The 72,089-nt window shown below is 36.0% G+C and overlaps 1 pseudogene; it reads left to right on the top strand.

Moving 5' to 3' along the window:
• The first annotated feature begins 35,267 nt into the window (after positions 1-35,267).
• Positions 35,268-36,925, top strand: LOC116882050 (annotated as a pseudogene).
• The last annotated feature ends 35,164 nt before the right edge of the window (positions 36,926-72,089 follow it).

Raw genomic sequence — 72,089 nt, 5'->3', positions numbered from 1 at the left:
CTCTGATATAAGAGCTATCACAAATAAAAAGTCATTCCCACTTTTGAGGTTAATAGTTGGATGGGCTCACACATCTATCTTAATATAACTACTTGTGGAGTTAAATCAATAGACAAAGATGCTGTATTGGCAGGGTTTCTGTGTTGCTAGGAAAATGGCCAGCATTACAATTGACCACATGTGTGTGCAGGATGGTATACACACACACACACACACACACACACACACACACCTTTTCCCAGGTTACAACTTCAAAATTTTGTAAAGTCAAAGTTCAAACTTATACATATGGACTATGTCAACAACATTCCTGAAGTATAATTTTAGGGAATATATGACTACTGTACATTTTTATATGGTACTTCTTTAAAGGGATTTTATTAAGCTGAAAACAGTCTCTGTTTGGATTCACTCCTTTTTACAAATAAGGGGAAAAGAAACTCCAAAAGTTCGAGTAAATTGCTCCAGATCACACAGAAACTGAGTTAATAAAATGAGTGTAAAACTCCAAGTAACCTCTTTCTACATGCAGTACTACACTGGAGCTTCTACTTAAAAGTCCTGATAGGCGATCAATTGTTTTTGTGGCTTTCCAGTGGCATATGAAGTGTTTCAATAAATGAAGTAATTCCAAAATATTCTGAAGGCAGCTCTCTAAAGTCAAGAGCAATATCTTGCATATCTCTGATTACTGAAATAAAAAAGAAAAAAAATGGTATTACTTCAAATTTTTGAGATGTCTCTTATTTTTAAGAATCATAGGTCATTCAAATAATTGGCCCAAACTGTGTTAATATTCTACAAGAGAAAATAACATTATTTTTGTTTAAATATTGCTTATGATAAGCATTATAGTCAGTTTAGGGAACATTTATCAAAACTTTGAGGCAAATTTTTATGCTTTGTGCATAATTTATAGTAAGATCAATCCCTATGCATCATATGTAAATATATATTATGTCCATTTAAGTTTCTTTAATTTTTAGAATTCTAAGGTCAACTAAAATAAATACTGATAAACTTCTTTGTGCTTCAGAATGTGAGGTTTTAGCTATGATTGAACTGATGTTGAGTTCTTGATCAGGAAGACAATCTTCACTTAAATAAGAATACAACACATACCACAAGGATCTATTTTCTAGTTGATTCCCCCTCTGTTTCCAAGAAACATTTGGCAATGAGCGAGAGACTGACTGCCTGGGCTTAATAATATAAATTTGTATTTATATTACATTTTAAAGGAATTTATATTCTATCATAAGTAGTTGGAGAGATCCTACAGTATTGCAAAAGGAGTAGGAAATAAGTAGCCTAAGCAATATTTTCTTTCATGTAAAACACAGGAGTGTGTGTGTGTGTGTGTGTGTGTGTAACAATGGTCAGTTCTGATTTTTAAATATATTAATGATTTTTGGAATTATTTTGTATTTTATACTTTCTTGTACTATAAGAAATAATAAATGTATATTAATTTTATGCTCAGAAAAAATTTTTTAAAGGTATATGGTTTTTATTTTATAAGCACAAAACTGGTTGTATATTCAACCAAAATAGTTTCTGAATTTGAGTTTTTCAAGAGAACTTAAACAGAAGTAAGAGTTATAAAAACAATTTCTATTTTTAATTTTGACCAAAATGATACTATCACACATTTCTTAACTTTCTTCTTCTTAGAAAAGCTTAACTGTCACTGGGAGAAAGTGATGTTCAATTCATTCTTTTTTTTTTTTTTTAAGATTTTATTTATTTATTTGACAGACAGAGATCATAAGCAGGCCAAGAGAAGAGGAAGCAGGCTCCCTGCTGGGCAGAGAGCCTGATGTGGGGCTCGATCCCAGGACTCTGGTCATGACCTAAGCTGAAGGCAGAGGCTTTAACCCACTGAGCCACCCAGGTGCCCCTGTTCAATTCATTCTTAAGGGGATAACATGGATTTTATTTCCAAGAATTTACAGAAACTGTCCTGAACAATGGAGATGGTAGTCCTCTACAGCTCCTTGTTTTGGTGACCAGGAGGGAACAAAGTAGCAGCACACTGAGTGACACTATTAATCAGAGTCAACTCTCTCCCTGAAGACAATGGGAAATTCCACCTCCACCCCAAAGGCTCCCCTCTGGGATGTATTTCCAGATACTAGGATCAACTCCCATTAAAAGGCTAAAAAAAAAAAAAAAAAGCTTATGTTCTTTTGTAACCCTGCTTGGCCCCAATATAAACTAGAGGGTGGGGAAATCTGACCAGAAAATGGTACTCTTAACTATAACACCATAGTGCAACTTGATCTCTTCTATAAAAGACAGGGGAAATGGACTGAAATCCCATATATTCAGGCCTTAATGGCCCTATACCAAACCCTGACCCACATTACTTTAGGGGATCCAAGAACATACCTCTTCTCACCTTCAACCCTTCAATCCACCATCAACTCAGCTGCCTCTGCCCTTCAAGTTCTGTTCTCTGCCACCATACCTGTGTTCTGTCAAGTTTTCTGTGTGGCCTTCCTTTGTCTCTGTTGTAAATAGGTTGCTGCCCAAATTACTTACATGTCTTGCTCTGTTTTTCCTGAGTCATCTCCTCTTTGTTTTCTTTCTCTTTTGTGCCTTAAGGAAATATGCCTTAAGAGAACTGGATGAATGTTGCCTGACTTTTGTTGGGAGCTTCTCTCTCATTGTTTCTGGGTTAATGGCTATGATAATTGGGCCAATTGTCTGTGGCTACCCTACCTCTAGACAGAAATTCTGAAGAGTATTCCCAAGCAGCTGCCAAAACTCTTGTTGTTTCAGGGAGGTTCCCTGACTTCTCTGGCCTGATATGGACTGCCTATTTTCACTTTTTGTTGTTGGAAAGAAAACATATATCCATTATTCTGTCTGAACTGATGAGTTTTAAGACCTGGAGTCCTCTCTGTCTGGGTTTCTGTCTATCTCCAGTCTTGTTGGGGTCACCTCCCCTCCTCTGCTTCTGCTTCCCCCTTCCTCCTGTTTTTTTCTGCACCACCCATGGACACAGCTCATATAGTCGGTTCCTCTACCATCCTCGGTGCCTCTGCACCATTGGCTCCTGTTCCTCTTACCTTCACTATCAAAGGAGCAAAGAGCACCCTAACCTGTTGGGTCACCTCCTTATGAGATTCAAGCTGAAGCACTTCCCAAATCAGTATGAAGCGACCCACAGGCTCCCTTGGACTTAAAAAAATCTACAAATTAAAAATTATGAAATATATTCATAAATTTCTAATCTAAAGAATTCTGGTTCACAACTGGTTACTACTGAGTTTTCACTGGAGAATAAGGTTTCTTTGAGTTAAAATTCTACTAAACGTAATTAAGGGTGATGGAAATAATGAAAGCAACTCTGTATATAAGGAGTAGAAGATGTATAAGAAAGGTAAAAGGAATGGGAATATATTTTTTTGTTGAGGAAAAAAAGAAATTAATTTTATTCTAAAATGAGGCTGGTTATTTAGAGAGAGAGGGCTTAAGATAAAATCTGAATGAAAAAGTCATAGAAGTCTTGTGAAGGAAAAACTTTGGAAAAGAATTTTATGTGTGGTCAGGACTAAGATTGAAATGAATGGATTTTAAAATTACACTAGCATACTAGTGAAATTCTGCTTTTCTCTCTGTTAAAAAGACAAAATTTTCTTGGATTGTTGGTCTGCTCTTGATAAGAAACTATAAACAGGTTTTTTTTTTCTTTATCTGCCCAGAAAACCAGTTTCTATATTTTGTCTTTGTCCAATCTTTGATTAAGTATATGAAATTCCTGAAGTTTTAATGTGTCCTGGTATAAAGGCATCACTAAATATTCTAATTATTGAAATGCTGTATGTCACAGAAATAACAAAATGTTCTTGTCAATTGTGTTACAATGAACTTTCATCAGATCTTAAACCATGTCCATTTTTTCCACTTTTGAGTCTTTTATCATTTATATTTATTGTTCTGATGCTCTTGCAAAATGTGTTTCATCATCAAGGAGATTCATGAAAAGAACTTTTGACAAATACAGTATATGCTATCTTTAAAATCATAAAATTAAACTGGGTAAGAATTTGTGGAAGAGCTGCATTCAAACAAACAAGAAATAATGACATGGGACTGAATGAATTGAGGAAGATGATTATAGTTTTTATGACTATTGTTTGAAACACTGCCAGTTGTCTAATGTTTGCTCTTCGAGATTTAAGGAAATTTTCTCTTAGGGTACCTATGACTTACAGAAATATGGTAAATTATACCTTTGTGAACAAATTGAAACATTTAAGTTTTTTCTCTACTTGAAATATTCAGAGTTCAGAAAGTCACAGTGAGTGTTTTTTCTTTCATGGCAATTATAATTATTTGCATAAGTTCAATAAGAATCAGTTCTCATTATGACAGGACACCACTGGAAACTTTGGTATGTTACCAAGGCTTTGACTGGAATGTCATATTTGAGAGACACATGAAGTGACTCAGATATGATTAGACACCTTTAAAGGATTAAGGTTGACTTTAAGGAGCCAATAAAGCCCCTTGGAAATGTTGGCCTCATACCTTGCTCCAAGAGTTTCCAGTAGTCTTCCCAGTTGAGTATAAAATGTTATTTCCTGGCAGGTACAGGCAGCCTTAGAATATTTTGGGGATCTCAAGAAGAAAAATTCACTTAAATCTACAAGTATTACAGGTGAGTCTGATGGCAAGTATTTGGCTTGGACTCTGGCCTCGAGAGGCTGTTAAAAGTTCAATCAGAAATTCCTTGTAAGAAGTTCAAGGAAAGCAGACTTTAAAGAATCTATAAGATCAATTACTATTTCTGCTGAGTTTATGTAAATAATTAGGTCAAGTTTCTTAACACCAGACTTGTTTTACAATCAAATTAGTCTCGATTTGGCTATCTTTGACAGAAATGAGGGTGATTTTAGGGAAAGATTATGTTTCAATAATACACCTTTGTGGATGTTAGATTCTAGTTCTGATTAGTCATCTTTGACTGTTTACTGTTGCCTATAAAACTGGGCTGGATCCTAAATTCTTCTGGTTTCCTCAGATACCTAGTTATGACTCTCCAACCTAAGGTTTCCAATTTTCTCCCAGTATCTTGACTTAAAAATCATTAAAAACTAAAACTACCCCCTTTCCTGAAGACCTACAAATTCAAGGTGGACAACTTGAGGTCAATTTCAGAGGAACTGCCACAAAACTCAAGTATAGACAATCTTAGTGCTTGTTGCTCTGTGGGCTACTCAAGCAAATCACCAGAGACATCTGAATTATAAGCTAGAACAACAACAACAACAACAATGATAAAAAAGCCCATCAGATTGCCACTGCCTGCTCTCATTCCATGTGAGGATGCTTCAAGCCTGACATCTAGAAACCATCTCAGGGTAGCACTCTGGACTCAGACACTAGGTTGTAATTTGCTCTAAACATTAACCTGTGTCTTCCTTTTGTTTCCATAGAAATGCCTCTTATTAATCACCTGAGTGCTTGTTAAACAAAACAGAGACTATATGATGCCTAATACCACCTTCTATACCCACATTAACTCCTCCTGGAAAGTAAAAACCTATATTGATAAAATCAGACAGCAAGCCATTTGGCTACAAGAGGCCCTTCACTACATCCTTCACTACATTCTTACAGAAATCAGGGTCTATACAGTGGCTAACACATCACTCTGTGTGTAGATCCATTCTTCCAGAGACGTCAAACAAAGCCTCCAGCCAGGGAAATCTCTGGGTGCTGGTCTGCACCAACCCTGACCAAAAAACAAAATGAAATAAAACAACACAATTGAAAGAAATGACTATCAACACCCAGTAGACCAAGACACAATTTCCAATAAAGATTCCATCTCCTTGTTAATAAATGTCAGTAAAAAGTGTAAACCCTAGCCCCAGGGATGTGTGTAGGTATTCCTTAGGCTCACAGGCCCTCACATCTTGAGAGTGTACTCTCACTTTAATAAACTCTTTTCAACCACCTTGTCTGGTCCATTCTTGAATTCTTTTTTTGCAAAGAGATTAATAGGCTCCAGCAATGTCCCTTGAGGGGCTGGGTGGAGGCCTCAGGGCCTGGAGATCTCCCCAGTCCTCCTGCAACAGTTGGTGTTTAGATTCTAACAATATTTTCATTTTTTTGCAGCACACTTTAAGTGGGAAAATGATGAACTAAATTGTATCTACAGGAGAACAAGAAACAGCTTGATGGTTTGTTCCTTTCTGGATAGACAACTGAAAAAAACGGGAACCTATAGATGTGAAGGCAACCTATGGCATCAGTCTTCAAATGCAGGAAGGACTATTACTGGAATAAATTGTAAGCCCAGGCACAGAGAAAGGAAACAGATTTCAGCTTAATTAAAGAAATGAGCTGCCTTAGTTACTAAATCCCTAGCATGAAGGCCATGTAAAAATGAAAGAGGACTTAGCTGTCTCTATTCGACCTCAAGCTTTCCAGTTGGGTTCTTCTTTCCAGCTTGTCTCTTGGCTGAGGGGGAAGACTTGAGGGCAGAGCATCCCATGACGGGAACTGAAATTACCCCCTGAAGAAATAAGCGCTGCCCTGAGCCTGCAAGACTCCACCCTAGATGGAGTCCAAGATGGTGATCAATTTCACCTTCACCACCTACCTGCATATACCCACCCATCTTTGGCCCACCTTTTTCCTTGTATAAACTTGGAAGAATTTTTGGCACTTGGAAGACAGGCTTTGGAACTTGGAAGACTGTCCTCCTGGTGTTGGCCCCACTGAAATAAATTACTTTCTTGTTTCATCACCATTTGTTTCCCTACCTTGGGATTCTGTCAGTCCCAAGGGGTTGAACCTGTTCTGTCTGGGACCCCTGCAACCAGGTGCTCTGGCACCTTTGTGCCCCAACTACAAAAAGAGCATGAATTTGGCTCAAGATTCAACCAATAGACTTAGCTAATATTTTTAACAGTCTCTGTTTCAGTCACTAAGCAACAGATCCTTCTTCTAGTGTTAAGACAAAGGCCATAGTGACACAATTCACTCACCAGCAAAGACTAAAACTCAGTTTTATAGTTTTTTTTTTCTAACCATTAAATTCTACGACCTGATTTTATACTCATAAAAAGTTGGAATATTTAATGCGTATTGTTTATTTGAGGGTGACCTATATTGGGGCATAATTTAAAAATTAATACCCATATGCAATTATACCTTACACACACACATGATGTCACCCGGCAAACTATGTGTAAATACAGATTTCTAAAGAAACTATCAAGTAGCAATTTGTGCACACACACACACATACACACACACTAGTATCACACACAAATTAGTGTAAGAAAATGTAGAATTTATAAAAATATATTCAAGTTCTAAATCAATGTAAATATACTTAACACTACTGAATTACATACTTAGAAATGATTAAAAAGGTAAATTTTATGTTATGTGCTTTTAACCAATATGAAAAAAAATTAAAAATTATATTCACAAATGTCATTTATTGTTGAGTTTTATTGATAATGCTGTTCAAATAAAAAAGAATCAAAGCAAAATGTCTAAAATAATATAAAATGTCTTGCATTTTACAGAAAATAAAAATATGGTATTTTAAAAATAAATACTCCCCAAAAAGTTCTATACTGAAAGGTTGATAAAGGCCACAGCAGTGATTAAAAAGAGTAGTTATTAAAGACTTCCAATAGCTTATCTTATTGTGTAAATTAAGTGGTTCCTGTCTGAGAGCTAATGAAAAAAGGAATTGCTTTGGAAGTTAATGCATTCTGGTGGTATGTATTAAAATAGTCAGGGACCACATGTTGATCAGAAATTACTAACAGGATGCCAGTGAATCATTCACATGGTCATCAACTGAGCCCTGGGCAGCAGCAAACAGCATGCCCTAATGAGGGCCTGACTCTTATCGTCTGAATGTCACAGGTGCCATCCTTTCCATGAAATGGCAGAAAGCTACATGAATATACCATATGTATTCTGCTGGAAAAAAAAAAAAAAAAAGAATACCAAACGGTGTCCTATTATTTTCTGTAAGTCAAGTAAGAGCTTAATATATAACTGCTTCCTGGGAAGAATTGTGATATGATGCTTAGTCGTCTAGAAATAATTTCTTCACTTTTTTCCAGACTTACGACTTGTTTACTTAATTTTGAAGTAAGGCTGAGCTGCCATTACCATCCCCTTGCATCAATCAATGGCAACAACTCTGCTTGTTACACTTAAAATATGATTTTATACTTATTTTGTGCCTGTATTTCTATGCATATTTAATCTGCCTTGCATTATTATTAGGAGTCAAATTGCATCCCCCAAAACATGCTGAATCCTCACCCCCAAATATATCAGAATGTGACATTATTTAGAAATGGGATCAACTGCAGATGTAATTAGCTGAGGTAAGGTAAGTTTGCATTGGTGGACAGTGGGCTCTTAAAGCAATGCAATCTGTGTCTTTATAAGAAGAAAGAAGAAACAGAGGGGAAGAACACCCTGTGGTGACAGAAGCAGAGACTGGAATGAGGCAGCTACAAACCACCAAATGTCAGGGACTGGCCGCCATCTTAGGAAGGCCATGAGAGGCAAGGAAAGAGTTTCTCCTACAGATTTCAGTGGGAGCCTGGCTTGGCTGTTTAGATATGTAGCCTCCAGAACTGGGAGAAAATAAATATTTCTTTCAGCTTAAGCCAGCCCAAAATTTGCGATACTTTGTTACAGCAGCCCTGAGAAAGGAACAATCACCTAAACCAAGTGAGCAGAGAAAGTAACTAAATTCTAAACAGTGAGAGAACACTTGTGTCTAATTATTTTCAGATAGTACAATTTTTTTTAAAAAGGTCATACTTCTCTCAAAATTATTTCTGAAGCTCATTTAAAAATGGTAATTAAAAGGTCTCTATTCCCTTTGATATCCAAATTATGTTTCATAACTTGCATAATCACTGAGTTACATTAACACTAATATAATATAAAATCAAAGCAAAAGCCCTAGCAAAGGAACTCAGGCTCCATAAATTTAACATTAGTTGATTATAAGAAAGAGTTACCATCACGATTTCACATATTCAGGTCATTTTTAAAACACTTTTACACTTGAGTTGGGGCTATTGTGTTACAAAAATGAGTTCAAGCTAGGAAGGTCTTGAGACATTACTTAAAGCAATCACTCCAATTTCTAGTTGAGTTAATTCAGACCTTGCCTTGGTCAAATAGTTGACCCATGAAATCCCTGGGACTTAAACCCACTATCTCAACTCCCGGGACAGTATTTTGTTGTTGTTGTTGTTAATTCATTACCTTCCTCCTCCTTCTTGAAATAATAATGATAACACAAAAAGAGCTGTTTGGCTAATAAGAACCTCAGGCACAAATTCAAATATGCAAAATATGGTTCTATCTTTCTATAACTATACCTTCTTTTTTCTTTTTTAAATTTCAAGTTTGCATTCTGCCACATGGCACATCTGTCTTCATTTATCTAATGTTTTAAATAGTATTACATCTATATGGTACAAAGTTTAAATGACATGAAAGTTATTCCCCCTTACCTGAGGTATTAGAGAGAAAAAAACTAAAACTATAAGGAAAGATAAGAACATCCTCTCTAACAAAAGTTTGCAAACCAAAATTTAAGTTTATTAAAGAAGATAAAGTCAATAAAGATATCTTACAAACCAAATATTAGCAACAGTACTAACCAGAAAACAAATAAATATATATACACTTATATATGTATATATATGTGCATATATATATCATATATCCACCCACATCTCTTCTGTCATATTAAAAACTTTTATCAGTTTCTCATATATTTTTCCAGAAATACTTTCTGTGTATATATATGTGTGTTTGTATGTGTATGTGTGTTTCTAATCAAATTGCAGATTATCAATATTATGTTGCTTTTTTTCACTTAGTAGAGAATATTTTGTGCTAGAACTAAGAGATTTTCTATTCTTTACATGGTTGGACAAAGAATGCTCTCCCCAGATGGACATGAGCCCAAATATGAAGGTTATTAAGAAATACAAATAGATTTAACTCAATATCACAAAATAAAAATTAAAATTTTGTAAAATCCAGCATTGTGTTTGTTACAAAAGGTAGAACGTAAAGTTATATTAAAATAATAAAAATTAAGGGTTTAAAAATAGGCAAAACCTTGTTAAAAGATAGCTGGCTTAACTTCAAGAAAATAAGATAAAATAGAATCTAAGACAAATGCCTTAACCTAGTGAGGGAAACTTTATGTCAAAAGAAACAAGTTGCTAAAAGTATTTAATAGTTTTTGATATAATATACAATATAACCTATAAAGCAAAAAACTGCCAGAATTTTCTAATTGGGTTTGGGCTATATGGCAACTCTTTACTACTTTCATTTTTTTCTGTAGATAAAATAATTATTATAAAATTAAAAGTTTATTTTTACAAAGTCATTATTTCTTCTCTCACTTACCACTTGCCTCCCTGTAAGAACCAGGCATTAGTGGTTGCCATAGATATGAATCATAAAAAGACTACTCATTAACATAGTGAACTCCTGCTCAGCGATGCCATGAATTTGACTAAAGATTCAGAATTTGGATTTCCTTGCTCATTAAACTGAAAAGAGAATATGAAGCATCTGTTATAATAAAGAATTAAGCAGAGAAAATGCTAGTTTTAGAAGATTATTTCCTTCCACTGTGTTTTTCAACTAACATGTAAGTGTACTGTTCACCTCCAGCCACACATTTCAGATTCTCTTTATGCAATTATATGAAATAAAAATGCAATCCTTTTCCTTATCACTTGTACTCTCCATCACCAAGATTCTTCCAGTATTTATCTCTAAAATTAGGTGGTTCTAAAATCCTAAAACGGTGATGAAGTTTAATGAGATAGTCAAAAACATTAGTAAGTTACCAAGTTTAGAAATGTATATCCACTAAAAATGCTTGCTTTTATTCTTGTCAAGGATGCTGTGATTGATTACTATCACATTAAATACTAAACGATCATGTCTGATTTTCTCATAATTAATGAGCCAATGTTGATATATTATTATTAAGATAAATCCATACTTTATTCAGATGTCCTTAGTTTTTAATTAATGTACTCCCCCTCCCCATTCCAGGATCCCATCCAGGATACCACATTACATTTAGTCATCATGTCTCTTTAGGTTCCTCTAGATTCTGAGATTTTGCTTACTCTTTTTGGTGATCTTGACAATTTTGAGAAATACTGCTCAGGTATTAAGTCAAATGTCCCTCTGTTGGTGTTTGTCAGATGTTTTTCTCATCACATAATATTAAGAATTTTGCAAATTATATGACTTATCACTAATGATGTTGACCTTGATTATCTGGCTAAGGTAGTGTTTGCCAGGCTTTTCCAATGCGAGGTTAGTCTTTTTCCCCTTTCCATATGGTAGTCTTTGAAGGAAAGCACTCTATGCATCCCACAGGAAAGAAGTGAAGAGTTAGGCTCTACCTTCTTAAAGGAGGTGGATATCTACATAAATTATTTGAAACTTTTTGCTTCAAGAGACTTGTCTATTCTTCCCATGTTAATCAATCTTTTCTTCCTATCAGAATGGACCTATGGATATTTGTTTCATACTTTCTATTATAATCCATTCTATTTTATTTATGTTGTTCAAATTGTTCCAGCTTTGGCCACTGGCAGCTCTTTCAGTTCCCTCTTGTGTCCCTTTTACATACTCTCATTACTGTGGGTCTCTTATTTTTATTCTTTTTTTTATTCTTTTATTTTTATTCTTTTATTTTTCAGCACCTTCTTATCTCCTGGTACTGCAAGATGCTGAAGTTATATCTTATTGTCCTGTCCCTCTCCCAGAATCAACCAGTTTTCCAATGATTTCCCTTGAGTTTACAATATATATTTTCAAATAATCTAGGTCCAACCTTCAAATAACACTATACTGCTTTATGAGGAGTCAAGGCATGTTATAATGAAGCATTCCCAGGTGCTCTCATTTTGTTCCTTATAGCACTGCTGTCACTCACTACATTTATTCATGTTATAGCTGCTTGATATGTTGTTATTATTATTGCTTTAAAGATACAGTTATCTTTTAGTTCAATTAAGAATAAGAAAAAATGGGGGGCCTGGATGGTGCATTTGGTTAAGCATCAGATTCTTGGTTTTGGCTCAGTTTGTGGTTTCAGGGTTGTGAGATCCAGGCCATCGTGGGGCTCTGTGCTGAGCACAAAGGCTGGTTGAGACTCCCTCTCCCTCTTCCTCTGCTCCTCCTGCTCCTGCTCTATCCCTCTCTCTAAATAAATCTTAAAAAAAAAAATAAGAATAAGAGGGTGCTTGGGTGGCTCAGTCAGTTGAGGGTCTGTCTACCTCAGGACATAATCCCAAGGTCCTGTGATCAATCCCCACATCGGGCTCCCTGTTCAGGGGGGAGTCTGCTTCTTCCTCTACCTCTCCCTCCTCGTGATCTCTCACACTCTCTCTCAAATAAATAAATAAAATCGTAAATAATAAATAAATAAACACTTTAAAAAAGAATTAAAAAATAAAATAGTATTTTATTTTTATTTATTATATTCCTACACTCTTCCTACCTTTATATAAATCCAAGTTTCTTGCTTCTATTATTTTTCTTATGCTTGAAGAAATTCATTTAATATTTCTTGGAAGACAAGTCAACAAATTTCCCCAGTTTTTGTTTTTCTGAAAAACCCTATTTCTCCTTTACTTTTGCCAATAATTTTGCTGGATGTACACAATTCTAATTTATTGCACCTTCTTCAATACCTCAGTCCATTCTCTATTGACTTGCATGATTTTTGACAAAAAGCTTGGCATAATTTTTATCATTGTTCTTTAGACAAAGTTGATTTTGTTTTGTTTTTTGTTTTTCCTCTTGTGTCTTCAGATTATGGCTTTAGTGACTTCTCTTTTAAGTAAGCAGATCTTAGGTGCTATATCTTAAGGCCTTTCCAGATTTTGGGTGGTGGTTTGCCCTGACATCAGTTCTTTGAAAAATCCAAGTAAAGTGACTAATTTTCAATGTGTGTAGCTTGTTCTTTTTGTAAAAAATGGGAATGATGAACTCCAAGCTCTTTAATGTTAGAACTTAGAAAAAAGTCTTATAACTTTTAAAATATCTTTTTGAATAAAGGGAAAAGAAAACTTACTTGAGAATTATTTTAAAAATATTTTTAGCCTTATAAACATATTCAAGATGAAAATGCAGGGGGAAAAAATAGTTTGACAACTCCTCAATATAGTAGTGAAATGAAGGAAAGTAAAATAAAACCTGGAAGATTCAAAATGATGCAAATAATACCACTGTGAAAATTTTGCAATAAAATATTTCCAATAGGTGATTCTTACCTCATAATCTAATACCAACTTGCTCATTTATTTTTTCTTTATTCAACAAATATTTAATAAATTGTTGGTCTGGGGTGCCTGGGTGGCTTAGTGGGTTAAAGCTTCTGCCTTTGGCTCGGGTCGTGGTCCCAGGATCCTGGGATGGAGCACGGTATGGAGCCCCACATCGAGCTCCCTGCTCTGTGGGGAGACTGTTTCCTCCTCTCTCTCTCTCTCTGCCTACCTCTCTGCCTACTTGTGATCTCTGTCAAATAAATAAATGAAATCTTTAAAGAAAATTAATTAATTAATTAATTAATTAAATCTTGGTCTAACCCAGCACTGTTCTAGATGCTAAAAACGTGGCAGGGAAAGAAAAAGAGTCATTTGTTACTCAAACTAGTGGTCTTTTAGATATTGATGGCAATGTGAACTATAATTACAGACTTTTAAAAAATCTTTTGTTCATTTATTTGAGAGAGAGAGAGAGAGAGAGCATGATCAAGGGGGAGGGGCAGATGGAGAGGGAGAAATGGGCTCCCCACTGAGCAGGGAACCCTTGCAGGCCTTAATCCCAGGACCTTGAGATCATGACCTAAGCAGAAGGCAGACATTTAACCGACTGAGCCACCCAGGCATCCCTGATCACAGACCCTTATCTAACACCCAGTGTGTTGGAAAACATGGAGGCTTTTTTTTTTTGGCCAAAAGTCACCAGCAGCACCAAACAAGGAAAAGACTTCTATCTTGTATAATAAAATTTGAAAAGTACAGAGAAGGAAAGAGATTTTATTGTTACACAGCATAGATACACTTCTGATTCCCACTGAACTCAGCTACAAACAATGATATAAAATGATCGAAATCAAAGCATTTTAATGGCTTTGATTCATATTGTTATATGATTTTATATTGTTATATAATTTTATTTTTTATTTTTATATTGTTATATAATTTTAGAGTAAAGAAAAAATACTTAGTTTATTCAGGTCTAAAACACAAGCTACTTATGGGGGGGGTATGCATTAGGCTGGCTGCAGACTCGTCTACAATAACAGAGGTCAAAATTCCCTGAGATAAGGAAATAGTTACAAAATCCAGCATAACAATAAATGAATACATAAATCAAAGCAATGGAGAAATTTACTTTAGAATAGAATCTTAGTGAAATAACTAACAAAATAAATCTAATAAAAGCAAAAATAAAGTTGACTGCCTATGGTGTGCAAGAAAATATAAAACTGTTAATTGACTAGAAGTTTGTGGTAGGGAGTTGATCTCTACTGTCATTTACTGAAATTGTTTTTAAAAATAAAACTCTGTTCCCTTTATAAATGATCATTTCTTTTTACTTAATCTTAAAGAGACATTGTTGAACGTACTGCATATCACAGTAAAAATACATAAGTAAATAAGTTACCTAAACAGTGATGCTTCACATTTCTTTTGTATAAAGTAAATTTAATACTTCTCTATTGTAAATGTCTTAAATATCATGATCCCATTCTTATAAAACACCCTCTCTTTCCCTTTTACCCTTCTCCCCTCCGTCCCAACCCCATACACCACAGGGAAGCATACAGAAATGTTCACCAAACGTAGCCAGTATTATTTCTGAATGGTCGTATAGCAGCTGTATTAATGCATTCCATTTTGTTCTCAATTACCTGATAATACTACGAAAAATGATGTCCCATTTCAAAACAGTACATTTATGAACATTATAAAAGAAAGGGAAATAATGAAACAAGAAACCTTGTTCATTTCACATAGATTTAGTTTCTTCATTGACTCAAATTATTATTTGTTCTAGAAACACTACCAAATGTCATACTGACTTTGCTCTGACTGTCCTGTTTCATGTATAGAATACTCTTCTTCACACCCGAACTCAGTCCAAAAAAAGTCCTCATTATTCCATGTAGAGCTTGAATGTCACCCTTCATCCATTGGCTTTTCAAACTGCCAATTCCTCCTGAATCATTAGTCATATATGTTCTTATGGTTCTTTTTCACATCTCGCTTGTATTTATGTTATAATATAATAGTAATTCTTTTGGAGCTCCTAAAGACCAGAGATTATTTCATTCATCTTTGTACCACAAGCACAGGGACTGGGACATGATATATGTTTGGTAAAATACTTTTGACAAATTATGATGGGACAGAAACACAAGTAAACCAACAATTGCAATCCAGTGGAACAGGTGCAATATTGTTTACATGCAGAAGACTGGAAGAGATCTCTCAACTCATCCTGGAAGGAAATAGGCAAAGGAAGCTTTGAAAATGTTCTGGACATGAGATAAGGTCTGAAAAACAGGAGTTTGGGGCCCCTGGGTGGCTTATTCGGTTAAGCATCTGCCTACTGCTCAGGTCATGTCCCAGGATCCGGAATCAAGTCCTGCTTCAGGCTCCTTGCTCAGAGGGGAGTCTGCTTCTCCCTCTCCTGACTCAGTACAGTAATGAACCTGGCAAGTTAAAATTAAAATATGTATGCATTTGTATACTTACATACTTATAATATATATATTATGTGTATATAAACATAATATATATTTTTGTATATTTTATTTATGTTATATATATGTGTGCATGTGTGTGTGTATGTATATATATATATATATATATATATATATATATATAATACATATAGGAGAAAGTACAATCCATCCAGAAAATTGTGAGAATGTGCTTGATGTAGCTGATGTTTGGGCCACAGAGGGAAAAGTACAAAAGAAGGTGGAGAACTAGGCAAAGCCTGGTGGCAAAAAAACTGTTTATGCTATGGAAGAAGGCTGTCAGTTTTCCTGAAAGCAATGAAAACCTTTTGAAGACTTTAACTGAAAGAACTATATGTTAATATATGCCCTTCAGAAAATTATCAGAAAGAAACACAGCATACTAATACACTGAATATGTATATATGCATTGCATGAATAGGTTGTTTAATGTGGATTATCAATTTGTTAAATAACAATTGCATGATATAGGCAAAAAGTGGAAAATCATCCTGAGAAATGGCCACAAATATGGTCATTTAGCCAAAAGGCTTTAAAAGGAAGTTATTCCTTAGAAATCCTGATTAAAGGATCAGAACCACTCCATATCTTTGAGCCTCAGTGGACTTTTGGGATTATAAAATACCAAAAAGAAGATGGATTTAATTTGACTTTAAAATCATAGAATAGAATATTTTATTTATGCCTTGATGTTTGCTATTTAATGGAGACAAGACTATAAGATCTCCAACCTGGTTCAAAGAACTAGCTTTGGACTTGAAATGCATGTAAATCTCACACAGACTCACACTCACACACACTCACATACACACACACCCCTTTACTGTCGTTTTGGCATTTCACTGCCTTATTCGAATTCCTGCTCTCTTGTAAGTATTATAACAAGAGAAATCCTAAGTCAGGCAGAAGAGATATTAGCAAGAGATATGGAAGGAATCAGCCTATGAATGTAACACTCTCCCTTAATTAGAGGTGATTATTCTCTAAGGTTTTATCTTCTTTTGCAAGCTCTTGGCATCTTATCTATTCCACATAAAAACTGAAATGTTTCCAAATAGTTCAGGCCTTTACTTGACATTTTGATACTTGAAATATCTCGGAGGTGTTCTCCATTTTCCAAAATCAATAAATTAGATCAATACAAAAATAACATTAATCTTCTGCATCAACTTGGAAAAAAGTGAAAGTAAAACATTCTAAGCAAAAAGAGGAGGCATCACCCTACCTAATGGATAAAAATAGGGATATTGAATATTCTAATACCTCTGAGTGTTAGAGAGTAAACCAACCAACAAACAAGAACCATACAATTTTAAAAATAGATAAATGAAGTAGTTTAGATTATAAATCATTATGTTTTAAGGATTTTACTTATTTATTTGAGAGAGAGAGCACAAGTGGGAGCTAGGGCAGAGGGAGAGGGAGAAGCAGATTCCCTGCTGAGCAGGGAGCCCGAGATGGGGCTCTATCCCAGGATCCTTAGGCCATGACCTGAGCCAAAGTCAGATGCTTAACTGACTGAGCCACCCAGGCGCCCCTAAATCATTACTCTTGAAATGGGTGTTACACAGCACTCCTAATAGCCAACACTGTTAGTATTCATTCCATATTCCCTTCTGTCTGTACTTTTTGACTCTTTAAATGTGCTGTCTTCTTTTTTGTTGTGTGTTTGCCTCTTGGGCCCACATCTCCGATTCTCTTCTGTGTACTGTGCAGAGGTTGCTGGACCTGTTTGTCTTCACAGCACAGGCCTGGAAACCTGGAGTTTACGACCCAGTTAACAAATGACTGCATGATGTGGAACTTTGGAAGTAGAATTCCAACATCTGAAGTGTGATTTACATCAGATTCATCCTCCAAGATCAGGAGAAACAACCCTCTGTGGAACTCTGCCTGAACCCCAGTCTCACAGAAATTCTTCCCCTTGCTTGTCCTGGTTCCTCTATCCCTTTGCTGATTTCTCTTGAAAACAGTTCTTGGTAAGAACAGTCAGAAGTTTGGATATTTGAAAGGTGCAACTACTGAAATATTTACATAGGTTTATAGCATGCACAGAACTGTTAAAAAGGCAATAGAAAGAAGAGAAAAATACCAAAATGGACAGCAATGTTTAGTCTTCATCTGTGTTCTTAAAAAAAAGGTCTATTTAGGAGTGGGACAGGTCTCAAAAATTTTGGTGCACCACCCTGATCTCTCCCTGAGTATGCAGATCATTTTCCCAGCTTCCATGACTGAGTCAGTTCCCATGTTTGCTTTGTCTAAGGGCAAAGCCCTTCCTGGGAAGTCAGCTTCTAATAATGGTAAACACATGGATATAAAGACCAAAGCCCTTATCTCATTTTGGAATATCTCTGAAAAACCTCAGCCTCAGAGATCCCTAAGAGCTTAGCTGAGGTCACTCTTCTTCAACACAGTTTTTTTAATTCTCTTTGTCTAATATTGCTTTGTTCCGTTTTTTGTAAGTATTATTCCCAAAAGTACTTCCTAATAAGTCACCTGCATGACCATGCCCTTTCCAGCAGTAAATATAACATTCAAATTATATGTCTTGGATTCCTAGTGGGTCTTGGTAATGGAGAACCTGACTTTGGGACATACAGGGACCACACAATTAGAACTAGTCTTCAAAATCTGAGTGGTTAGATATACAAAGTAATAAACTTATGTGAGGTCAGCAGCAATTTATCATAAGATAGAATGGTACATCTGGGATCAGACATAAACAGGGTCAGAAGCACAAGTAAGATGCCTAAGCAGATGACTCGGAGACCATGGCATCATCTCCCCTCAACTCATTTATCCTTAACTCATGTTTATGGACACAAGTCACGAAGGGGGTATCCCTAATGACCAACTGTAGGAGAAGAAAAAAGGCTGACTTGGTTCACAAAATAGTCAGCTCAGATGTGAGGGCAATACAAAATTTCTTCAACACTCCAGTGGCATGAAAAGCAGCAGTGAGGGAAAAAAAAAAAAAAAAAAAAAAAAAAAAAACTTCCCAAATGCTAGGCACCTGTTCATTCACTTTGTGTGGAAAGAAAAGAGGGATGAAGCAAGAATAGAGAGCAATTAATGGGCAGTGGCAAATGGTTTGGTTGATCAGTGATGTGAATGAAAAATAACTGGAAAATTAAAAACAAGAAATTTTGGGAAAGAGGCATGTAAATAGATTATACAGAACAAAAAGTGTGAAAATCTTTGTATCATATTAGTAGCTTCTACAAAACATCAGCCATTGAAAATTTACCATACAGCCAAGTACATCATAATGGGTAGTTGATAATAGCCAAACACTGTCATGATCCACCTCAACACCAGTACAATGGCCCATGGTGGCAAAAATGGAGTCTGTAAATAAATTCAATTGCACAAATTCTCACTTACCAATGCCAATACAGGCACTGCTGTCACTGAGTGACTGAAATTCTCACAGTGTAGACTAACAAGAGCAGCATCACTTAAGAAGACCAACTAGTGAGTTGGCGACAGGTTGTCATTGAACACATCTACCTTGCAAGGGAAAATAATCATCTTGACAAATACCAACCAATATTCTGAATATGAATTTCCTTATTCTTTCCACAGGGCTTCAACCAATACCACCTTTCAAAGGCTTACAGTGTTTGAGTCACCAACAAGAATCCTGCATATTTCATTGGACAGAATGATCTGCTTTGGAGCAAATGAGGTTCAGTATTGGGTACATAACCATGGGATCCATTAGTCCTCTCACATATCATACTGCTCAGAAGCTGCCAGTTTACAAAATGATAAACAGTTTTTGAGCGGCAATCTTGGAGCGAAGACCCTGAGAGGAAAGAGAACCATCCCCCAAAATGTGGTATATACCCTAAATCAATGACAATTATATGTGTTGTATCTTAACAGGTAGAATATGGTTCAAGAACCGCAGGGTAAAGTAAAAGTGACCCTGTTTCCATCATGCCCAGTGGACTCACTTAGAAAATTTTACTTCTCTTCCCTGAAATTCTAGGCTCTATGGGTCTGGATGGCTTGGATTCCATAGCATGGTTCTACCAAAGGACACAGCAAGAATTCCATTAATAAAATATGATGCATCCACACAATGGAATGTTATTTGTCAGTAAAAGGAAGTACAGATAGATGATAAAACATGGATAGGGGTGCCTGGGTGGCTCAGTGGGTTAAAACCTCAGCCTTCGGCTCACGTCATGATCTTAGGGTCCTGGGATCGAGCCCTTCATCAGGCTCTCTGCTCAGCGGGAACCCTGCTTCCCTCCCTCTCTCTCTCTCTACCTGCCTCTCTGCCTACTTGTGATCTCTGTCAAATGAATAAAATCTTAAAAAAAAAAAATGGATAAACCTTGGAAACATTATGCTAAGTAAAAGAAAACCAGTTACAAAAGATGACATATTATATGATTCTTTTATTGGAAATTTCCTGAATGGTTACTCTGATCTTTTCCTGCATAGTATGTATCATAATTATAAATAAATATTTGTTTAACAACTGTGTTAAGTACTGGACTCTAAGTCCCATGAGGATAGGTACCACATCAGCCTTATTTACTCCTATTATCTCTAGTTTTTTAAACAGTACCTAATAAACAGAAAAAATGAGTATATAGTAAATAAACTATATTTTTAAAAAAACTTGTACATTGGTAGGCACAGTTTGTACCGGACAGAAATCTTTTCAGTCACTGAATCAAGTCATTTCTATTTTTACTAAGATATTGCTTTTTTTGGTCATAATTTCACTAACTATTAGAATTATGGACACCTATGTATCTATGTACTGGTTATAAAGAAAATCTAAGTTATAGAAATTATGGCTTAAAGCTATAAAGTGCAGTTTAATTAAAATGGTCTTCAACCAAGTTGGAAATTTTGCATAATCTAGATTTTAGAGTCCTCAAATCAACGAAGTATGTTCATGTATTTTTGTAGCATTATAAATTAAATACTCTGTGAAATGTCTGATAAGAATGTATTGCCAGTAAAGATAAGATTAGAATGAAGCCTTCTGGGAGACAACAAACTTTGCTTATTCCATATCAGGAGACTAATCATATCTATTCACACGAATCTATATAAATACATATCCACACACACATTGTACTGTAAACATTGAAATCTAGCATAGCTCATCTAAGGAAATAATTGCCACCTAACACAACTAATCCGTACAATCTTATAGTAAGATTATAAAAGTGAAAATGCCAAGGTCTATTATCTGGATGTTATAGTCATTAAGTAAAGGAAGAAAGCAAAAAAATTCGAAGAATCTGATTTTTTTGAAACTTGTTAATTCCTATAAAATCCTTGATCATTTCATTATTTACTGAATTTATCTATCTGAGAATAGAAACATCTATATTTTTGCAAAATTTCCTACATGATCATGAATTACAGACATCGTTTTTATCTATTGACCTAAAATAACTTTTCCAGGATTATCAAGAATGTCTGTGTCATTTAATTAATTTATCCAGGAATTATTTACTTTGTATATGCATTTGTCAGTTCAAGTACAATGAATAGCATCCTTTCCAGCTCTTTGGGGATATAAAGCAAGCTGCCTCTGAGAATAGAACCATAATTTCAATATATTTGAAGAAAGAATATGTCAACCAGGGGCAAATTTATCAATCACTGGGACAGTGTATATGAGAGAGAATCAAAGAAGTAGATTTTCCCCAGGCCCTTCTAAATAACTACTGAGGAAAGGGCACCTTAGCCAGTGGTCTAACATGTTTGGTAGCTATTGTTGGGGGTGAACTCATGGTCAGAGAGATGCATCACGCTATCTTCCCTGGGTGTCTTTAAAGCTAAATTCATCTCCTTGATATTTCCTGTCCAATATCTAGATTCTGTTTCTGATTTGAATCCTCATGGAAATCCAATTATTGTAGAGAAAACATGTACTTCTCATACTGAACTTCAGATTTTCTCATGGGATATTAAAATTATTATAAAATCAGAAACTGACATTGAGAGGGTTTTTTAATTCACTCACCAATATTTTAAGAGCCTTCTATAATGAGGTAAATTATGATAGATGATAAAAAGAAGCAAGACAGCTATTGTCCCCATTCTCACTGAGCTTACACTCTAGGGAAGAACTTACACAGTTAAGAAACTGCTTGCAATAAAATGTGATGAGTGTTATGACTATGGGGATCAGGATCGTACAATGGGTGTGTATCGGAGGCATGTAATATACTTAATATTTAAAATGGGATCAGGGAATACTTCTTGGAAGAAATTTCATTAAGCTAAGATGAAAAGATAGCTAGCCTGGCGAAGGGGGACGAGTATGTAGCAACACTCTTCTAGGGAGAATAACATGGGTAAAGATCTGAGCTGAGAAAGAGCACAACATTTTCAAGAAATTAAGGAAAGTCAGTGTTCTGAAGTAGAGAGTTCCAAGGTGGAAGGGATCTGTGAAAGAAATGGCTAGGGAGACAGGCAGAAGCCAAATCATTCTGGTCTATGGAAAATTAGGTTATAACATAGACATTATCCTGATTGTAGTGTGGCTATCTTAAAGGGTTTTTTTTTTTTCAGGAGAGTTATATGGTCAAAATTTAATTTAGGGATTTCCCTCTAGAGAATGTTCTGTGCTGAGAAAAACTCAGGGACACAAGTTGGAAAGGTACAGCAATATGAAGACATGGTGTGTTTAGGGACTTGTACTCAATACAACTTGACCAAGTAAGGGTAACATATACTTACTAACTTGGATGTTTCCATCTGTGGGTCATGATAAATCTTATTTTAAGTGGATAAATCATCATTCTGGTTTCATACAGTAATCTTGCAAACCTAGTAAATGTGGGTATGTCCCTGGCAGCTGAATGATATATTGACTTTTGGTGTATTGATCATAGCAAACTTTCTTAGCCTAGAGGCTAAACTTCTGATTTAATAAATTCATCAATGGAAGGGCTAGATTTGCTATACCCCCTGGAAAGAGACTGCTGACCTTGTCCCAGGCAGATATTCATATCTGTATTTGTCCATGTAATTGTCAGGACAATAGCTTAAGTTAAAGAAAATATACCATGATAAAAATGGTTAAAGGTAAAGGAATAAAAAGTATCTAATGATTAGAGATAAAAGGTAAAATAGCTTATAGAGAGAATATATACTTTTTTTAATAAAAGAAGCTTTATTTTAGTCTTGCATTGTCTCTATTTATGGTAGAATAAAATACAAAAGTAGATCTTGGAACTCAAGTCTTCTGGATACATTATTGCTTCTCGTAGAGATTTACAAGAATTTCAGGTGATATAATACTACATAGAGACCTTTCTTTTAGGTCGAGTAGAACTACAGGCTATTAAAGTTTATTGAATGGTTTTTACGAGTAAATGAATAAAAGAAACTTTCATAGGGAAAGACCTCACCAAAGAACTTTATCCAATACAAGCTCATAGATTTTCATTTTCAAGGAGACACTGAAACCTCATTTAATCTGGGTTTCTCTCAAGCCCACACACTCCTCCTTATTACTTTCAAAAATAGGACAGCCCTCATCGCTCCAGCCCCTTAGTATCTTAGTTCTCCATTTTTCCTTCCAATGGCTTTTGTCTCCTGTAATTAAGTATAAAATTCTAGGGAAATCAAACTCAAATTCTCACTGGAGAAAGTTTAAGAGTGTTTAATCCAGAAAGCAAAGTTTTTGATACAAAACAACAGCCATTTCTACACAATATATGATGAAAGGCTTGACACACTTCCGTTTCTCCTGTAACCAGAACCAAAATTCTCAAGAGGAAGGTTAAAATGCTATCATGATTATATTTCAGAAGATAGGATGTTGACTTACTCTAGGATACATAGGCAACATTAATTCTCTATGGGGAAAAACAAAACAAAACTGTGCAATATTGGCTAAAAACAAAACAAAACTGGAGACACTGAGCTGTCACATGTATAAATGTTCAGTTTGATTTTAACAATAGAACCCCAAATTTTCAAATAGTCAGAAACAGTAATTTTACCTAGGGGATTTTAGACAACCAATATATATGTCATTTTCTTTTTCTCTGTCTCTTTTAACTGTAACATATTTGACCTTGAAGATGCATTTGATCAAAGAACATAACTCCCCTTTGATGAGAATGTCTTTCTGAGATGCACCCCTCTCTGAGCAGCATAATGTGTCTACTTCACAGGGAGCAGCTCTGATTCTATCTAGTAGAAAAGACAAAACTCTGTTTCTGTTACTGACCAAGCCTGGGGAAAACTGTGTCTTTCAAAGACAAAGGCAATTTCAAGGTGATGAAACTTTTGGCAGCCATTATGAGTGTCAAGCTGTGTCTTGTATTCAGCTGCTGAATAGACACTACTCTAAAGCATTAGAGACATTTGTTGGTGACAGCTGCCACCTCGTCTATCAGCCATTATAGGAATAGCATTGGAGCGTACGTTTAGTTTCCCAGATGAAGGTTTAAATCCTTGTTAGTGCTGATTTACCCTAAAGAAGATAAATTTTTGGCAACATTGCGTAACAGAACAGGAAAAAAAAAAAAAACCACATAGGAACACAACTTCTTTATTTTTCCTAATGAATCAAGTCTAAATAGTGATGGGCATTTCTGGTGTTCCAAGTTCTTTCTGTGACATTGCACATGCATTTTAACAATTAGAGCTGGACTTGGAGACAGAAATTGCAAACTATTAGTATTTGTTTTTGCCCTCTGATAGGCATGCTGAGGAGAAAATAAAAACTCAGGGAAGTCAGTATTCTTGAAAAAAAGAAAAAAAAAAAAGAAAGGGGATGAAATTCAGAAAGCAGTGCAAGGTTGAGCTCTACCACATATTAGAACCTAAAGAATCAACTTTCAGTTGTTAATTATATAAGTTAATATTGTGTTTGTGTGGAATTTTGCAGAGTTAAAAACTTATATTTTTACTTCATTTCTGATGTGCTGTTCATTTAATGTTGATTGGAAATAATAATACCAGCATGTGGAGGTATTTCAATTGTGAAAAGGAAAATTAGTACAGTAAACCATTGAGAAGTTTACATTCTCCCACCCACCTATGTCAACACAGCTTCAATGCCAGCCACTGTTTTTTGAACCATGAGAGACTATGGACTCTGTAAATGTCTTTTAAGAAGAGAAGATTAAACAGCTCTTCAACAGGGAGAAGCTTTTCTCAAAAAAAAAAAAAAAAAAAGAAAGAAAGAAAGAAAGAAAGAGAAAAAGGATTTAGTTTTGTAAAGAAAAAAATTAAAAAATAAAATCAATAGTATCTGGAAGAGTCCTTTGGAATCAAGCTTCATCTCTCCAGATATGTACCCACATGCACCCCAAATTAATCTAGGTCACTCAGCTATTCAACAAAATGTCATTTATTCACTTGTTTACTGCTTCAAAAATTCATCCAAATCTTACACATACTTTCTACATAGATAGTCATGCTATCTGTGAAAATGGACGGTTTTGTTTCTTCCTCCCCAACCTGAATACCTTTTATTTCCTTTCCTTATCATATTGTATTAGCTAGGACTTCCAGTGCAGAACTGGAAAGAGACGGCATCCTTGACGTGGTCCTGATCTTAGTGGAAATTGCTTTATATTTTCAATCTATTCTCCAAAAATTATCCCTTCTCTGCACTGTTAATAAATATGAGAAAGAATTTATTGTTTGACATTACAAAGCTGGCTCTAAATTGTGTCAGGTTATAAAATAGTTACTACAATATGAAAAGAGAAGTTTAAAAAATAAACCAATAACTGTAAACAGCTATTTTTAATATTCTGAATATATTTAAAATTATGAAAACATATGCCATGCAGGTCAAAATAAGTACCTAAAAATGATTTTCAAGGGTTAAAAACTCCCCAAACCAAAGTTCCAGATCCTTTTCTTTATTTCAAACAATTTTTAACTTTTAATTATCATTTTAATGACTTACAGTTATTACTTAAAGTTAAATTCATCACTGAAAATAAAAACAAATAGGAGAAGCCCGCAAAAACACAAAAAAGTCACCTATTAACGAAAGACAATTCCTCTATCATGACCTTATTTTATTTTAAGATTTTCTGTATGTATTTGATATAGATCTTTTTCAAATGCACATGGTTTTTTAACCAGAAATTGTAGTCAACCAATTTGCTATTATTAAGTACTCAAATTCTCTATAATTTTTACCTTTTGGGGATATTTACATTGCTTCCAGATTTTGCAATTATATGCATTGGCAAACAAAGATAATTGACTTGGAGAACACTTTCAGAGAGACAAAAATGTTCTAGTCATACAAAGAACTTAAAAACAGCCCCATCTTACACTATTGGTCATAATACTTATATTACTTAGAAAAAGAATTTTTTTCTTTACAAAACTTAGAAAAAGAAGATCTTTATTTTTAACGAAGTCTCAGTTTCAGTGAAATTAGGTGATCAGTCAACTTGTTTTTACCAGGTGATTGTGCTCTTTTGGGCCACATTACTTGAAACTTAGTGCATTGAGTATGGACACAGTAAAACGAGATTCACATTTGAAAAGGTTTATCCTGTCAACCATGTGGAAAACTGATTAGAGGGAAATGAAATAACTGCGTCTGGAATACAAATTCAGATGCTGTTGTATTAATCAAAGTGAAAATGAAGACCCGAATTAAAATTCTCAGAAGACACATAAAAGGAAAGTAAAAGTCCATGACACACTGAAAATATTGGATTTGTAGGGTAAGAAAGAAGGAGTAGATAAAGACAATGTTTGAGTTTCTGTATCGAGCAATTATGTGAATTTTTGTGCTGTTGACTGTGGAGGTAATTCCAGGGGAAATATGATGAGTTCAAGTATAGAAAATGAATTTGAATTGTTTATCAGACATCCTAAGAGCATTTTGATAGATGGCTTAATTTATGGATTTTAAGCCCTGAAAAGAGATCTTGGTTAGAGATACTTCTCCTAGAATCAAGAGCACAAAAGTGCGAGATAAACCGAGGAATAGATACAATGACCCAAGTACAGCACATAATGCATAAAGGAAAATGGAGAATGGAACCTTTCAGAGCAACTCATTTAACGAGTTAAATATAAAAACTTATGAAGGACATTGACAAGAAACAGCAAAAGATGTACATCGAAGATGAGAATAAAAGAGCTGTCGCCATGTGTGAAAGAGAAGAGTGAACATATGTATGATAATTCTGCCATATATCCGAAGAGCTCAAGGAGAAAAAGTGTTATAAAGGGAACTCCTGTACCCTGGCCTCATGACTCCATGTAAAGAAAGTGCTCTTCAAGTGACTTTCCTGACTGCTCTTCCTCCAGAGAAAATGAGAATGGTGAAGGAGGCTGCAGCTACCATGCCTTCCCACACATGCCTTGCATGGCAGAGGGGGCTTGCCTCTGTGAAGGAGGCTTACAGCCTGGGATGTATTTGATTCATGGAGGTTTAGAAAGCCCATTCGACTGCACACAAAATCCATGTCCTTCAAATCAGGTGTTGTAAGTGATAATGCTGACATTCTAATCTCCATTTCCATTGACCCATGTCCTATTTCTCAACTGTTTCAGAACTCAGGCATGAAAGAGAATGCTGTTACGTATTGACGGATTCAAACATCAGTAATAAGGATTGAATAGTGTTCATCCACTTAACAAAGGCAGGATGTGGTTACAAATAACCATGTAATCATAATTAGAGCAGTTTTATTGGAAGCCAGACTGTAATATGTTGGACAATAAATGTGTTACAAATGGTGATCAGAAGGATGGATTATTTCTACCAGAGTGTTGGCTTTTGAAAGAAAACAGTGTGTTCACTCGGGAGGACTCCAGTGCTGAGGGAGCTCTGCGACTAGGCTACTGTTGGATCTTTTTAATATGAACAGAACACAATATGCTTAACACTTTTGGGTAAAATGAGCTGAAGGCACAGGAGACAGAGCAGACTTGATGAAGTGTGGTCCTTGAAGTAGTGAAAGGACATAATTTTCAGAGCACAGGTGGGCAGAGTGAGGCAGGTAAGGGCAAGTTTAGGGGAACAAAGCGCTAGGAAGCAAACCTGAATAAGCCAGGAGTTTTGTTTGCTCCGAGCACATTCTAGGGATTGTTGAGGGAGACCAGCTGAATCAAGCTCAGCTTAATGCAAGGGGTAAGATAAAATTTGAAAGTCCAGGTCTTCTCCTATAAAGTGACTCTTCTCCAATCTCAGAATGTTCATTTATTTTCCCACAGGAAATAAATAAAACTGGAGAACGAGCTTCTGATGCAGCCTCTACTCAAAGACGGTTTAATACTTAAGAAGAGTGCCATCATTCAAATCACTGTTGCGTAAATTTATGTCAGTCTTTTAAGGCTTCTTCAATATTTTGGCCTAATATCCTGCATAAATGCTTAAGAAGTAGCCCATTAACTGTGAAAGAGTGTATTTAGTTTGGGGAACTTCTGAGATTTGGCAGTTTAACATTTTTGTGAGATTTCTGTCCAAGATATATTAGATATGAGAAGAAATTTATTTTTGAAAATATTCTGAATCTAGAGTATCTTCCAAAAAACTACAATGTACATAATCAAGACATTTGTCTGCCAAAGACTGAGTCATCACATGAATGTCGACAAGGCAGAGAGATGTCAGGCAGGCAATAAACCAAAATAAGATACTAAAGCAGTGTGTAAGACTGGTTTGAGTCCAGCTTCCCTTTCCCTAGTTTGATCCCTGGGCAGGTTGCTTAATTTTTTCTTTCAGTTCCTTTCCTTGTAAACTGGGGAGGGAAAGGAGAGAGAAGAGCAGCTTTTATTGACCTAACTTTGTTTACGGTGCTCTGCCGGGAGATTTATTTACTAGAGAGCGTGGATATGAAGTCTGGAGCCAGGTTTCCTAAGTTTGAAGTTTGGCTCCCCCACTGAATAGCCATGTGACTTAAGTTCGTTTCTTAAACTCTTTATGCCAATGTTGACTCACCTGTAAAAGGCCAATGACGTGAATGGAACTAGAGGGTATTATACTAAGCAAAATCAGAGAGAGATAATTATGATATGATCTCACTGATATGGAATTTGAGAAACAAGACAGATCATAGGGGAAGCGAGGTAAAAATGAAACAAGATGAAATCAGAGAGGGAGACAAACCATAAGCAACTCTTAATCTCAGGAAATAAACTGAGGGTTGTTGGAGTGGAAGGGGGTGAGAAGGATGGGGTGCCTAGGTGATGGACATTGGGGGGCATATGTTCTATAGTGAGTGCTGTGAATTGTGTAAGACTGATGAATCACAGATCTGTATCCCTGAAACAAATAATACATTGTATATTAATTAAAAAAATAAAATAAATTTATAAACAATAAAATCCAAAAAAAAAAAAAGATTTTTTAAAAAGGCCAAAGACAACAAAGGTTGATGACTCATTTGCAATGCCTTGTGATTATCAAGTGAGGTAATATATGGAAGGTCTTCCAATTATGTCTAGAACATGGTAAGCAGAACATAAATACGAGTCATTTTATAATTTACTTCACATGGTGGTTGCAACAATCAAATGAAGTAATAGAAAGGAAAAAAAAAAAAACCCACTGCTTAACACAATGCCTGGTACCTAAGAAATTCATGATAAATGGTCCCTATAATTATATTTTCTAATAAGATTTGGTTGACAATCTTGTCATTGGATGGTATTTATTACTGTTTTCAAAATAAAGCAACTGAAACAAAAAAAATTCCAAGAAACTTTGAAACATTGGAAAGTGAAATCCAGAATCCAAGTCCTAGTCTAAATAATTTTTAAAAGTCTACGCTCTTTCCATTAATTCTTTATGTAATGAGTCAAAATTTAATAATGCCTACTTCACAGTGTTGTAAGGATGAAAAGAGTCAATATTTATAAAATGTTTTGTGGACAGTAGGAGTTGAATTAATCTAAATATCATTACATCCCAGGTAGAAGTCTATATTCTCGAGTCCTACTTACCATTATATTCCAAGAGAATATAGACTCCATGTGTGGACCACAATTTGTGATATCACAACATAGCCTATCTCAAAGTCTCTCCTACTTTGGGAGAGAATTCAGAGGAAGAAAGATAAGGTGAGGCCTCGGCATAGGCATCGGAATTGATACACAACATGAATATTATAGCTTCTACATGAGGCAAGCTATATCGATTTTCATACCCAAAAATCAACATGACACATGTTCCTTTAAATAAATGATAATGTACCACCGTGTGTGAAAAAAGAGATTCATACCAAGTTGTAATCAGTATCTGAAAAATAAATATCTGAAAAATAAATCAGTGAAAATGACAGTGTAGGGAAAATCGATACTAAAATCTGGAGCATCTGGAGCAATACAAAAGGAGTAAGTTATGCAAAGAATACATTTTTTTCATAAATTGAAATACAATTCATTATAAATGTACCTGATTCATTAAAAGTTAAAAGGCATTCATTTTAGCTAGCTTATAATATGAACCTGGAAAAGCTTGTTGGTTTCTAATTTTGATATTCATTTCATTTTCTATAAATATTATGATGAACATATCTAAAAAATTAACAATAGCCTGGAAAACCAATGCCTAATGAATCTAGTATCAAGAATTATTGAGCACAAATTAACAACACAATTCACAAGGGGTGTAATTAGTTTTTAATTAATAATCCACTTGACCTTTTAGGAAGTAGGTGATATTTCTTTATTGCTGAATCACACTAGAGACAAGTAGGAGCTATTCTTCAATATTTGCATCAGGTGGCAAATAGCCTGAATTATTAGTTATCACAATTAGTTTACTTGAAATGTAAATATTTTTCTCCACCAGCATTTTGGTAAGAACTTGAAATTTATCTAAAAAGAATTAACTACCGTTCGGTATTTAAAGAATGCTAAACCATTTTTAGAATTATGGGACCATGAGATCTGAACGATTAAGGGTAACTATTCTGAAAAAAAAGGACATCTCAATTGACTAACAAATTCAGAGTTTACCAATATTTCAGAAAGAAACCGCATATAATCCAAAATAATCAGATACTCAATATCAAGATGGGATTCCTTAATATAGTTGGGGGTTTTCCCTGAAATACAGTGTGAAGCTTGCTCAGACTCTATTCCTTTTTTAATATTCAAGGAATTCTGTTTATTACCTATGTCTTGGAATCCATAAGTATTTATAATAAATTGTTCTCTGGTATACCATGTAGAAGCTGAAAGGCACTATAAATAGTATCACTACAAAAGCATAGAACCTCAGGCTTCAGGAAAACAAACAAAAACAAAGATTCCTGATAAAAATCTTTCTTTCTCCTCCCATCAAATGTTTTAATTACCACTTTCTAGTCTGAATTATTTAAAACCTTATCTAGAATAGTTTGCAATTCTTTCTTCTTATCTATCCACCATCTATTATTTGTCATCTATTCATCCATCATCTATCAATATTAATTTGTTTTTTGGATGGATTTGCATATTTTTCTCCCTTCCAATTTAAAGGTATCACTGCCTGAAGTAAGATCTATTCCCAGATTCTTCCATTACATGAGTCAACAACCCTTTCAGATAATAAATGTCAATGTGGATACACATACTTTCTGCTATTTTACAACAAAAAGAATACCACTGTGTAAAATTATACTGGATATTTCAGTCCAGTGATAGAGCACTATCTTTTCTAACACTTAGGCTTGTGAAAAAAGTTACACTGCTCAGGAGAAACAAGTTTTTCAGGAGATCAACGTATGTAATGTGAAAACCTGATTAATTTTTTTATTATTATCAATAGCAATAGTTCTTTCCAGTTTTGCCTCTGCCAAATTTATTTCTTGCATCCTCCAGAGATTGTTCTTATCTCACTGTAGATGTTTACTGAAATATTATGCATTCTGTGGCCTGTGTTAAAATAACCATGCTATTCATATATTTTAGAGGTTCAAGTTTTTCACTTACTCTTTCTGGCTAAAGAATTACATAATATTTCATATTATTTAAAAATAAATAGTTTATTACATTAAAAACACCAGTCAGAGTAATTAGGAAATATTTCTCTATTTCATTAGTCCACACAGAATAATAAACTATAAAGGAAAACATACTGAGTTGTCATTCCCACTTTTATTTATTTATTTATTTATTTATTTTTAAAACATCTATTTATTTATTTGACATAGAGAGAGAGAGATCACAAGTAGGCAGAGAGGCAGGTGGAGAGAGAGGAGAAAGAAGGCTCTCTGCTGAGCAGAGAACCCGATGCAGGGCTCGATCCCAGGACCCCGAGACCATGATCCGAGCCGAAGGCAGAGGCTTTAACCCACTGAGCCACCCAGGTGCCCCGGCATTCCCACTTTTAATTAAGACCCTCAGAGCAGACAAGATATGAACTCCTATAAAGAAGGAAAAGAAAAGTGGTTTAGTTTAGTAGATGGTCTAGGAATTCATCTTAGTATGGGAACTATAATAATTTGGAAAAATAGTTTCATCAGGGGCACCTGGGTGGCTCAGTGGGTTAAGGCCTCTGCCTTTGGCTCAGGTCATGATCCCAGGGTTCTGGGATTGAGCCCCACATCAGGCTCTCTGCTCGGCAGGGAGCCTGCTTCCCCCTCTCTCTCTGCCTGACTCTCTGCCTACTTGTGATCTCTGTCTGTCAAATAAATAAATAAATCTTAAAAAAAAAAAAAAAAGTAGTTTCACCAACCCTTACAGTAACAATTTAGATCCAAGAAAAGCAAGGGTGTTACAAAGTCTTCAGAGAAGGCCAAACTACCTTGTTGAAGATAGAGAAAATGTCTTTGTTGTTGTGAAGAGGGTGGAGCAAGATGAAAGATCATAGCACTAAGAAAAGACAGAGTGAGATGATCTCAGGGGGAGATACTTCTTAAGTGCTGCTATAGACTGAATGTGCATCCCCAAATTCATACACTGAAATCTTATTTGGAGGAGGAGCCTGTGAAAAGTGATGTGGTTATGAGGGTAGAACCCTCATGAATGGATTCAATGCTCTTATCATAGAGATCCCAGGAGCTCCTCCCACCAGTGAGGATACAGCAAGAAGTCAGTAGTTTATGGATCAGGAAATGACCCTCACCAGATGCCGAATCTCCTGCCACCCTCATTTCGGACTTCCCAGCCTACAGATCTGTAAGACTTACCTTTCTGTTGTTTATGAGGTATTCAGGGTTTGATACTGTTATAGCAGCCCAAACCCAAACATCCACCAACAAACAAATGGATAAACAAGATATGGCATATGGGCACAAGAGAAAGTTATTCAGACTTAAAAAGGAGAAAAATTCTGACATGCTACATATGCTAAATGACATTATGACATTATGCTAAATGAAACAAACCAGATACCAAAGGGCAAATACTGTAGACTTTCTCTTATCTGAGGTACCTGGCATAGTCAAATCCATAAAGTAGAATAGTGGTTGCCAGGGACTGAAGGAAAAGGAAAATGAGGAGTTAGTTTTACTGTTTAACAGGTACAAAGTTTGAGTTGGAGAAAATGGCAAGTTCTGGATGATGGACGGTGGTGATAGTTGCACAGGATTATGAATCTACTTAGCGCTACTGAACTTAAAAACGGTTAAAATGGTAACTTTTTTGTGTGATGTCTATTTTATCTCAATGAAACATATTTTTTGGAAGTCAACAATGGCAGGAAAGAGATTTTCAAGAATAAGGATGGCTTTAGTTCCATTTGAAGTTGTTTGTTATACAAACCTACCTGCTTTCTACCACTAAAGTCTTTAGAAAAATAGTGTTCATGTTGTAAAAGTTTTGAGGCTAATATTGATCAGTGTGGTTCAGCATATACAGAATCAGAAGCCCAAGAAGCAGAGAAGACTGACCATGTAAGTCCCGTGGGAACTTGCATCAATCTGAGGAAGAATTTTGGACTTTGTAAATCATGCTATTGGGACACATAAGGTAAACTTGTATCCCTGAGAGGCAGAAGAGGTCCCCAGCTGACATATGCATGATCTTCCCAAAGAAAAGGCCAAGAAAATATTGTGGTTAAACTCTATGAAGTAAGAGGTGCCTATAAAAGAGTTTTATGCTCCATGGTAGAAAACTTGGGGACCATTTCTTGCTTTGTCCAAGAAGTTGCAGCCAATGAAAAACAAAATCATTAACAAAAAAATATATTCTTCAAACTCCCTTTGACCCTGCCTCTCCAGATAGATATACTCTGAAGATATTGTATAAGTTTTATTTCTCATTTTAATTAAGATAATCACAAATGTAGTTATATTTACATATAATGAAAATAATACATGAAATATTACTATGAGGCCAGCCTTACCTTGATCCCCAAACCAGGCAAAGACCCTACCAAAATCAATATTACTGATGAATATGGATGCTAAGATTCTCAACAAGATCCTAGCAAACAGGATCCAACAGCACATTAAAAAGATTATCCACCATGACCAGGTGGGATTCATTCCTGGGCTACCAGGATAGTTCAACATTCGCAAATCAATCAATATGATAGAACAAATTAATAAGAGATGAGACAAGAACCACATGGTCCTCTCAATTGATGCAGAAAAAGCATTTGACAAAATCCAGCATCCATTCCTGATTAAAACGCTTCAAAGTATAGGGATAGAGGGAACATTCCTGAACTTCATAAAATCTATCTATGAAAGACCCACAGCAAATATCATCCTCAATGGGAAAAAGCTTGCAGCCTTCCTGTTGAGATCAGGAACACGACAAGGATGCCCACTCTCACCACTCTTGTTCAACATCGTATTAGAAGTCCTAGCAACAGCAATCAGACAACAAAGAGAAATAAAAGGTATCCAAATTGGCAATGAAGAAGTCAAACTCTCTCTCCTCTCAGATGACATGATTCTTTATATGGAAAACCCAAAAGACTCCACCACCAAACTACTAGAACTCATACAACAATTCAGCAACGTGGCAGGATACAAAGTCAATGTACAGAAATCAGTGGCTTTCTTATACACTAGCAATGAAAATACAGAAAGGGAAATTAGAGAATCAATTCCATTTACTATAGCACCAAGAACCATAAGATACCTGGGAATAAACCTAACAAAGAGGTAAAGGATCTGTACTCCAGGAATTACAGAACACTCATGAAAGAAATTGAAGAAGACACAAAAAGATGGAAGACCATTACTTTTTTACTCTTGAGACATCCAAGTTTTCTTTGAAATATCACTTTTATTAACTATAAACATGTGACACATGTTAGTGACCCATGTAGGGTATTAGCTCTTCAGTATCAGCTGTTCTGAGAGGCAGCAGAGCAGAGGAGTTAAAAGTTTTGACAAAACTAGACTAATATTCTGTGGTCTGGGAAAAATCACTTATATCTTTTTGATTAAAAGACTGCTAGGAAAACAGAGCCATCACCTCCCCCTCGCACTGACCCCTCCCTATGGAACCTGGTGACTCAGGCCTTCCTTTGCCCTTCCTGGTAGAGGCAGAGTGCCTTCTGGTGGAGTGCTGGGATGGGGAACATGATATTGGGAAGCCTTATCACCTCCGCACGTGGTGATCTGAGTCTCCACCAAGGGAAACCACCCTACCATCCTCACCACCCAGGACATGGGCCTCAATCACAAGCTATGACCCAGCACTTTCTTCAACTTTGAGGACATGCAGGAGATCACCCAGCACTCTGTGGTGTGCCACATGGATGACCCTGGTCAGCAGATGGGGGCTCACTCTTTCCCCAGGGGTACCAGTTCTCTTCCATGGAGCAGCTGACTGCCATGCTCCCTAGGCACAGCATTTTGGGTTCAAGTACACAATTGGGTTCCAAGTGGGATCCAGAGCCTATGTGCTGGCCAAGTTTGCATTCATCTTCCCCAGCCTGGTGGAGGATCTGGTGCTGACGAACCCTGATCCTAACAGCAAGGACTAGATTGATTGCATGTCCACCAAGCTCTCTGGCCTGACATGCACTTTTTATTTTTTTCCATTTTATTTTATTTTATTTCTTTTCAGTGTTCCAGCATTCATTGTTTATGCACCACACCCAGTGCCCCATGTAATATGTGTCCTTCTTAATGTCCACCACCAGGCTCACCCAACCCCACAACCCCTGCCCCTCCAGAACCCTCAGTTTGTTTCTAAGAGTCCACAGTCTCTCATAGTTTGTCTCCCTCTCCAATTTACCCCAGCTCACTTTTGTCCATCTCCCAATGTCCTCTGTGTTATTCCTTATACTCCACAAATAAGTGGAACCATATGATAATTGACTTTCTCTGCTTGACCTATTTCACTCAGCATAATCTCTTCCAGTCCCACCCATGTTGGTACAAAAGTTGGGTATTCATCCTTTCTGATGGAGGCATAATACTCCATAGTGTATATGGACTATATCTTCCTTATCCATTCATCCGTTGAAGGGCATCTTGGTTCTTTTCACAGTTTGGCGACTGTGGCCATTGCTGCTATGAACATTGGGGTACAGGTGGCCCTTCTTTTCACTACATCTGTATCTTTTGGGTAAATACCCAGTAGTCCAATTGCAGTCGACCTGCACTTTAACTGACACAGTGCTATCCCATCTCTTCCTCCAGGAGGAGCTCGTGAAGAACACAGAGCAGGTTCGGAGTTACTGGCAGCAGATTGGAACATAGTGAGCCATGCCAACTCACAGCTCTTCTGGGACACATACAACTACAGAGACCTGGACATTAACCTGCCTGGAGCAGTGCCCAATGCCAACACACTCTGCCTGGTGATGCTGGTGGTTGGTGCCAGCTGAGGATGGGTGGTGGAGTGCAACTCCAAACCAGATCCAACCACCACAACCTTTCTAGGTGGCAAATTCTAAGGGGCTTCCCCAGGTCACACAGCCAGGAAAGCTGACTGAGGCCTTCAAATACTTCCTGCAAGGTATAGGTTACATCCCCTTGGCCAGCAGGACCAGGCTTGCCTGCATCTCTAACTGGTGCCAGCTCGGTGGAAGGTAGCCACCCACTGGCCTGGATCCACTCAGAGAGTTACGGTAAGTGGCTGGGCCCAATCAGTCACACCATGGATTTGTCCTGTTGGAGCTCTTCACACAGCAAAGACACCCACCTGCCCCTGTTCACAGACTGCAGTCCTCCTCCCAGCTCATTTTCCCTAGCTGAGCCAAGGACTTGAGGTAGAAAGTTGCCTGATCCTCCATCCCCATGGGAACCTGACTTGGGGGGTTGAGGTTAAATGCTGGGATAGCCCATGAGGGTTGGACACACTGCCTGAGAATTTCATGGTGTCTGCCTTTGGAAGCCAGTATGTGGCTGAGACTGTGTTGTCTAAGGGTCCCAGTAGATCTCCATTTTTGCCCCAGGTTCCATGGACTATAACCTAATTAGAAGCAGTGTGTCCAAAGCCACTAGAAACATGGTGTTGCTCAGGAGTGTTTTGATCAAGCTATGCCAACATCTTATGAATTTAAGAAAGAATACAGTTTATCTGGAGAGATATGGTCCAAGGTAGTGTGATTTCTGCAGTCCTGCATCACCATCTCAGGACTACTGGAGTAGCTTGGATTGGGGCTTGCTGGTCCTGGGGTGAGAAGTGAAGATTCCTGAGGTGAACACGGGCCAGACTGAGGAGAAAGGCTCTCCACGTACCTGGGTCCTCTCCTTTTACCTGAAGCCCAGGACTGTGCCATACACTTCCTGCCCATGCATACTATCAGGGAGAATCTCCTGACCCAGAAACCAGAGCCATTTTTCTTGGAGCCTAAATCAATTGCCACAAACCCTAAAACAATTGGAAGAGGGGAGAAAGCAATAAAAACTCCAGGGCTATGGAGGGGGCAGCTGTGTGGGGACTATTCTGAGACTGAGAGGACTCCTGCATCCACATTTCTTTTGCACATATCACCCCCTTCTAGAATCTTAGGTCATTACTAGACTCTTCTACAGCTTGCTGGGATATTAGTCTGTCCCTAGTTGTATTGACTCACGTGCTTCCTTTGAACATAGAATGTGACTGTTCATAAAGCTGGTAGAATTACTCTTTACTATAGGTAGTGCTGCAAATCTTGAATTTGTTTTTTTCTGTGTTCTTTCAGATGCGATATCTATAAATATAGGTATATCAGGTTCTCCTGCATGTGGTTTTTCCATCAGAGGTTGTCTCTTTGGTCAAGGTGAACTTTTAATGGAGTTCATTATTTTCCTCTCTGTATGAAATGAAGAACCTAATTTTGTGTATTCTGGTGGCTAATGTCATGAAACTATGAGATAACAAAATGTAAAATAAATAACAATGCTTGTCAAAGTAAAAAAAAAAAGATTGCTATGGGTATAAAAGGGGTTTGAAAATATTGAGTCTCATCTCTCACTCAGTTTCACAATAAATTGTTGTAATTATTACTGTTTATAATCTGTTACATCTAATTTTAAAGCACCTTGCAGAATTAGAGAACCGAAAAATACTTGTTGACAATTTATTGATTGTATTAATTTCCTGTCGCACTTGAAATCAATTACCCCAAATTTTAAAGTTTAAACCAACACAAACTTACCATTTTTGAGTTCTATAGGTTAGAGGTCTAATACAGATCTCACTGGGCTAAAATGTTGTTGGCAGAGTGATATTCCTCACTGATGTCTCCAGGGGAGAGACTCTTTGAGCTACTGGAGGGTGCCCTCATTTCTTGGCTCACGGCTCCTTCCTCCATCTTCAAAAGAACAACCAGTGATAATGTGTCTGTCTGATCTTTCTTCCTTCATCACATTTCCCTCTGACTCTGAACTCCCTCTGACTCTGAACTCAGTCCAATAATAAGGACCGATGTGATTAGATTGGACTCACTTGAATAATATGAGATTATCTTCACATCTCAAGGTTTATACTTTTTTTTTTTTTTTAAGATTTTATTTTCAAGTTATTGCTACACCCAGCATGGGGCTTGGACTCAAAACACCGAGATCCAGAGTCACATGCTCCACCAACAGAGCCAGCCATGTGCCCCTAAAGGTTCATAGTTTTCATCACATCTGCAAAGTCCTTTTTTGCCATGTAAGGTAACATATTCCCATGTTCTGGGGATTAGGGCATGGACGAGGACCGTTATTCTGCCTGCCACATTGACATAATGCTGAGATGATTTTAAACTGTGATTTCTTTCCATGGAGATCCCAACACAGAACATGAGAGTTGTAAGCTACCATTCGATATATTGACTATATCCCATGTGAGTCACCTATTTTAGAGAAAATGATGGTAGAACATAATCAACTGGCCAAGTAGGGAATCAGTTATTTTAGGTATCTTTCCTATGATCTAATCAGAAAGGTACTGCAATTAGTCAGCTTCCCACTGGGCACAATCCTAGCTGACTCTCAGTTGTTTCAGGCTGATTATAATATCTATAATGCATACTTCATCTGCTGGTTTTATCCATAAACCTCAATAAACTCTGCAAATACCAGCAGTCTCATTTTCCATAACCTCCAAAATACTAATTTCATCATGCCAATGCTCATGTCGAAGACACCGAACATTCATAAACTTTCGACAAGAGAGACATCGTTTTAGCCCTAGATGAGCTTCACATCCACTAAATGGGAATGCAGCCTTAGGAGCTGGAAAAAAAAGTAATTTATTTCAATAATAAAAAATGATTAAGTTTTGAGGCGCCTGGATTGCGCAGTTGTTAAGCAACTGCCTTCGGCTCAGGTCGTGATTGGGATCAGGCCCCACATCCGGCTTCCTGCTCTGCGGGAAACCTGCTTCTCCCTCTCCCACTCCCCCTGCTTGGGTTCCCTCTCTCACTGTGTCTCTCTCTGTCAAATGAATAAACAAAATCTTTTTTAAAAAATGATTAAGTTTCTTAATGGATTAGTTTGGTAGGACTGCTATAACAAAATACCATGCATTGGGTAACTTGGAACAATAGAAACTTTTTATCTCACAATTTTGGAACCTCAAAGTCTAGATCAAAGACTCAGCAGGGTTGATTTCTTCTGGGGGCTGTGAGGAATAAACCTGTTCCCTGCCTCTCATCAAACTTCTGGTGGTTTTATTATCAGTCTTTGGTATAGAAGCATCACCCACTCTCTGCCTTCAACTTCACTTTAATTCTCTCTCTTTTACAAGTCTCTCTCCAAATTGTCCACTTTCTGTAAGAACACCAGATGACCGCTTTTTAACTTCCCTACCTCTGTAAAGATCTTATTTCCAAATAAGGTAATATTCTGAGATATTGGGAGTTAGGATTTCAACATATGAATCTGGAGGGCCCACAATTCAACCCATAACACTCAGTGTTAGATATTAACTTTTCCAGACAGATGTCACTTGGCATCAGTACTTTGGCACGATGTCTGAGAGACAGAAATAAAATTTCCTTGTGAACTGACATCCTCACATGGCAAAATGGTCATGCAAAACACAATTTAGGAAAAATAATGGTATGAAGCCATGAATCTTCAGAATTAGATTTTGTGCTATCAGTACTCAAGCACTTAAAAAGTACAAAATTCCTAGTAAGAACTCTAAATTCCTAGTAAGAACTCTGTGCGATAGGTCACTTCACTTGTTCCACTTAACAACGGATCAATAGCTAATGCTGCCTACCTGGTTGACTGCAAATAAAATCTGAAGACACAGTGTAGGGTGCGGCTTGACTATCACAACAGTTAGCACCAACTAAATCATATTTTTCATGTCACAGGCAGTAAACAAAGCACAAATCAAATAGCAGTGAAACTAGAAACTGCTACCATTTTAAGTTATTGACTATAAAATTTCTTATCACTTCCCTGCCAAGGTTGAAGAACAAAGCAACTAATACACCAAGAAGTTAGAATACGTCTGTCTGTGAAGATGATAAGAATGGCTTAAGGTCAGATTCTTATCTAAGAGCTTTTTTTTTTTTTTTTTTGGTCTCTGCTAAGGAATAGTTAAAAAAAAAAAAAAGACCCAGTCATTTGTCACCCACTATATAAACCTCAAAACAGTCATAAGCATCTTTGTATTCAAGTCAGTTAGACATTCAAGAAATATTTATTGAGCATCTATCACATTCCAGGCATTCTTCTAATCTCCATTACATATCTAATAACAAATAAAACACAATCTCTGTTGATAAAATAATTTTAGTCTTTTTAATTATTCTAAATTAAATTACTTCTTTCCAGTTTCTAGGAATATACTCCTATCTCCAGATTGGAATTGTGTGCATGTGTGTTCTTAATGTTTTTTGGTATAATTCTTATATTCTAGATTTTAATTCCTTATTGCAAATATTAAAATATATTTCTTCTTATCTAACACATATTTTAGTTTTTAAATTATTTTAATACAGGCTGGTTCAAAATTTTTTTTAAGATATGATTTATTTATTTGAGAGAGAGAAAAAGAGAGACAGAGCACAAGCAGGGGAAAAAGGCAGAGGGAGAAGCAGGCTCCCCACTGAGCAGAAAGTCTGATATGGGGCTCGATCCCTGGACCCAGAGATCATGACCTGAGCTCAAGGCAGACACTTAACCATTTGAGCCACCCAAGTGCCAGTGGCTTAAATATTAATACATTGATAGAGGAGTGTAGTCTCCTAAGTCAACTCTAGGAAGGAAAGCATAATCTAATGAACCAGTATTTTCCAAATTACCAATATATTATAATAAAAAAATCTTGCATGGGTAGAAGACTGTCTCCAGTGCAGGAAAAACCAGTGGATTTCAATGTAACAGGATATACATTTACTGATAGTTTCAAAATACATTTTGTAACTTAACCTTTCAGAGACTACCACTTGTCAAATTTTGCATAGCATCAAATATCCACAACTATCTTAAAAGGTTTTTAAAATACTCCTTTTTCAACTACATATCTACAGGAGGCCAGATTTTCTTCATATACTTCAAGCAGAACAAAATATTACAACAGACTGAATGTAAACAGTGTATGAGAACTCTGTCTTCTTGTCAGTCAAATATGGAAGAGATTTGAAAACATATAAAACTGGGTGCTTGTGTGACTCAGTTCGTTAAGCATCTGCCTTCAGCTCAGGTCATGATCCCAGGGTTCTAGGATCAGGGTCCTGGGATCAATTCCCGCATCAGGCTTCCTGCTCAACAGAGAGCATGCTTCTCCCTCTGCCCCTCCCTCCTACTCTCTCTCTCTCTCTCATGCAAAAATAAATAAAATCTAAAAAAAAAAAAATATATATATATATATATATACATATATATATATAAAACAGTGCCTTTTATGAAAGCTATTTTTATTAAAAAATGCTATTTATGTTAATATTTAATGGGTTTATCATTTATTTTTAATTAGTAAGTAAATATAAGAGACTTTTCACTTAATTTCTATTACAGTAAATATTGATAGATATAACCCATATGAAACAAAACCTCTCTGGGGTCCACAGTAATTATAATGGGGTCCAGAGACCCAAGAGTTTAAGAATTACTGCACTGACATATATTCATTAATTCATTACAATCAGCAATGCAATAAAACAATTAAAAAAATTAGATGCCTGCTTGGGCTCATCCAAGCCTGGCCCAGAGTGGGGATGATCCTCCCCATGAGCCATGGGAACACGTGGCAGATGCTGCACTTCCCAGAACCTAATGCCATTATATACTGTCATATGTTCTTTCTCTCTGCTCCATACTCACCAAGCAAACCTCTGATAATATGGTTTTCTAGTTTTTCTGCAGGAAAGTACTATATGGTTCTACAGAGAATTTTATTTATTTAAAAGTTATATTTTTTCCTTACAAAAAAAAATATTGTTTTTAACCATCACAGCTATTTCAACCACTCATGATAGGACTTTGGTCACTTCTGCACAAACACCAGGCTCTTAAATCCTTTCCCATCAGTGGAACTTGGTAAAAGTCCTTTGGGTTTGCTTAAACAGATTTCCCTAATCTCACATCATGATATTAGTCCTATGTATTCCAGAAGGCCCTAGAACACCTTTGCAAATGTTTCTACACCTATAAGACAATGAATTACAAGGAGGGACAGAAAGGGCAGGCAGCCTCCAGGCCCAAAAGCTTGTTAGGCCCATCCCTAGAACCAAGATGGTGGTTGCCTTAAGAAAATCTGTTTCAAGATAACTTTCTCTGTGAGGAACAGAACCTGAATTTTTTATCTCTGAGAAGAAAAAATTTAATCTCTGTCTCACCAATAATCAGGTATGTGTTTTTATACATCATAATTTAACAATTTAATTGGAATTGATAGGATTTGGGTGTACTGATGCACCAAGGTAGAGAAACAAGAATTTCAGAGCATACAGACTCACCTAAATGGCACCAAATTGTGAAGATATCTTAATTCACATACATGCAAACAAAAAAACAAAACAGAACAAAACAAACAAACAAAAAGAAAACTTTGTAGAGACTTGGGAATTCACTAAGATATACTATAATAGATTTATTAGAAACTTCCCGTACTTCTGATGAAGGACGTGTTAATAAGTCTTTATTAACATGGCTAAAGCAATTTCCATCTCCTGATCCCTTTGCAATTTTTCTTTTTGTAAGCTTCTGCTCTCTTTTTTAATATACTACTCTGTAATGCCATAACGCTCAAAAGCCTACTTTCGGATTGTAGCTTTCAGAAAAAAATGGAGAAAATCTTTAGTCTTGTCTATGCACTTGAAAAATGATTTTATTTTATGACAATTTTATCATTCTACTGTTAAAACTTTCCACTTTCTCTTGTACACTATAAAAACACTAGCAGTCTCCTCTGCTTTTAACAAGAAATGGCAGAATCATGCTGTAGTTCTATGTTCTGTCCTCAGCTATGTTTAGTCTCTTTGTGATGATATTCTCTACTCTTGCTATAGAAGACTTATTCTAAATTCCATTAAAAAGAATGAACTGCTACCAAATGGTGTTTTACTTGAAAATAGATACCCAATTGAATAAAAATATGGACATAGGGCTACTTTTCCCAATATTATTAACTCCACCTATTCCTCAGTTTACATTCAAGGGGTGTTCACTTTTAATGTTTATACATTTAATATTTATCTTCCTAAAATATCATATTTATTGTTCCACCTTCTGGGACTTGATGATTTATTAATTCTTGGCACCGTTCACTCTTTCACTCAACATCACATGAATCTAAGTGTTGAGACAGATTCTGAAGATATAAAAATGAATAAACATTATCCTTGTTCACTAAAAATTTTAAGTTCTAACATGGAGAGTGTGACTACCGATATATAATATAATATATAACATAATACAATATAATTAATATAGTATAATATAATATGCTTAGTTTATACAAAATTCTGTGAAAGAATTGAGAAGAACAATTAATTATTCCTGGAAAGTAACAAGGGAATGCTTTATAGAGAAGAGAGTAATTAATCTGTATATTGAATGAATGACAAGTAGAAGATCTTCACTGAGGATAGGGGGAAAGGCAAGATAATTGGCGGGTGTACAAACTCACAGAGCAGTGCTAGGAATGTGTGCTTGTGGAGTGAAGAGAAATGCAGGCTGCCTGCAGGGTTACATGTATCACAGAACTGAAAGGCATGAGGAAGTAAAATTCGGCTGTGGGCAACTATGAAGGCAATAAAAATGCAGTGTTATAGGAGGGAAATTCAAAAGAAATATTCTGAATTAAGTTTTATTGTTAAAAGAAAATTGGGGACACCAATCATCTAAAGATTGACACAGATAACTCTTCTCCTGTACTATGTTTTCTATTCTCTTTTTAGTTCTCAGTACATCAACAACCTATAGAATTTTTTCTTGTAGTTTTCTCTCAATATCCACATTTTATCTACTTTTATATAGTCAAACATGTTTGTCATAAGTCCCATTAGATGATGATGTAATAATAATAATACAATGATAACAGAGAAAAAGTACTTGTGTACAAGATTTTTAACAATAAACTCATTTTCAGGGGTCAAAATTTTTATTTATAAAACTCATATATTAAATTACCTTTGTCCAGGCTTGATAGAAATAAAAATTTCCCTTAGAAAATCATCTTTAACTGTACTAGAATTAAAATTTTAAAATCTTCACTTTTTCCCTGGCTCTGGAGTACCACAAAACAAGTACAGCCAAATACATGTTAATTACCAGGAACTACATAAAACTAAAAAACACAAAAAACAAACAAACAAACAAAAATAACTGAATAAAAATGACAGCAAAAAATTTTAAAAATTAGAATCTCCAAGAACTTTAGTTATTAGATTTATCACATGTAGAATATAAAATGTATTATATATAAAACCTTAAAAATATATAAACACACTTCAAAATGGCATGCAAGGAACACTGGACAAGTTTTTAAATGAACCAAAAAGAATTTCAAGAATAAGAAAGAGGATTGTTGAAATTAAAACTCAATCGATGAAATAAACATCATTTTAGACACTTAAATTTATATTAAACACATAATTCTGAGGAAGTAAATAATGACTTGGAAAACATATATTTGAAAATGGTAAGGAATGCAGCACAGACAGACAGGAAAGGAATATGGAAAATTCATGTGAATCTGAAAGACATGAAGGTTGAAATAAGAATGCCAACCTAAACTTAGTGGAGTTCCAGCATGTGAGAACAGAGAGAAGGGGAGAAAGAAAATGTTTAAAATAATACTAGCTGAGAATTTTCCAAAATTTGTGAAAGACGGGAATCATGATATTTAAGAAGTACAGTGTATTTGGAGAGAGAGAGAGAGGTGAGCAGGGAGAGGGAAATGCATTGAGTAGGAGGGTAGGAAAAAGAGAGGAGAGGAGAGGAAGAAGGAAAGAAGGACTAGAGAAAGGAGAAAGATGTTACAAGGCCCTGGCAGTTGGGTTAGCTTGGGGAAGATATCTTAAACTGTTAAATTGGATATTTTACATGCTTTGTTTTAATGTAGATCTTAATGATTGCTTTCATACATCAAGGTCTTTTTTAGTCTACATTCAGTATTTTTTTTTTCAATTCAGTAGAAAAGGATTACATAATGGACTTAAATAGAAAATCTGTGCTGGACTGGAAGCATCAACATTGCAAATGTGTGTCAACATGAGCAAGTTCCTACTTTTCTGAGCCCAAGATTCTCTCAACTCTAATTGTTTTTGGCATAAAATGCATAAAGGCAGAAGCACATCTTAGTTTAGCTGTGTTCTTGGCATGAACCATTGAACTGTTGATAGCATAGGGACTTTTTGTAGGATTTCAAAGTCAGTTCACTTAGAAATATGCATATGTCTAAGTTAACGCTTTCCCCAATACCAAAAGAGAGTATCTCCCGAGTATGTGTCCAGATTTTAAAAGATAGAAAGTGTAGAACTTAGGAAAGACTCCAACTCTTCCTACCAAGATCCTATTCACATTGAGTTTTCCAGAGTTCTAAAATTAGTACATTTTTCAGATCTATTGGAAATGAAAGGGAACTGAATGGAGCAGAGTGATGAATAAACTCTGCATTGGAAAAATGCACTTAGTTTTATATATAGGCTACTAACTAAATTCTTCTAAATAAGAAATCTTTTAGCCTTTTCTCTTCCCCTTCCTCTTTCTTTCCATTCCAGACAACTCAGTTCTAAAGCCATTAGGTGGACCAAGCAAAGCAGGCTTTCAAGCGAATGGGGGTGAGGAGTAGAAGTTACCATGACCTAGAGTTGTGTGTTACAGTCTGAATGGTGCAGCAAGTCTGCCTGGCTCAGGGTGTCAGAACCTGAGCAGAGAGAGGAAGACCTCCACAAAAGGTGCAGCCAGCACAGGGTGTGAGAACCGTTAGGTAAAGAAGAAATGAGGGAGAAAGTATGATCCACATAGTGTCAGAGACTGAGTGGGGCAAGAACTGCACACATGGCAGCGAGCATAGGATGCTGGAGGGCAAGTGGAAAGAAAAGGCCATTCTTTGGGGGAGACAGTAGGCTGTATGATGTCAACACCTAAGTGGAGTGGGTGATGCATCCACATGGGGAATGAGGGGCAGCCTGGCCTCAGGAATCATAGCCCAAGCAGGATGAGGAGGGTGCCCACATGGAGCCATAACCAGGCATGGGCTGTCAGTGCCTGAGCAGAAGGACACCACATGCCAGGGATAGGTGTGGGCCAGCCCCCTATAAGATATTAGTGCCCAAGTAAGATGAGTGAGAAAGATGGCCCCTGAAAAGAAGACATGTAGGTTTTTGGAGCCTGAGCATTCTGAGGAAGGTATACACACAGCCCAGATCAGAGTGGCAGAGCCTGAGAAGGGAGGGGAGGGAACATCTCTCACGCAGAGGGTAGAGCCCCACCTAGTGTACTGGAGCCCAAGATGGGTACGGAGAGTGTCTGCCTGGGGGAAGCATAGCATGGAGGGTCAGAGCCCTAGTAGGTAAGAAGAGTACCAGGTTGGGGGAGGGTGTGGCTGTAGATGCGGGAGATTGGTTGTATGATGAAAGACTGATCAAATTATTAATATATTAAATGTAAGGGAAACCAGATTTACCACTGTCAGAGAAGGGAGCTAAAGGAAGAAAAGAACTAGAATGAACCCTGTTTGATTGGATTAGAATTAGAAATATCAACATGACTCCAACATTTCTGATGGATAGGAAAATGAAAATGAATGTGAATGATAAAGTGTATATGTCATGTGCATGTGTGTGCATTGTATTATGCATATAGTTTATGTTCCCACATATATATGCATGTAAGATGCACATGCATGAATTTATTCCCTAATTCTGCCCACTAAGGGGATGTAGGAGAAGCAAAACCTCAATAACAATGAGCACATCTGGTGCTGAGTGTTGGCTTCTAAACATGATTCTCCAGGAAAAGAAATAATGGCTCCTCAGAGAATGCTTGACTCTAGGGCTAAGGTACAGAAAATACAAGGTGAGCCAGGAATATCTATTTGTGTCAAAAAACAAGGAAGAGCTCAAAAAGGCACACATAAAAAAATGTCTGGTGCATGTGAAAAGGAAAAAACAGAACCTGGCTTGAAAGGGCTCCTCCTGCTCATATCAGGGACCATTTAAACATCAAAATAAAAGCTGCTAGGAACAGATCAAAACCCACTGAATAAAATAGGAAATCATAAATCAAGAGAAATATTAATTAAATGTCTAATGAATATAAAATTTATATAGATTGCAAGTAACCGCCCACAAAATACATGATAGTTAAAAAGGGTAAATAATAACTTTACATTGGATAAGCCTGACATGTACCACTTAATCCAGTAATTAAACTGAACATCATATATAATGAGACAAATCAAAATGTCTTTCACCTTAATGCAGATGAATAAAGCACATCATTTTTATGATTATCCTTCTAGAAATGCATAACCTGACTCTATTTATAAGGAAATATCAAACCCAAACTGGCTCACACTCTACAGTAAAATTATGTGAAGGAACGACAAAGGAATTATTTCCAGACTGAGACTTGAACATTAAATGTAAAATGTTTGACTTGGAGCTGGATCCATTGGCCATAAAGTACATTATTGAGACTATTAGTGTATCTGATATAAGTCTGATGATTACATGTAAGAAGGTATTAATATTAATATCTTAATTTTGGTTATTGTAATTATAAAAGAGACTGTCCTTTATTTGTAGTAAAGTGTTTTCTTAAAGATTTTATTTATTTATTTGAGAGAAAGAGAAAGAATGAGAAAGAGAGAGAGCACAAGAGGGGGAAGGGTCAGAGGGAGAAGCAGATTCCCTGCTGAGAAGGGAACCTGATGTGGGACTCGATCTTGGGACTCCAGGATCATGACTTGAGCTGACGGTAGTTGCTTAACCAACTAAGCCACCCAGGCACCCTGTAGTAAAGTATTTTTGACAGGTATTGGACATCCAGTTAAGAAATCAAGTGACAAATCTAAACTGGACATTCATTAGTCATTTTTTTCATACTGATTATTTCTATCCATATGCAGAAGACTTAGAATACATATTCATATCTGTCTTTCTATGATGAAATTTGTTTAAAAATCCAAAATGGAGCCACATTCAAAACAAATTCTTCCTCTCTCTGCTCTAGATCTCCCTGATGCATCTGTTCACAATGAGTCCCCTGAGGTCACATTGTTCATTTCAAATGGAGCATGCAGGTAAGGTTTTCCTAGGTGAGGTGTACTTGGGTTCTCCTTCACACTGATTTTGTATTACAAAATATGACTCTTCTAAAACTTTCCTTTGGAAGGATTCAGGAGTCTACTCAATAGGAAAAATAGGTATATTTATCCCCGATCTCCTCTCTTAACAAACCTATCATGAGGTAAAACTGTTGTGAAAGAAACTGAGGGAAACACTATATTCACATAATAAGAATATATGATACTATAATATTCATAAAATAATAAAAATCGAAACATCCTGTCCATTCCATAGTATATTGGTTCCCAAACTCCAAGTAGCCAGATATAAAACTGTACATAACACGAATTGTTCTTTAGTCTAGTTATCTGTGATCAAGAGAACAAAATATAGCAAAACCTCTAAAAGAGAGTAATAAAAATGTCAAGAAATCTACAAAACAATTTATCCACTCATTCAATATAATATTGAGAAGAGCTGGAGAACTCAAGACTTTAGAAATTACTTATTGGAACATAACAGCCATCTTCAAATATCTGAAGCTGTATCATCTGAAGGAAGAATTAGGACTAATAAATGGAAATTATAGAAAGACATATTTCTACTGAGTTAAAAAGAAAAGCAAACCTTGAAATGATTCAAAATGTAAGAGGCTGCGTAGGCAAGTGACTAGTTCACTAGAATATTCACAACACAGATAATTGCTTGATAAAAGGGGTAGAGTAACAGGCTGGTCACAAGGGATATTTGATATGTAAGTTCACTTCCAATCTTATAGTTCTATTGTTTGATATATTCAAAACTCTCAGAAATCAGCTAGTAACTCCAAAGCTCATATATTAGTGTGACCGTAGAAGGTATATATTAAAAGCTTCATTGCTAAAGGTTATTAAACAAACACGGTCATTTTTTTCTAAAAATAATCTCTCTCACAAAGACAAAGTCTGGCTAAACTTCATAAATCCCCTGAAATAGGTTTATAAGTGATAAACTGAATAGAAATTATATACTGGAGGGCAGACATTGATTGAAAGGAAATATGTTGGCTTTTGATACATCGTATTCAATAGTGGTTCCATTGCTAAGGAATATTCATTGTCCTGCAGCTAGTCAACTTTACATTGCAGTGACATGAGCAAAAACCATATTTTTTCAATAGCTTTTTATTGTAGAAGAATGTGTTTCTTTCCTTTATCATCATTTAGAAAGTGACATTCAAGGACAGGCATGTTTGGGAAATCAGAGCATGACAAATTACATTACATCTTCAAATCATGCTTTGGAGCTAAAAGAACAGGTAAGCAGGTGCCTTTATGCAATTTGCATTTAAGAACTAATTTCTTTAGTAAAACATTATTTAGGATGTGTATAATTTATTATTAGTATATCAAACTACCTGAATTGTGTTAAGATAAATGTCTATGTACCTATGACAAAAAAATGTACCATCAAAAATCAAATATTCTTTTAAATATTTTACTGATATAACACTGTATATCTGTATATATGGAAATACATGAATAACTAGATGAATTTGTCTCTTTTCATCTGAATATCTGCATCATGGGCTTAACACTTCTTCAGACAGAATTGAAACATCTTCATCCATTCATCCATCCGTCCATCCATCCACCATAAATTCAGCTATAAATAAGGAAAACGCCTTAGCCAAGGATGTGTGATTGGATGGAAATACAGTTTATGAATTTAAGAATGTTAAGTGTATGTGTATGTGTGTATCAGATAATGAAGTTAAGAAAAGATGAAAAAGAGGTAAATCTAATCCAAATCTAGAATAGTAACTTATAAGGGTGAAGGTTTCATGAAAGAGGGTACCCATATAATGGAAACACTTTCAAGAAGCTGACTATTCTTCACCACATAAGAGCCATATCAGAGACTCAGTTTCTGGTAAATTGGGCACTCGGCAATGGTGATACCCAGACTGGAAATGCTTGCTGTTTTAACAAGATGTAACTCCAAGGCCTTATTTTTCAGTAGGCCATTAAGCCAGTACCAGTTTTACAAAACAAAGAATATAGATGACCTCTGAAGAATGGACCATCTTGTTCAATTGATTTGAGACTCTTTATAGAGTTGACTTTTTTGGTAAATATTCACATGGGATATCAAAATTTCCAATTCTGAGTCTATTCCAAAATGCCCATCCCTATAGCTCTTTCAAAAATTTCTTCCCCAAAGAAATGAGAAGACCTTTATAATCTGGCATAAGAATGTGCATTCCCTATGTAAGAACTGGTATAAGCTTTGATGTGTATTTGCTTCAGAGTCTATGAAATTCTGAAATGCTAAACAGAGCATTTAAATTTTTCAATGGACAGATACAACAATTAGTTCAAAATAGACATTTTGTCATACACAAACACCTTGGGGTGCTTGTTCACTTGTGCATGAGTGCTCAGGCATTTGATCTTACCAGAGTCCTCTAGAATAAGGAGAGTCTTCTCAAAATGAATCTACTGAAAAAGGACAGCATTTCCTAAAATCACAGAAGACTCCTCAGTAAATCCCCTATTTACCATAGGTTTCAAGCAGCATATGGATCTGCTAGAATGGGCAAACATGGATTCTAGCAGTTGTCTCTTTCTTAGTGGTAGGGAAGCAAAAGTTCCTTCATTTTGAGTAAGTTAACAAGAATGTCCTAGAACACTGAACGTGTATTTATATTACAGGTGCCCTTTGCTATTCCTAGGTTATTTATCTTTCAACTCCCATTAGGCTTGTCTAATCAAGCCGTAATGATTAAAGCTAACATTTATTCTCTCTTACTATGTGGCAGTTACTCTCTTAAAAGGTCTAAGCCCTTTAAATACATGAACTCACTGGATCTCCAAAATAGCTCTATGAGACAACTACTATTATTAACCACATATTATGGATAAGAAAAATGAAATACAAAGATGTGTCCCCAGTCATAAAACTAGAAATGAGTGGAGATCTATGTAGACCCATTTATTTTTCTCTCAATTTCACACTTAGTCCTTTCTCTTTTAAAACTTTCTTTCCCTTTATTACCTTTTCCCTCACTCACTCTATTACATGGGACTTGCCAAAATATTTTTTTTTGGAAACATGATAGTTTACCTTTGTTTTAGAATACACTTTAAAGCAACTTATATAGGCCTCCCTTTTCATTACTTACAGAAAGTTAATGACTTGAGAGTGTAGTTTGTAGTCTGAGTTATTATCCTTCTCTGATAGCTTCATTTTAGTTTAAATATGATAGATTCACTACCAAGAGTAAGCAAGTTAATCCTAAGGGCTTTGTTAAAATATAAAAGCAAACAAACATATACGTATCAATGAATTTTTGCCCAGGAAAGAAAAGATATATTGATATATTCACTTTCTTAATGTCCTGGGAAGATTGTGATATAATCACCAAATATGACTGGGAAAAATTTGGAGATATTAAGAAAACATAATTCTGGGAAAGCCCCCAGAATGTAACCTTAAGACATACCCTGGTGATAGATCCTTATTTACCACTAGCCTGTTCTTGAAATTCTCACTTCCTCCTGTCCACCATCAGGGATCCTCAGCTCTAGTCTCTATGAATGTCACCTGATACAAGAACCAGGTCATACTTTTCAGTGAGCAGTACAAACCATTCCCCATTTCTTCACCTTTCTCTAAATTGAACTGTTGATTTCCTGAACAGGGAGTGATTTTTTTCTCAAGTGGTTTGCTAAGAAAATTCCTGTGATGGATCAGGGATTAGTGCTAGTGACAAGCTGACAATAACATAGTCCTTGTCCAGGAGTGTCACATTTTGTACCTGAGTGAGTCATAATAAATTGAAAATCTTCTGCCTTTCCCCCATCATGTGCCAAATGTTCCTATAGGCATAATCACTCACTCACCCATTGCTTAGCCAGTGACATGTAATTAAAATGGCATCATATAAATAGGATGAGAAAGTGTGAATTTCCATCAGATAATAACAATTTGCAAAATATTGCACACCACATCTTATTTCATTTGTTTTAAATTTTAATCAAGCATGATAAAGCAAATGTTTACAAAAGAACTAAGTTATCCATGGTAAAATATGAATATCAACATATCTTTAGAAGTGCATATGTATTGGGACGCCTGGGTGGCTCAGTTGGTTAAGCCGCTGCCTTCGGCTCAGGTCATGATCCTGGGGTCCTGGGATCGAGTCCCGCATCGGGTTCCTTGCTCGGCGGGGAGCCTGCTTCCTCCTCTCTCTCTGCCTGCCTCTCTACCTGCTTGTGTGTACTCTCTCTCTCTGACAAATAAATAAAACCTTAAAAAAAAAAATAAATAAAAATAAAAAAAAAAGAAGTGCATATGTATCATATTGATATTCATTCAGCATTCAAACAGAAAACATTAATTGAACATTTACTGAGCATGAAGCACAACATACATCCTATGGCCCTAAAAAAAGATGATTATCCTTGGGTAAGATATGGAGAAATAGGGCAACCCTATGTTTGCCCCCTCCCTTGAACACAGCTGGATAAATATCAAAACATTCTAAATACCCAAGAAATAGATTGGAAGTCTCAGAGAACAAAACTGCATGTTTACGAACAGGAAAAAAGACCTATGAAAGAAATAGTAATTGTTTTTTAAAGATTTTTTTATTTATTTCTTTGACAGAGAGAGAGAGCGCACAAGCAGGTAGATAGGCAGGCAGAGGGGAGGGAGAAGCAGGCTCTCCGCCGAGCAGGGAGCCTGATGTGGGGCTCGATCCCAGGACCCCGGGATCACGACCGGAGCCAAAGGCAGCCACTAAACCGACTGAGCCACCCAGGCGCCCCAGAAATAATAATTTTTAATTTTATATTGTTTTATATATTTTTTAAATTGTCTTTTCTTTTTCCTTTCTTTGTTCTATCAAGCCTCTCATAACAAGCAAAAACACACTTAGGATCTAGTTTCCTTTATATATTTAATTTTATTTTTAATTTTTTAGTTTGTTTTATCTTACTTAATTTTTCCTCCAAAATGACAAGATTGAGGAATTCACCCCAAAAGAACCAGGAAGAAATGATGGTCAGAGATTTAATCAATAGAGATACAAGTAAGGTGTATGAACAGCAATTTAAAACATTTATAAGGGGGCATCTAGGTGGCTCAGTCAGTTAGGTGTCCAACTCTTGATTTTGGCTCAGGTCATGATCACAGAGGCATGAGATAGAGCCTCACATTGGCCTCCATGCTGAGCATGCAGCATGCTTAACATTCTCCTCTACCTCTCCCCACCAACAAAAATAAATAAATTCATTAAGTAAATAAAAAAATTATAAGGTTACTAACTGGGCATGAAAAAGTATAGAAGAAACTAGAGAATCCCTTGCTATAGAGGTAAAAAAAACTAAAATCTGGCCAGGCCAAAATTAAAAATGCTATCACTGGGATGCAAACATGAATGGATGTCATAAAAACAAGGATGGATAAGGTAAAGGAACAAATCAGTGATACAGAAGATAAAATTATGGAAAATAATGAAGCTGAGAGGAAGAGGGGAAACAAAGCCCACTATCACCAAACCATATCAGAGTCAAATTCACAAAATACGCAGACAAGGAAAGAATCCTGAAAGCAGCAAGAGGGAAACATGTCCTTAACCCTCAAGGGAAAACAGATTTGGTTTGCAGCAGATCTGTCTACAGAGACCTGGCAAGCCAGAAGACCGTGGCAGTATATATTCAATGTGCTGAATGGTAAAAATATACACCCAAGAATAGTTTTTCCGGCAAGGCTTTCATTCAGAATAGAAAGAGAGATAGTTTCCCAGACAAAAAAACACTAAAGGAGTTTGTGACCACTAAACCATCCTGCAAGAAATATTAAGGGGGAACTCTTTGAGAGGGGTGGAAAAAAAGCAACAAAGACAAGAAAGGATCAGAGAATATCACCAAGAATACTAATTCTACAGGTAACACAGTGACACTAAATTCATATCTTTCAGTAATCACTCTGAATATAAATGGACTAAATGTGCCAATCAGAAGACATAGGGTATCAGAATGAATTAAAAAAAAAATCTATCAATATCCTGCCTACAAGAGAATCATTTTAGACACACCTACAGATTGAAAATGAGGGATTGGAAAGTCACCCATCATAATAATGAACCTAAAAATAAACCAGAGTAGCCATACTTACATCGGATAAATCAGATTTTAAAACAAAGGCTATAATGAGATGAAGAAGGGCATTATATCATAATTAAGGAATATATCCATCAAGATCCAAAATTATAAATATTTATGCCTCCAACTTGGGAGCACCTGAATATATAAATCAATTAATAATAAACATTAAGAAATACTTAGATAACAATATAAAAGTAGTAGGGGGGCACCTGGGTGGCTCAGTGGGTTAAAGCCTCTGCCTTTGGTGCAGGTCATGATCCTAGGGTCCTGGTATGGAGCCCCGCATTGGGCTCTCTGCTCAGCAGGGGGCCTGCTTCCCCCTCTCTCTCTGCCTGCCTCTCTGCCTACTTGTGACCTCTCTCTCTCTCTCTGTCAAATAAATATAAAATATCTTTAAAAATTAAAAAAAAAATAGTAGAGGATTTTAACACCCGCTTACAGCAATAGATTGATCATCTAAGCAAAAATCAATAAGGAAACTATAGTTTTGAATTACACACTGGACCAGATAGACTTAACAGATATATTCAGAACATTTCATCCTAAAGCAGCAGAATACACATTCTTTTCAGTGTACATGGACCATTCTCCAGAACAGATCACATACTGGGTGACAACTGAGCTCTCAACACATACAAAAAGATCGAGATCACATCATGCATACTATCAGACCACAACACTATGAAACTAGAAGTTAACCACAAGAAAAAATTTGGAAAGACCACAAATCATGAAGGTTAAGGAACAACTTACTAAGGAATGAATGGGTGAACCAGGAAATTAAAGAAGAAATTTAAAAAATACATGGAAGCAAATGAAAATGAAAACCCAACATTCTAAAGCCTTTGGAATACAGCAGAGGCGGTCATAAAGGGAAGTATATTACAATATAGGCCTACCTCAAAAAGCATGAAAATTGTCAAATACACAACCTAACCCTACACCTAAAGGACCTAGAAAAAGGACCAGCAAAAAGCCTAAAGCCAGCAGAAGAAGGGGAATGGTAAAGATTAGAGCAGAAATAAATGATAGAAACAAATAGTAGAACAGATCAATGAAACTAAGAAGTGATTCTTTGAAGGAATTAATAAAATTGATAAAGCCCTAGCCAGGATTATCAAAAAGAAAAAAGACCCAAAAGGATAAAATCACAAATGAAAGAGATCACAACCAACAACACAGAAATATAAATAATTATAAGAGAATACTGTGAAAAATTATATGCCAACAAAACTGGGCAACCAGGAAGAAATGGCCAAATTCCTAGAAACTTACAAACTACCAACACTAAAACAGGAAGAAATAGAAAGTTTGAACAGACCCATAACCAGCAAAGAAACTGAACCAGTAACCAAAAATCTCCCAGCAAACAAAAGTCCTGGGCCAGATGGCTTACCAGTGGAATTCTACTAGACATTTAAAGAGTTAATACTTATTCTTCTCAAACTGTTCCAAAAAAATAGAAATGGAAAGAAAACTTCCAAACACAAGAAATAAACATTCGATAATCAAGTTAAGCATCAGCAAAGTTGGAATACACATATACTTGGTAGGCACACCTTACTGAATGATATCTGGCTTTGATTCAAGAATTCCCATGTAGTACTGATTTAGATTTAGATTTAGATGAAGGTGATTGAATATTTGTAATTTTTAAGAGTCTTTTTTTTAAAGATTTTATTTATTTATTTGCCAGAGATCATAAGTAGGCAGAGAGGCCGGAAGGGGGGAAGTGGGGAGCAGGCTTCCTGCTGAGCAGAGAGCCCAATGTGGGGCCTGATCCCAAGATCCCAGGACCCTGGGATCATGACCTGAGCCAAAGGCAGAGGCTTTAACCCACTGAGCCACCCAGACGCCCCAATTTTTAAGAGTCCTATATGAGATTATTTATATAAAATGTAGATGCTTTTGTTTTCAAAGAAAAGAAATTTAATGATTTATTTAACTTAGAACCCATTTTTTTTTTTAAATACTCAATTACAGTAACCCTTGAACAGCTGGGATGAACTGCATGGGTCCACTTACATACAGATTTTTTGGTAAGTACAATACTGGAAATTTATTTTCTCTTATGATTTTCTTAGTATTTTCTGTTTAATTCTTTTGATCCATGGAAAGATATTTAACAAGCTATACAGAAACATTGTTGTCCTCTTTCTCACTTGTTTCATCTCTATTTTTGAGGTAGCACAATTATCTTTATATGACACTAGGAGCTCTAATTTGGAAGAAAGCTCATACACTTGTGTATATCCCCTGGCCATAAAATGCATGTCCAAATGTCACCTCCTTTCTGTAACTTCTCCTCACCTCCCACAACTGGCTAAAGAAAGGACTCCTAAAAGCTCTCTACAACATTTGATGGGTACCTACTGCAGTATATTCCATTTGTTTGTCTAGATGCCTATCTCTTCTTCTGAAGCATAGACTTTTTGATGGCAAGGATTATGTCATATCCATCTCCATATTTTCAGTTACTAATTTCCAGTTAGTAACTATCATTGCTAATGTAACAGTAATAATGTTCCTGACATATAGTAGTCACTCAATAAATATTTGTTAAATTGTGTTAAGAGTAGATCAACACAGTGAAGTCTGCTTTATCTGTTTTGGTTTGGTTTATACAGTGAAGAAATTACTATGGCAATTTTTCTCTTCCATGTTGTAAGCATAGCCTTTATGTTGTACAAACATAGCCTGAACTCAAATTTGTTTTGATCATTCAGGGAAAAAAAATAAAACAAAAAGAAGAAGAAGAAGAAGATGAAGAAGAAGAAGAAGAAGAAGATGAAGAAGAAGAAGAAGAAGAAGAAGAAGAAGAAGAAGAAGAAGAAGAAGAAGAAGAAGAAGAAGAAGGAGAAGAAGAAGGAGAAGAAGAAGAAGAAGAAGAAGAAGAAGAAGAAGAAGAAGAAGAAGAAGAAGAAGAAGAAGAAGAAGAAGAAGAAGAAGAAGAAGAAGGAGGAGGAGGAGGATAAGAAGAAGGAGGATAAGAAGAAGAAGAAGGAAAGAAAACATCTGTGACAGGCTAAAGAAGGCAAAGCCTCTACGTTTTCTTAAGACCATCTATATTTATGTATATTTTAACCACTAAGATTTCACATTTTTACATGTGAAGGGGATGTTATAATAAATTCATTTTTGTTAGTTACTTGTTGGTTTCTTAGGCACTATTTCTTAAAAACAAATAAATACAGGAAACATTATTTTTATTTCATTCTAAAGCTCATTACGGGGCCACCTGGGTTGCTCAGTTGCTTAAGCACCTGCCTTCACCTCAGGTCATGATCTCAGAGTTCTGGGATCGAGCCCCACATTGGGCTCCCTGCTCAGTGGGGAGTCTGCTTGTTCCTTTCTCTCTACCCCTCCCACAGCTTGGGCTCATGTGATCACGCTCTCTCTCTTTCTCTCTCACAAATAAATAAAATCTTTAAAAAATAAATAAATAAAATCTTTAAAAAAATAAAACTCACTAGGAATAGAAGAACAAGGATGTTCAGAAAAACACTTCACTTGGCTACACTCAACTGTAGAGTGCTGTGTGCATATTATGCAGCATCATTTAAGAATTCAATTTATTGCAGCTTTTTTGGCCTGGTAACAATTCTAAACTTAAAAATACCAATGTAATATATAAAATATTCATGTTTTTCTTTTTATACTGTTTAAACCTAAGGGGACAAATCATCTAGCCATCAAGAGAGAAGGTAAAGATATATAATTAGTTCTGCACCGTCTTTCACAATCCCGATGTGACTTTCTCCAAACAAGCCCCTTAGATTCATTGAGTACTTCAGTGATGAAAATCAAGACAGCAATCCTTTTTCCTTTGTATTTCAAGAAATACAATAATGATTAATATTTATGGGAAGACAAATGTAGAGAAAATTAGTGATCCAAAAACACAAATGTGGTTGATAGATCCTAAACAGCAACCACTTTTTAAAGTCACACCTCCTGGTATCCAGACCTTCACACTAAATAGGAGCTGTCTTGGGGCGTCTGGGTGGCTCATTGAGTTAAAGCCTCTGTCTTTGGCTCGGGTCATGATCCCAAGGTCCTGGGATAGAGCCCCACATCAGGCTTTCTGCTCAGCAGGAAGCCTGCTTCCTCCTTTCTCTCTCTCTGCCTGACTCCCTGCCTACCTGTGATCTCTATCTGTCAAATAAATAAATAAAATCTTAATAAATAAATAAATAAATAGGAGCTGTCTCTGTGTATCAACAGAATGAGGGTGAAAAGTGACAAGGTAGGGCTTGCAAGGTTATAAGAAGCCTTGAGACTTCTGCTTTGGTCTCTTTTGGAATACTCTCTTAGGAAAAAGCCAGGTACCTGTGGAAGTCCTACTTCCCTGACATGGTTCCAAGCCAGCCATGTGGAGAGAATGTGTAGAGAATGAGATGCCAGGTCAGCCTCAGCTCCTAGAGGTTTCCCAGCCCAGGTACCCAGACATGTGAGTAAAGAAGCATTCGGACATTTCACCCCAGCAGGCTGATGTGTATATGAATGAAAGAACCCATCTGACAGAAGCAAGACTCCAGAGATGCGCAGCTGTCTCCAGCAGTTTTAAACTACAGTCGTTATGGATCAGAGATATGCTGCTCTTGCTGAGCTCTGCCCAATTTTCTGACTCCCAGAACTGTGAGTACAATAAAGTTGTTGCTTCATACCATGATGCTTTGGAGGGTTTGTTAGAAATAGAAAACTGGAAAAAATCAATAAGGGAAAAGAGAAGGTAGACATGAATAATAAATTTTGATAAAGATATTATTCTAGTGCCAGTGATTATTTTCCAAAATAACATTCACCAGTTATTTCCTTCTGGTGGTCTAGAAAGGAAGCTAACTTTTCAGAAGTATGGCACATATGCTGGATCAATTGACCTCCCTATACAGGAAATGAGGCTTCTAGGACACCTGAGATATAACAGATGGCCTGCCAGATCCAATCAAGGCTTGTTCTTGCCTACACACCAGGACTAGCCACCCCTGAAACTCAGCTTGTTGTAACAAGATTTGGTTTTATGTGTTTGACAAAGTCTAAGGGATTTCTACATCCTCTTATTCTAGAAAACAAAGCAACTATTTGAGAACACATAAAGATGACTTGGTAAAGCACATAAAGTGTGAAATAATACACATATAAACATTCCAAACATCTGGGTATTTCTAAATCCTTCACATGTTAACATTAAAATAGTGGTAATAACTAGTCCATATCACCTATACTATGGGAAATACTGTATTCCATGCTTTTCTAATTAAAAAAATAAAATAAAAAGGAAAAACCTGAATAGGTCTTTTATTGACCTCTTATTTTCTCTGTAACAACTTATGTTTGAACTATTCAAAATGTCAGAGTAATCCCTGTATATGTAAAACACCCCCTCCCCTATGTATCTGTTCAGTGATTATGTCAATAAGTTATGTCATTCTGATACCTGATTAAAAATAAACATTTCATAGGCCTTCTAGATTTTTCCAACATCTGTTAGTATATGAAGAACATTTTCCATAACTGAGAAGATATTTTAAATACTTTCTATATTTAAGCATCTTTGCAACAATTATTGATTAAGTACCTATTATTTATTTACTAAGCACTGTGCCAGGAATTGAGAATACAGCAATGAGCAAAACAATGCTCTTGTCCTAATGGAGTTTAGAGCCTAGAGTAGGATCTAGTCATTACCTATAATCCATGAAAAAAGTGCTACAAAGGATAAAGAAAGAGAACCAAAGAGCTTTGTAATATGTTTGTCAGTAAAGAATTCTTACAGAAATGACTTTTCATCTGAGTTCTGATGGATAAGAAAGCATGTCCTAACCAGAGCAGGTAGTGAAGTGACTCATGTTCTGGGTCAGAAAAGAGTATGTGGAAAGCCAATGAATGGGAGAGTGCACAGGATACTCAAGCAACTCAAGGAGACACAGGCCGATGGATAGAGGACAGTGGTATGGGACAGGCCTGTAGAAATAGACAGGCCAGATCTTACATGACTGGTAGAGCCTATTAATGTAAAAACTGTGAGGCATCAGAGGATTTTAATCAGAGAGATGACAAGACTTGGATTAAAAATGCAATGTTATTGGCTATGTTGTAGAAAATAGATTGTGAATGAATGAAAATTCAGAAGACTACTAAAATAGCCCATGCGATAAACGATGGTAGCTCCTAACATGTGTTATATGGAGGATATGGAAATGAATAGATGCAAAATGTTTACAAGAGGAAGAATTATCTGCATTTTGAACTGAATATGACAAGAGGGAAAAAAAGGTGTAAAAGGGTTTGAGCTAGAACAACTGTAAACATAAAGGTGGCTGTTGATGGAGGTAAAGAACTCTGGAGGAAGACTAGGTTTATTGAGGGAATATTTGATATAATGCCATCTTATATTTGTGGTGCCTCTGGGTCAACCAATTAGGGATATAAAATCAGCAATTGAATATGTAAACAAGAACTCAGAGGCATGGTTAGAACTGGGCATAAATATTTGGGAGTTACTATATTGGTAATTGAAGCTATGGTAAGAATAAGAGCACCTAGAGGGAGAATATAGAATGAGAGAAAGGGACTTTGAATAAACTGAAATTCAAAGGCTAGATAAAAGAGCAGAGGCCAGCAAAGAGACTGGCAAAGTGCAGACAGAATTTGGAACAAACCCTGGAAAATGACCTAGAGTCCAAAAGAAGGATTTCAAGGGAGAGTGTCAAATGCTGCTTGAGAGGTTAAAAATGCATTGGCTACAGTTATATGGAAGTCATTGTTTACCTCAGTGAGAGGCCTGTTAGGGAGGATGAGGAGTGGTGGTAATGTGAGATCTAGATTACAGTGACTTAGAGAATACATCTGGGGTTCATGCTTAAAGAGAGAATACATAGATAACTCTTAAGAAATATAGATGGGGAAAGAAAGCAATGAATAGAGGAATACTGAAGGGAAATGTGGTATTGAGGAGGTTGTGGGCATTTGTATGTATTTGTGGAATGTGTTTTTGTTTTGTTTTTTAAAGGTGAAAAGAGCTGAGTGTGCTTGAATACCTTCCCCCAAAGGGGACAATCTGGCCAAATTGCTCTAGTAATGCAATAAAGGCATTGTAATAAAGAAAGAAAAAAAGACAAACAAAAAAAGACAAGGACTTAGTAGGAAGGGAAAGGCTGATGATAGGAAAAAAAAATAAAAAGAAAAAGAAGGAATTCTAGAATAAGGATCCAGCAAAACACAGGAACCAAAAACAGGGTGTAGATAAATGTCTAACAGAGCATAATCACATCAACCAGTTTATAAATATTTTCAGATAGTGTGTATTTCCATTCTTCTGTCCAAACTCTCTAGCATCAAATCAGAAAACTAACATATTTAAATTGCTATAAGTAAATTCACATCTCCATTGTCAGAGAAACAGATTTAGTTCACAAATAAAAGAAATAAACATGTTCAATTGTAAATTTTCTCATAAAACAATTTAATGATTTGATATTTAGTATAATGAATTATAGTTCTATGACATGTAAACTTTTTGGAAAATTCCTACTGATTTTTAGAAGTTTGTATTTCTCATTAACTCACACCTAATTAAAATTTATTATATTATATATATATTATATAATATATATATTAAAATTTATTATATAAATATTATATAAAAATTTATTATACAAATAAAATATTATTTTTATTAAAAATATTTTAAATATTTTAAAATCCAATTTACAGCAAAATTACAGAAGCATAATGCTGATTTCCTTGTTACTCAAACTAAAATGAGTTATATTGGGGGCACCTGGGTGGCTGAGTGGGTTAAGCCTCTGCCTTCAGCTCAGGTCACCATCCCAGGGTCCTAGAATCAAGTCCCGCATCGGGCTCTCTGCTCAGCAGGGAGCCTGCTTCCCCCCCGCCCCGCTTCTCTTTCTGCCTGCCTCTGCCTACTTGTGATCTCTATCAAATAAATAAATAAATAAAATCTTTAGGAAAAATAAATAAATAAATAAAATGAGTTGTATTTTTCTTTTACTTCTTTATTCTACAAAGAAGACAGATTAAAACTGCTTTTTAGCCTGCAACAAAAAGGAAAGAACTACAGCTACATGAAACATCATAGAGGAATCTCAAAAACATGTGAGCAAAAAAACGCCAGACAGAAAAGAGCTCTACAGTTTGATGTGTTGGTTACATAGCATATACATTTTTATTATCAAGCTATATACTTAAGATCTTTGCATTTTATTGCATGTAAATTACATATCAATAGAATTGCCCTTAAGTATTTCCATTAGACTTCAATAACAAAAGGAATTTTCTATGTTTCATTGATACTATTTTGTCCTATTACTTTTCAAAAGAGATCAGTCACCCTTCAGAGTTGGTCTTATTTTGAGGGGGTAATCCATTCTTCCCCAGTTCGCATTATCTGGGGTTACATTTCTATGGTAGGCATTAAGCCATTTCAGAGTCCCCATGTGTATCAGAGAATCAAGCAGGGGACACTCTGCTCTATCTGGTACAAACAAATACATCAGTCTTGTTTCATCTTCCTCAGCCTCCACATTCAACCACCGTTGTGACCATCCTGCTTCCCTTCAAGAAGAGTCTGATTATTGGAGGTCAACAAGAAGACGTAACCACTAGTTGACCCATGAGCTGGACTCGGGCAATTGGAGGCTCCCCATCCCCTCCTGTGTCCTTGGAATGTATATTCCACTTCCCTTCCCTGCTCCCAGAAGCTACACCCAGGATATAGCCTTGAGATAGAAATGTGGTGTTGAGGCCATGCAGACTGGGTATGTAACTGAACCCAGTTAAGGCCTCTATATAACTTCTGAGATTCTGGAAGGTGGGTCCAGAGATTTATTCATATTGTGGCTGCCCAAGACAAGCCTCATATATAAATTCCCTTGCTTAGTTGAACCTGCCAACTGCCAATCTGGAGTGGTCTGCCTCTTTCTCAGGTCTCTTCCCATATTATACCCAGGAAGCCCCTGGGACAGTGAACTAACAATGACTATAGAAAGGTGGTTTATCTGGAAGGAAGTAAAAGAGCAGTACTCTCCTCTTGCCACATTTCGCAATCGGATCAGGCTCAACCCTTCAGTTCCGTATCATGGCTGAGATTTTCTCACTGTGTACTTACTGCCCTAAGAGCCTAGTTATCAGCCTTCCCTTGCCAGATCCAAACATCCCGAACAGGAGAGATCTGAGTAGATTAATAATTATCCATATATTCAGCCATCAATTCCTACCCAAGGATAAGCCTCATCCCAGTTTGTTTATTCTGTGGGAACAGTTGTTGCTTTGGGAAAAACTGAAACCCCCAAAAAGCAGAGTTGTGTACTCCACGTGGACCCAAATAGGACAAGTACATCAGAGCTGAAGAGTCCAACGGCAGGACAGTTTCTTTTATCCAGATATAAGCAGCTACTTACTAATTGGTGTTGAACTTGGCAGATTAACAAATTCTTTTTTAACTACTTCTTCAGCAAAAGATGATTATTAAATCTAAGCATCTCCTTACTTTTCCAACTCTTCTACCTCTTCATCTCTCTCTCACACACACACACACACCAGAACAAGCAGAGTTTTACAAGGGCAGTGCATTATAATCCATACAAGGGTAATGAAAAAGTCTCCAGCATGTAGCTGGGGCACAGCCATTAACAATATTCCACATTATTAGGTGAGAAAACTGGTTTCTCATTCTAAAACACAAGTGCCTATGATTTATTTCACTATTTATTCATTAATAATGGGTGGTTTTATTGGCTTTAAGAGTGTAAACAGGGCCCCATATAACACAATTTCCCCTGAGGATCCAACCCCGTTCAAAAGACAACTTTTTCCCAAATACAAAATTCAAGGTTCTCTTTGGAGAAACAAAGCTTCTTTAAGTCTTTAAACCATAGTGCTTATCAGTGCTTAATATTTTTAAAATTTTTAGGGATGAATTTGAGATAGAGCATTCTGTTGCCCACACAAAAAATCATGCTGGAATGTCTTTCACAACTTTTTCAAATACCACAAGATATGAAAACTTTATTTGAATATATTAGTGAGTATATCTAGGCCCATTCATATCCTCCAAAATAGAACATTCATTTAGTATATGAATGTTCTAAAAATGAGATTTTGAAGGAAAAGGGAGATAATAATAATAATAACAAAAGAAATCAATGTAAAAGGGGGAAAGAGAAATGGGTGAAAAAAAGGGATGATGAAAAAGTGGAGACTAAGAACAAATGGTGAAAAGAGTAGGAAGATGACCATGACTGAAACATATTTAAATTTGTATCACTCTTTACAATACACTGCATACAACATCTTCACAATCTGGTGGTTTTCAGAAAAACTTCTAAATCTACCTTGTAGATTTTGCTTTCCTTTATTCAACAAAATAAGCAACAGAACATGTCATTTTTAAAAATGAACATACTTTTCTCAGATTTAGTCTTCATTAATTACATGCTCCATAGTGTTTTCACAGCACAACGTCTGGGAAATGACTATATTTCCACAGCCACAAGTTGTTCTTCATAGCCCTGACTTCTCATTGTTGTTTTCTGCAGCAATGTAAAGAGATCTAACTTCATTCCTGAACAAAGGAATGGAGAGGAGGGTAATGATAAGCATATTCATAGCAATAATAACTTAGTAACTAACATGCTGTCAGATATTGAGTCAAGCACTTTATAAGCCTTATCTTTCATGATCTTATCAATAATACTGTCAGGTTGACATTACAGTTGAGAAAACTGAGACTCACAGAGGTTAAGAAACTTGATCAAAACTCTAGACTATCAGAACCCAGTCTGTCTTACGGGCTAGTCAGCACAGTTTCCACTACACCACCGGAGGTTTTTCAAAAGATTATCAACCATGACTTCCCTAACCCACTGGGGGATTTCCACACCATGCCTTACTTTTCACTCTGCCTCTTCTACAAATCCCTCTTATCATTCATCCTGAAAGTCTAAAATTTCCCTAGATTTGTTCATTCTATCTGCTCCTATCTAAAGCTAGGTTGATTTTGAAAACCATTGTGAACATGGCTCTGATTCAGTTTGTGTATAGTAACCCTGTATTACATAGACAGTGGACTCTTTCTTTCCATTTATTATGGGCCACAAAATCATGTCTAAATTGCTAGTCACATTATTGATAAGACTCCTCACTGCAAACATTCCCTAAGTATATTCCCAGTGGACTACATTCTTGCCTGGATACACAGTTTCTTTAATGTGTGGGACTCCTGAGGTAGAAGTCTTCTGCATGACAGAAAATTGTGGTCTCATGAAGCTAGTTTCTATAAGGTTACACAGACAGACATATAAAGATAGACAGCAGGACTGGAGATGTCAAAAATCATTTCTGAGGGAAAAAATCTTCTTGGATTCATATATCTGCTTGGCCAAATTTCTATTCAAAATTCAAAGAAATGAATTGTGAGCTCTTGGAAGAGAGCCTTTGAATGCTGTTCAGCCAATTCCCCAAGATAATAGCAGGCATTGTATCATGTTTGTTTGGTCCTTAACACACAAAAGCACAAAACTTGTTTTATTTTTATTTTTTTTTGTAGAAAAGATGGTTAAATGAAAAGTTCCTGTCTTGTTTTGCTGAAAAGGAAAAAGGGATAAAGGTTTTTAATTTTCTTTTATGAATTGAAAGCTATTTCAAAAATATAGAATAGTCCAAGTATAATAGGAGGGAAATGAACAGAGGCCTTAAACTTCTCTCTCTTTTTGTTTTGACACATCCACAATTGAACATGGCATTCAGTGTATCTTACAATGGTGAAACAGAAGAATACAGTAGTAATGAACAGTGCTTAACACTGTCTGTTTCATTTTTTGAGACATAAATGTCCTGTAGAATGAGTTTAAAGAAATGAAATTTTATAAAAAGGAGATAGAAAGGAAATATTGGGCATAAACTGTGACCCTTCTAAGTTTCTGAAGCTGTAATACAGAGAGAAGAGAAAGAAAAAATAAATCTATAGAAATGTAATTGTCATGTAACCTGTTTAGAGAGAAAAGATGTTTGAACAAGTGTTGTATTAGCAATTACCTGGATCTTGCTCTTGTAACAGGGTTTAGAAATGAACAAAAAAGATAAAAATTAATTTAAAAAAAAAGGAAGGAAAACTAAAGGAAAGAGAAAGAAAAAATAAGTTGCAAAAACATGAGAAAAAGTTCAGACTTTTTTCAAGAAAAATGTGTTTTTTTCTTTTTTTTTTAAGATTTTATTTTTCTATTTGACAGAGATCACAAGTAGGCAGAGAGACAGGCAGAGGGAGGGGGGCGGGGAAGCAGGCCCCCCACTGAGCAGAGAGCCTGAAGCTAGGCTGGATCCCAGAGATCATGACCTGAACTGGAGGCAGAGGCTTAACCCACTGAACCACCCAGGTGCCCCAGAAAAATAAGTTTAAAAAAAATGTGCACACGGTGAGAAATTGGGATAACACATCAACATCAGTTGCCTACAGGTATATCACCCAACATTAAAGAAGAAATTTAGACAACTTCACTAACCCCGCAGATAATTCCTAATTGTGCCAAAACCAAACACCAAAACCAAAAAAGCAGCAATTGTTCCTGTAAACCTTCATGTTAACGGTCTACTCTACAAAATTATTAATACAATGAAGTTATACTTTATATTTAATTGAGTAGGGGCTTTCAAATTTCTTCTCATGAACCATTTGAATACTTACTAAGTAAAGTATTCAACTGATATAGACTGCTAAGAATTAAGACATTTTAGATCTGGAAACAAGCTTGGAGTTCATACAGTCATAAAATCACTCAAAATTAAAATGGAAAAGAGAGATCATCTTATGTATACTCCCATATGGGGATAGATTTCTCCATATAATTTTTCCATTAGATAATCATTAAACCTATGTTTTAACTACTCACTTATTTTCAGATCCTTCATTTTATAGGTACCAAAAATACCACGCCAGGAAGATTAATATTTTGTTTCAATTTCAAAAAAGTGTACTGATAAATATATAATTCTTGGGGCACCTGGGTGGCTCAGTGGGTTAAAGCCTCTGCCTTCGGCTCAGGTCATGATCTCAGGGTCCTGGGATCGAGTCCCACATTGGGCTCTCTGCTCAGCAGGGAGCCTGCTTCCCATCCCCCCTCTCTCTCTGCCTGCCTCTCTGCCTACTTGTGATCTCTGTATGTCAAATAAATAAAATAAAATATTTTATGTATATATATGTATGTGTATATACACATACATACATATACATAATTCTTGATTCAAATAGATTTTGAAAATGTTGAACTTTAAACAGCAGTAGAGATGCTAATCCACAGCAGAGCATTGTAGGACTTTATTTTACTAATTAACATTATAATTCCCCAAGAGAGAATACAGTGTGATGGATTTCTCAAGACCATCAAATATTTGTTCTTGTTTTGATGAAGTTGGGAGTAGAGAGTGACATACGACTTGAAGGGTAGAATTTGTGAGACTAATTTTCCTCTGAATATATTTTGAAAATGTTGATCTAAGTGGCTTTCCCAAGCACATAGTTTGTGTAACCTAAATCTCAAAATTCTCGGGTATTAGTTTCAAGCCCATGAGTTTCTGTGCTTGCATTAGACATAAAATTAGCTTTTGATAATTTTCTACATTAAAGATTTTCAAATTTCTATGATTTCAATGAATTTCCTTCTATGACTCTTCACAGATGGTTAAGCCACACACGTCGGTTTGATGAAAATAAAAGAGGGGGCTGGAAGATTGTTTATGTGTTTCTCACTCTCAGATGATCTGCCTATACCTATCTGAGCTTGACTAATCAGAGGTTGATTTGAATGCACTGGAGTGGTACCCAGAAAGCTTTAGCTTTATGTGTCATTCATGCCTCTGTTTTTCAACTGACAAATGTTTCTCTAAAGAAATTAAAGTTCTGTTGGGAGACACTTGAGTAAACTGTCAAAATAGGAGTTAATGAGTATCAAGAAAAAAGCATAAGGAACTACACATAGGACAAAGAAGTAGAATCTAGAAACTGGAAAGGAACCAAAGAAAATATCAGCCTAAATTCTGCCTAGACCATTAGATAACCCGACACTGCTCCATTAGTGATAATTCAGCTCTTCTAGGTCCTGCAGAAGCATTCTGTTGTATGCAGTGTTCAGTTTGAGGACTCCAAAATTTTTGGAGTTTTATTAGGACTATATTAAGGTTTTTTTTAACTTTTTTTTTTTCATTTTTTTCCACAGGCATGTGTCATTTTGGCATTGTGAAAAAAAACTTCTAAAATGCCAAAAGATGCTTAAGAACAAAATCTATCCAATATTAGAAAACTATAATGGGCCATTTACATGACTCTATATCAGAAAACTTCATTAAATTTTCACGATCCTATTCCCTAATAAATTATCTGCTGCCCTTTCTCTTTAACAATTGGCCATAATGGCAGTCATAGAAAAGAACAATTTCCTCAGAAATAAATATTAAAAACCCACTTCAGCCATTGTTTAGAAATGTGAATTGGTGACCAAAGACAAGTGTAAATCAAAGATTAGAAGTCTTAATATAAGAAACTGTGGCATTAAACATATAATGATAAAACATTTTATATCAAATGATATAATTATGAAAAGTGGCATCCTTGCCCATGTAGAAAAATCTCAATAAAAATTTCCTAAGAAGAAGTTTATTTGATTTGTACTACTCTCATTCTACTACAAAGCCTAACAAGGTCATCTAGTGCCAATAAAACCAACTACTGGCCATTCCCTGTTTGGGATCATTATTGCCAAAGGAATAAAAACGTCACTGAATGACTTGTCTATTCAATAACTCAAAATATCAAAAACAATGTGTCTAATTCATGCACTGCTTGACTCTTCCACATGTACCTTCCCTAATTTTCCTTTAATTCAACATTCACTAGTTAAACACATATTCTCACCAAGGCCCAACCCTCAGTCTCCACAACCTACTGATGATTGAAAGCTACTCTAAGGGCTCTGAGTGAAAGAAAAATGCTGCTCTAATTCCACTTAAAATGAAAACAGCTAACCTGTAATAATATAGCCAAAGCAAATCGTGTGTTGACAAGAAGTACTTTACTTCAAGATTTAATTTTGACCCCAAAACATATCATTGTCAAGTGTCTTAAAAAGGACTCACTCCAGGTGTCAGTAAACTGACTTCACAAGACATGGTGACATTCAAGTACCTGGCTAAGTGTAGAACTTACATCCCCCTTTCCACCATGCTTTATTGAGAAATAATTGGTATACATCCCTCTTTAAGTTTAAAGAGTATATAGCATGATGGTGTGATTTACATATATTGTGAAATGATTACCACTATAGGTTCGTTCACCTAATATCCATCTTCCCATATAGTTACAGTAACAAGAAAAAAGAAAAGTGGGGAAAAAAATAATCCTGTCATGAGAACTCAGGATTTAATCTCTTAGCAACTTTCCTACACGTCATATGGCAGTGTTAGCTATAGTCATGTGCTATACATGACATCCTCTAGTACTGACTTATATCCAGAAGTTTGTACCTTTTGACCACTTTCCTCCAATTTCACCACTCCCACATTCCACCTCTGGCAATCACAGATGTCTTTTTCTGTGAGGTTTTTTTTTTTTTTTTTTTCCTTTTTAAAGATGCCACGTATAAGTGAGATCGTAAGTGAGTATCTTTTTGAGTTATTTCACTGAATGTAATACATTAAAGTTCCCTTTGTTACAAATGGTAGGATTTCCCACATTTTTTATGGTTGAATAATACTCCATTATATATACACACACATACATATATACTTCTATATCTATCCATCTATCAATGGACACTGAGGCTGTTTCCACATCTTGGCTATTGTAAATAATGTAGCATGAACATGTGAGTGCAGATGTCTTTTCAAGTTATTGTTTTCATGCCTTTTGAATATATTCCCAGAAGTGGAACTGTTGAATCGTATGCTATTTCTATTTTTAATTTTTGGAAGATCCTTTGTGCGGTTTTCCATAGTAGCTGTACCAATTTACATTCTCATCAGCAGTACATAAGTGTTCCCTTTTCTCCATAGTCATGTCAGCACTTACCGCTTGTCTTTTTTTATAATGGCCATTCTAACAGGTGTGAGGTAATAGCTCATTGTGGTTTTAATTTGCATTTACTAAAAAAAAAAAAAAAAAAATATATATATATATATATATATCTTCTCTGGACAAATGTCTATTCAGGTCCTTTTCCCATTTTTTAATTGGGGTGCTTTTTTGTTATTGAATTGCATGAATTCTTACATATTTTGGATATTAATCCCTTATCAGATATTTGGTTCGCAAATATTTTTTTCCCATTCTGTAGGATGTTTCTTTCACTTTGCTTATGTTTATTTTGCTGTGCAGAGACTTCTTAGTTTGATGCCTTCCCATTTATTTTATTACTTGTGCTTTAGGTGTCATATTCAAAAAAATCATTGCTGAGACTCATGTCAAGGAGGTTTATTTCTCTTTTTTTCAGTGTTTCATGTTTTACGTTTAAGTCTTTAATCCAGTTCAACTTAATTTTTGTGAGTGGTGTGAGATATGGATCTACTTTAATTGCTTTGCCTGTGAATATCCAATTATCACACCACCATTTATTGAAGAGATGGCCTGTTCTCCACGGAGTATTCTTGGCTCCCCAAACATTAGTTGACCATATATGCTTGGTTTATTTCTGGGCTCTTGATTCTGTTCTATTGTTTTGTCTACTGTTATGCCAGTACCATACTTTTTTCATGACTACAGCTTTACAGGAAAGCTTGAAATCAAAAAGTGTGATGCTTCCTGCTTTGTTCTTCCTTCTCAGAATTGCTTTGGCTATTTCATGTCTTCTGTGGTTTCATATTAATGTTAGAAGTGGTTTTTGTTTTTGTTTTTGTTTTTCCTGCTTCTGTAAAAAATGCCATTGGAAACTTGATAGGGATTGCGTTGAATCTATAGATGTTTTTTGCTAGTATTGGGATTTTAACAATTTTTTTTAAGATTTTATTTATTTATTTGACAGAGAGAGAAAATACCTTTCCATTTATTTGTGACTTCTTTGATTCCTTTCATCAATATCTTGTAATTTTCAGAATAGAGATATTT

Source organism: Lontra canadensis, unplaced genomic scaffold (assembly GCF_010015895.1).
Source record: "Lontra canadensis isolate GAN:19392208 unplaced genomic scaffold, GSC_riverotter_1.0 scaffold80, whole genome shotgun sequence".
NCBI classification, from domain to species: Eukaryota; Metazoa; Chordata; class Mammalia; order Carnivora; family Mustelidae; genus Lontra; species Lontra canadensis.
Note: the sequence above shows the minus strand (reverse complement) of the source record. Positions and strands in the feature narration are given on the sequence as shown.